General features: G+C 31.9%; 4 protein-coding genes and 1 pseudogene across 7 annotated transcripts in view; 1 reads left to right on the top strand and 4 right to left on the bottom strand.

The window, feature by feature from the left end:
• Window positions 1-14265, bottom strand: part of LOC100809299 (ferredoxin-dependent glutamate synthase, chloroplastic) — a 39019-nt gene extending 24754 nt beyond the window's left edge. Inside the window, exons 1-4 of one of the 2 annotated variants that reach the window (XM_041012524.1) lie at window positions 13859-14265; window positions 10306-10618; window positions 646-1088; window positions 431-562 (exon numbers count right to left, since the gene is read on the bottom strand). In XM_041012524.1, the coding sequence (XP_040868458.1) occupies window positions 431-562; window positions 646-1088; window positions 10306-10618; window positions 13859-14122 (1152 nt within the window). In that variant the 5' untranslated portion in view covers window positions 14123-14265. Of the gene's footprint in view, window positions 1-430; window positions 563-645; window positions 1089-10305; window positions 10634-13858 lie in introns of both variants that reach the window. The other variant, XM_014771717.3, reaches the window with a different exon arrangement.
• A 9753-nt stretch (window positions 14266-24018) lies between these two features.
• Window positions 24019-30250, bottom strand: LOC100808754 (phosphatidylinositol 4-phosphate 5-kinase 5). Of its 2 annotated transcripts, XM_014771458.3 has the most exons (9): window positions 29396-30250; window positions 28045-29279; window positions 27283-27450; window positions 26882-27047; window positions 26674-26790; window positions 26338-26531; window positions 25945-26075; window positions 25762-25834; window positions 24019-24770 (listed from the first exon to the last, which is right to left on the bottom strand). In XM_014771458.3, exons 2-9 carry the CDS (start codon window positions 29244-29246, stop codon window positions 24491-24493), a joined length of 2331 nt encoding a protein of 776 aa, XP_014626944.1. In that variant the 5' UTR covers window positions 29247-29279; window positions 29396-30250; the 3' UTR covers window positions 24019-24490. The 2 variants fall into 2 exon arrangements, with proteins under 2 accessions (XP_014626944.1, XP_003554127.1); XM_003554079.5 differs by having other exon boundaries at window positions 28045-30250.
• Window positions 30251-31332: 1082 nt separating this feature from the next.
• Window positions 31333-33423, bottom strand: LOC100305712 (uncharacterized). Of its 2 annotated transcripts, none has more exons than NM_001248716.2 (4): window positions 33321-33392; window positions 32948-33065; window positions 32747-32819; window positions 31333-31898 (listed from the first exon to the last, which is right to left on the bottom strand). In NM_001248716.2, the coding sequence occupies exons 1-4, from the start codon at window positions 33349-33351 to the stop codon at window positions 31641-31643; spliced, it is 480 nt and encodes a 159-aa protein (NP_001235645.1). In that variant the 5' UTR covers window positions 33352-33392; the 3' UTR covers window positions 31333-31640. The 2 variants fall into 2 exon arrangements, with proteins under 2 accessions (NP_001235645.1, XP_040868299.1); XM_041012365.1 differs by having other exon boundaries at window positions 31377-31895; window positions 33321-33423.
• A 3114-nt stretch (window positions 33424-36537) lies between these two features.
• LOC100815553 (amino acid transporter AVT1A-like) lies at window positions 36538-43237 on the top strand (annotated as a pseudogene).
• Window positions 43238-51939: 8702 nt separating this feature from the next.
• On the bottom strand, window positions 51940-52910 carry LOC100808231 (uncharacterized). The gene has a single exon (XM_003554078.5). It carries the CDS (start codon window positions 52638-52640, stop codon window positions 52134-52136), a length of 507 nt encoding a protein of 168 aa, XP_003554126.1. The 5' UTR covers window positions 52641-52910; the 3' UTR covers window positions 51940-52133.
• Between the last annotated feature and the right edge of the window lie 14219 nt (window positions 52911-67129).

Below are 67129 nucleotides of genomic sequence, written 5' to 3'. Positions count from 1 at the left end.
TTGCTTTACCAAAATGCCAGAAGGGCATTTCCAGAGCTTCAAAGCAGCTCCAAAAAATAAGGGATGACTTTGTCTCTGAGCACCAGTAAACACAACACAGACAGCAGGAGAAATTCAAACTAGTTACATGAGGCCTATGAATCTATAAAACATCATTTGTATCAACCCTATTAAGCACCTTGGTTCAAACAAAAGTATGTTCCTTAATAGGGGCATTGCCTAGCAAATAACTTAGATATATTGAAATTTTAAACAAATGGATTATGAAACAGAATCTGAAAGAAAAGTTAACATGACAGGTATAGGAACCATAAGAATAGAAGGATCAAATATTTTTAAATTTCAACAATAAATTCCAAATGAATCATCATCATCATCAAGATCTTCAAGCTTAAGAAATTAATAATTTTATACTAAGTTATTGACATACTTCTGCAGCACTGTCAAGATTTGCTGAGTCTGATCCCTTGGGATTTCCAAATGGACGAATTTCATTTTCACGACCTCGCCATACAGGTGACTTCAATGATGGTTCTCGTGATTGCATCCAATTCAAGTTGCCCTGCACAAATTTGTGGCAATTTTATAAATCCATCAAAAGTCAAATTGTATAGAAATAATTCAAATGCCAAAAGAAAACTCAACCTGTATGGTGTTGATCTCTCCATTATGACCAAGAAGCCTCATCGGTTGTGCTAGAGGCCATCTGGGACTAGTATTTGTGCTATACCTTCGATGATAAATGGCAAAAGGGGACTTATAAAGATCATTTTGGAGGTCAGAATAAAATAACCCAAGCACTTCTGAGCGAAGCATCCCCTTGTAAATTATGGTTTGATTGGATAAAGAACAGAAATAAAGCTCATTTCCCCAACTTTCTGAGCTTACTGCTTTTTCAATCAATTTCCGACAGATGTACAGTTCTCGTTCAATGTCATCAACATTTTCTTCTTTCACAATCTTAACAAATACCTGCTGTATATTGGGCATGGTCTCCTTCGCATAAAAACCTACTACAGAAGTATTTACAGGGACAGGCCTCCAACCAAGAACCTCAAGACCTTCTTGCCGAAAAATATTTACAATAACTAAACAAAAAAATTAAAATACATGTCAGAATACAAACTGCTGTATTAGAGTGCAAAATTCACTTTGGCCCATTTAAGAGAATGTAAGCTAAGCCAATAAATCACAGTTGATCATTTATCATGCACACAAAATACTTATAAAGACAAGATACTACACTATAGTGTTACAGAAGTGTGTTTGCATGGCCATATACAAATTTATTTTTCTTCAAAGAACTAACAACAAGAAAGAAGGAAAACGAAGTCCTAACAGAATTACCAATAGAGAAAAAGAACAAATAGGGAAAATATAGACATCCCTAAACTTTATCCCATTTTGAAATAGCTTCCGTGAACATTTGAATCCAAATGAGAGTTTCCTAAATTTTCTGAAATCTTCAAATAGATCCTTATTTCCTGAAATAGTTCATTACATGATTTGTACATAGCCTTTAATTTTAATATATATGGAATCGAGCATTTGCCCACATCACTTTTTAAAAACATTACCCCTTTAAACTCAACTTTTTAATTATCAGAACTTATATTAGGCTCATATTTCATGTTTATTCTATAAAAAGGAAGCCATGGACTTGGGCAATAAATAACGGGGCAAAAAGGGAGTATCATGTGCCCCTCCCCCAACCAATTCTTCTTGTAAAACCTTTTTGTTCCTCCTTTCGTACACTTCCAGGCCTTTATATCGAGACTCGTTATCCTTCTCTTGCCCTCCTTTCCATTTCCCACTATACACATGCATATGGGCCTATCACAAACACTTCAGGTATATTTTTATTTTATTGCAAATCATTGGAAACAATAGCCTTAATACCAAGGGATAATTAAGAACCTCCCTTGAGAATAGCAGTAATTACATTTAGACCCTACTTAATTTAGAGATATATTTGCTTCCCTTATTTTATATATTATTCTTATGTTTTAACACAGTAACAACCTTTACATGGAAAGGCTAACATCAGTTTGAAATAAAAAAGATGAATTAATTGAATGTCACAGAGAGAGAGAGAGTGGATCACCGTGAGAAACAGAAGGGGAGGGAAACTGAGAGTAGAACCACCAACTGATAGAGTGGATCCCAGACAAGACTACAAGGGAAATGGGTTTGGACAGCATGTCAACTACCAACAATCAAACTGGAGGAACAGAACAGACATCACCTCATACTACTTTACTAGGTTCCCTGACGAAGCAACGGAGAAGGAGCTCTGGACCCAGTTCAAAAAATGGGGGGATGTAAGGGTGGTTTTCGTGTCTAAGCAGAGAAACAAGAGAGGACGGAGGTATGGGTTCGTGAGATTCAAAGGAGTGTCTGACGAGAAAAGACTAGAAAGGCAGCTTGATAATATCATCATCGGAGGCATGAAGATGTACGTGAACATACCAAAATACAGGAGAGTAAACAGGACACACAGTAGTTCCATAGTCAACCACGGCAGGCAGGGGCAAGGCCAAAAAGAGAACGACAGAATAGCTGCAGCTCAAAGTATAGCACCACACAACATTGCACCCAAAAGGACATATGCAGAGATACTGGCCACAAGCACAGAGAAGGTAGGACAGAGAAGGAACTTTTCCACTACTCAAGTTAGTTACGGGGGATCACACTCATCGGTCCAACTTGACATTCCGGTGGGGGAGAAAAACTGGTACACAGATGCATAGGTGGGAAGGCTGAAGAAACAAGAGATGTTTGAAAGAGTTGAAGATGAAATCTTTTGGACCTTAGGGTCAGATGTGATGCCCAAGTACTTAGGAGATGACATGGTCATCCTACTGGGCCTGTCGGACATGAAAGCAGAAGTGATGATCAAGGAAGAAATCGACAAGGGCTCATCTCTATTTTACTCCCTAGAGAAATGGAAGCCGAAGATGAGACCGGAAAATAGGCTGGTATGGATTCATTGTTGGGGCATACCATTAGCTGCATGGGAAATCGGGTACATTCGAAAGATTGTGGCAGCAATGGGCGATTTGGTGGATGTCGATGATGATGTAGAAGAAATGCGGAGACTCGATAGGGCTAGGGTTCTTATCAGAACCCCATGGAAACTGGTAATTCATCACTCAGTAGCAGTACATATTGGAGACGAGACCCACACAGTGTACTTGGTGGAAGAGAATGCGAACAAAGAAGGAATGTACGTGCGCCATCGCCGGAGCACAATCGGGTCATCTGAAGAAATTTTGTCTGATGACAGCGACCCCGATACACCATTCTCAAGATTGAGCGTCCTCTCGCCGGGGATAATCGCCGACGAACACACTGGCGGTCACTCAGTCCGCTGGATCGAGAAGGTACCCAATGACGGTCAAGGGAGCGAAGATCCAACGGTTAAAGACCAGGGCAGCAGGGCACACTACTCAATTACTGAGTTGTGCATGCCAGACAGAGTACGGCGCAACCAATTAGAGAGCGCAGCTGAGCCTAGGCCGGAAGTATCTGTAGGTTACGACAAAATGAAAATGAGTAACGATCAAAAAACTAACAAGCTCGAAACCGAGAAGAAACTTGTTGTCAAAAAGTCAAAGGGGAGCATGGAGAGTAAAGTGGAGGAACAGACAAAGGACATAGCCCAGGGCCAAAAGGAGGTAGGCATCAAATGCCTCAACAGGAAACAGCAACACCCGCTCAAACTTAAACTTCCTCTTGACCCAAATGTGGAACCTGCTGGACCCAATAACAAAATGGGCCTTGCTAACAACGCACCCGTAGAAGACTCACAAGGCCCTTGCACTGAGTATACGGGCCTCACTAGCAACACACATGGACAAAAGTCACAAGACCTTTGCACTAACTATCACCAGCACCTAGTGGAAAACGGAAGCGCTTAGAAAGTGTATTCTAGGGGTAGGGGTGTAGAAAGAAGGAGGCCCAAATTCGCAGCTTAGCCACCCTACATGAAGAAAAACCAACTTCAGACGAAATGAGGCCACAGGCTCCAACGGAACTGGAAACAGCAAACCACAATAACGAAGGACAAAATATCCCAATGGACTCAGGCCCAAGGGAGCTCAAGACACACCCAGAAAAAAGAAAGACATCACAAAGCAGGATTCAATGTAACACCCACATACGCGATGAGGCCATAGCTCAATGGGAAGTGGCTAAAGACCTGGGGATGACATCCGGGAAAGAGCAATCAGAAATCATTGACAAAATCACATCAATGGAGATCAGAGGCAGGAAGGAAGCAGAAGTATTGGGAAAGAGAACCAACTCATCATGAATATTATATCATATAACATCAGAGGGCTAGGGAGAGGGGTGAAGTGGATAGCAATTAGAAGATTGGTAACAAAACACCAAACTGACATGTTGTGTATTCAGGAGACCAAGCGAGAACAGATAGACAAGGCTATATGTCAAGCTTTGTGGGGGGACACTGACTTGAGCTGGAAATACAGCCGGCAACAAATACAGCTGGCGGACTGCTGTGTATATGGAATGAGAAGGTATTTAAAGTGGAGAGGAGGGTCACTGGTAGGGGCTTCATTCTACTGGAGGGTGTGTGGACTCAAGAGATGCAAAAAATATTCATTGTGAACTTATATGCATCATGTGATGTTGTTGGCAAGCTAGCACTATGGGAATCTATCAGGCAGCTTAAGAATCTTCAACCTGGTGGATTTTGGTGTATCTTGAGAGACATTAACAGCATTAGGCATCCATCCGAGAGAGTGTGCACGACTCAGAGGGAGGGGGATCTCAATAGCATCTTAGAGTTTAATGATTGGCTATCAGACTTAGCAGTAGAAGAAGTGGCATGCGTAGACAGAAAATTTACATGGATCAGACCAAATGGGGCTGCAAAGAGCAAACTGGATAGGTTCTTCGTCTCTGATGACTAGGCATCTAAATGGCCAGACAGCACACAATTCATTTTGGACAGAGATTTTTCGGACCATTGTCCCATCCTGCTTAGAGCCAAAACCGTCAATTGGGGACCCAAACCTTTTAGGGTTCTTGATTGCTGGTTGAAGGACAAGACATTCCAAAATTTAGTCAAGGAAACCTGGACAAACACACAACCAAGGGGTTGGGGGGGCTACTCGCTGAAAGAAAAGATCAAGACACTCAAGCAAAGGATGAAGCATTGGAACAAAGAGCACTTTGGAGACACGTTTAACAGGGTACAACAGATTCAGAACGAGCTAAATAACCTGGAAACAGGCAGCAATGACAGACAAATGTCACCCCAAGAATTGGCAGCCCGTAAGAAGCTACAGGAGGACTTGTGGACAGCTACACAAGCACATGAGTCCTTGCTGAGACAAAAGGCAAGAACAAAATGGATCAAGGAGGGGGATTGCAATTCAAGATACTTTCACAAGCTCATGAACTATAACTGTAGGAATAATGCAGTCAAAGGTGTGCTGATTGAAGGGTCACGGGTTGAGGAACCAACCAGAGTGAAAGAGGAAGTCTGCAACTTCTTCCAGATCAGATTCAGCGAACCCGATTATGGCAGACCAAAAATTAATGGGACCAGATTTCGAGGTATCGGACAGCAGCAAAATGAATGGTTGGTGGGACGTTTCCAGGAGGATGAAATAAAGTCAGCTGTATGGGATTGTGGGAGTGAGAAAAGCCCAGGACCTGACGGTTTAAATTTCAAATTCATCAAGCACTTTTAGGAGTTACTAAAACCCGATATCACCTGGTTCCTTGACGAATTCCATGTCAACGGCATCTTTCCAAAGGGCTGCAATGCTTCATTCATTGCCCTAATCCCCAAGGTGAAAGACCCACAATCTCTCAACGAATATAGACCTATTTCACTAATAGGTTGTGTTTATAAGATTGTGGCCAAGTTATTGGCAAACAGATTGAAAAAAGTGCTGCCGGACATAATTGATGAGAGACAAACTGCATTCATAAAGGGTAGGCATTTGTTGCATGGCGTGTTGATTGCTAATGAAGTAGTGGAGGAGGCAAAACGATGCAAAAAACCTTGCTTGGTGTATAAGGTAGATTATGAAAAAGCCTACGATTCTGTCTCATGGGAGTTCCTAAATTATATGATGACAAGATTAGGCTTCTACCCCAAATGGTTACAGTGGATCAGAGCAGTGTTGTTAAATGACGGCCATGGCGGTTTTTCGAAAAAACGCCACCGAATAGCGGTGGCGTGGCGGGTTTGGGATGGCGGCGCCATGGCGACCGCCATAGCCATGGCGATCGTGGCGGTTATGGCGGGGTGGCGGAAAATGGCGTCCCTCCCGCACCCCACACGCGCACCCAGCCGCGACACCCGCAGCCGCACGCGCACGCAGCCGCGATGACCTCCGGCAGCGACGCACCGGCACAAACGGCGGCGACGAGCTCCGGCAGCGACGCATCTGTCACGAACGGCGGCCTGCAGCAAGGAGTTCTCGCGGAGAAGACGAAGCTGCTGTCGCGAAGAAGAAGAAGGCGTCGCGAAGAAGAAGGCGTAGGTTTTAGTTTTATTTTTGCTGTTTGACACCCCCTGTTTTCTGTCTGCAGCTTTTTTTTTCCTTTTGCTATTTGACACCCCTTTTTACTTTTAACAGTCCCATTTTTTTTTCGTATTTGACACCACAATTTTTTTTTCTGTTCAGTCCTCTTTTAAATGGCTGAGTTTATTTGAACTCTTTAATGAGTTTATTTGGTGTTGGTACTTGATTATTGTATGAACTCATGAAACTTTTTTAGTTTATTTGAATGCAATCCTTTGTTTTTTTCAATTTCAATGAGTTTATATATAAGTTTTTTTTTTTTTTTTGGTCCGCCATGACATCCGCCATTTTCCGCTACACCATCCGCCATATTTTTATGGAGGATTTTTTACTTTCCGCCATGAACCGCCATCCGCCATTAACAACATTGGATCAGAGGCTGCCTCCATTCAGCATCAGTGTCTATTTTGGTTAATGAAAGCCCTATTAACGAATTCTCCCCACAAAGAGGCCTCCGACAAGGCGATCCCCTCGCACCACTGTTGTTTAACATTGTTGCAGAAGGTCTAACTGGTTTGATGAGAGAAGCTGTGGACAGAAAGCGGTTTAATAGCTTCCTAGTGGGGAAAAATAAGGAGCCAGTTAGTATTTTACAATATGCCGATGATACTATTTTCTTCGAAGAGGCTACAATGGAAAATATGAAGGTTATAAAAACAATCCTCAGATGCTTTGAGTTAGCTTCTGGACTCAAAATCAATTTTGCAGAAAGTCGATTTGGGGCAATTTGGAAACCAGACCATTGGTGTAAGGAGGCTGCCGAGTTCCTAAACTGCAGCATGCTGTCTATGCCTTTTTCCTATCTTGGTATCCCGATTGAGGCAAATCCAAGATGTAGGGAGATCTAGGATCCTATCATTAGGAAGTGTGAGACAAAACTAGCTAGATGGAAACAAAGACACATTTCCTTGGGAGGGAGAGTCACTCTGATTAATGCAATCTTAACAGCGCTTCCAATTTACTTCTTTTCATTTTTCAGGGCACCTAGCAAAGTAGTACAGAAGCTAGTCAATATTCAGCGCAAATTCCTATGGGGTGGAGGCTCGGAGCAAAGGAGGATCGCATGGGTCAAGTGGGAAACTGTATGTCTCCCTAAGGAGAAAGGAGGATTAGGTATAAAAGACTTGAGGAAGTTCAACACAGCATTGCTTGGAAAGTGGAGATGGGATTTGTTTCAACAAAATGGACAGATGTGGACCAGAATACTGAATTCAAAGTATGGCGAGTGGAGAAATCTAGATGATGAAAGAAAAAACAGATTTCACTCTCATTGGTGGAAGGACCTAAGGCACCTCAACCAATAGGAGGAGTTAACAGTACTTAAAAAGCAAATAGAATGGAGGGTGGGATGTGGAGACAAAATCAGATTTTGGGAGGACAAATGGACTGTTGGGGACAGACCACTAATGAAAAAATTTCCTACTCTGTACCAAATTTCCAATCAACAACAGCAAACTATCAGCCTCATGGAAGTCACAAAGATGAAGGTTGGGAATGGAGCTTCAATTGAAGGAGAAATTTATTTGATAGTGAAGCTACAACGGCTGCAGAATTTCTAGAGGAAATCGGATTGTCAACAATACAACAGCATGAAGCAGACTCATGGACTTGGAAGGCAGATCCGAGTGGAAACTATTCAACAAAAACTGCGTACGAGCTACTGCAGGAGGCAATAAGGGGGGACAATGAGGATGGAATTTTTGTGCAATTGTGGAAACTTAAGATACCGCCTAAGGCACCGGTGTTTACATGGAGACTCATCAACGATCGATTACCAACGAAGGTGAATTTGAGAAGGAGACAAGTGGAGATAAGTGATTCGTTGTGCCCATTGTGCAACAACTCGGAGGAGGATGCAGCACACCTATTCTTCAACTGCAACAAGACCCTCCCCTTTTGGTGGGAGTCACTGTCATGGGTGAAAACAGTGGGTGCTTTCCCAAAAGACCAGAGGGAACATTTCCTGCAACACAACAGTGGGAACGCTGCTGGGACTAAAGCTACAAGATGGAGGTGTTGGTGGATAGCCCTTACACGGACCATATGGCAACATAGAAATAAGCTGGTGTTTGAAAACCAAACATTCAGTGCAAGCAAAGTGATGGATGATGCACTTCTCCTAATCTGGTCATGGCTTACAGTTATGGAGAAAGATTTTGAATTACATTTTAATCACTGGTCTTCTAATTTGAAAGATGCTTTTGGGTAATTAGGAAAGGAGGGTAGATGCTGGGATCTCTTTTAATAGGTGCAGCATATATATAATGCTGGTATTGGGTGTAGCTGGTCCCTAATATAAATTGTTAGGACCACATTTGGAACTAGCTGTGTACCCAATCCATATATGTATCTATAGTACCTCTGGTACTCTTCTTATAAATTACATAAGTATTTTTGCTGAGCAAAAAAAAAAAAAGTAACACCCTTTACTTTTAAAAAATTAGACTCCCCCCCCCCCCCCCCCTTATTTTTGGTGTATAAACCATATACATGATACCTTTAAAAGTAACAAAGTAAGGAAAGTGTAAGATAGGTAGGTGTAATTTGACTAATTTCTAAAACAAGCAGGGTTTAGGTGTAATTATTGCTAACCTCAAGGGAGGTCTCTAATAAGTAATTGCCTCTAATAGAATGATTTACTTTTAATTTGTAGACCCGTAACTGCTTTATATCCTAACGAGGGAGTAATGGCCAGATCAAGCTCCAAAAATGGCTCTAATATGTACTTCCATTGTTAAGAAGCTTCCATTCTTTGAAAAAACTTAGGCTTTTTAAGTCAATATTAGGTTTGTCTCAAGGATATCCAGCAGTTCTTGTGCATTAATTTCTAAGGTTTTTCAATTGTATATAGTTGGAAGTTGGAATAGAATTTATCTAAGAAAGGTTGCATTTAATAAGTATCATGTTGAGAGTTTCATCATTTGAAATGGTTTTGATATGAATTATGATTATAACTGATTTTATGATTTATATTTTGGGGGGATCCATGCTAAAATGCCATAGCCAAAGGTTACTGCACAGTATCACACATAATAAACACAAGGTTTAAGACAAATACATCTTTAACAATGGAAAAAAAAAAGATCCTAGAGAAATTCAGTTCCTCTTCATTACAGAAATGATATTGAAATACAAAGTTACACGAAGTGAAGAGACATCAAATAGCATATACTGTACTACACAAGCTATGATAGCAACAACAACAAAGATTTTATAATGTACGTAATCTTATCATTTGTTTTCTTCAATGTCTTAATTGAAACATATGCTTCAACTACAAGTTCTACAAAGCTTGTGGTTCATAGACTTGGATGGCATGTGAATAACTAAGCAAATTAGAGAATAGCATACAGGAAATGAGAAATAAGAAAAAATCCCTTACATAAAAGGGGGAGAGCATCATGCAGCATGTAATATGCAACAGGAATTGTTAGAGTATACTGTATCAGTAGTTAGTTCAGTGCCAGGTTCAGGTACGCTGAGCTGGCAAAAGTCTGTTGTATCAAGTTAGTTAAGTTATTGTTGTAGTCAATTAGTTAGGTTTCTAACTAAACTAAGTGTAAGTATAAATAGGAAAACTCTGTATCTCTGAATCTAATGAATTATACTAAAACTCTTCAGGCTCCATCAACCAAATTTATCACAAACAATTAAACATGCTTATCTAAGGGAAACCACAAAAGACAGACATTATTGGAGCTCAACTAATCCTCAACATTCAAAACAAGAACACTATTACCTTTCTTCGCCTCATTGAGAAGTTGTGCCTCTTTGGGTAAGAAAACCATTCCAACACCAGTGTGCAACTTATCAAAGGAAGCAATCCCTTGCGTGTTGGCCCAATTGTCAAATAGTTCCCACGGAACTCCGGTCATCAGCCCTGAACCATCACCAGAGTCATTATCTGCTCCACAGCCACCACGATGTTCCATACAACTTAAAGCATTTAAAGCATCCTTGACAATCTCATGTGATTCCTTATTCTCCAAATTGGCAATGAATCCAACCCCACAGGCTCCTCTTTCTGATATTATGTCCTCCAAGTTTGCAACCTGGGCAACAAGTGACTGGAATGTTACATGTAGATTACATGCCACAATATTGAACAGCTGATTAGCAAAGCATTTGAGAAACAATGCTCTAAAATAACTCAGGCCCCACAATGGTGAGAATCTTGTGCATCGGGCCACAGAAACCCTTTAAATTAATTGCAAATCAAACTGAAATACACAAGAAAAATATGCAAAATTCATTCTTCATTCAAGTTTATTTAGGATTTATGAAGTTTCATAGAGTAGTTAAATAAAATTCATACTTAAACCAGATGATACATGTTCAGCTGTTCATTTGCTAAAGCATCATTTAGAGTGGACCAACATCTGTTGGTTCAAGTGGGATTGGGAGAGCTTTATTCCCTTAAATGGGTCAACCAAACCAACTCGATTCAGATTAGTTGTGGTGCAATGTGGCTTCCAGATACCAAGGGTCTAATACTGAAAAACACATTGAAAACACAAACAAACAAACAAGGGTACATTCAACAGTACAACCAATTGCTACCAGTCTACATATGGATTGGATTATGACCTCCAAAGTCATTATGGAATTGTATATATTCATGAAGTGATGAAATGATACTCGCACTATGATACTTGTTCTGTTGAACATTTGCTAAAGCATCATTTAAACAAAATTGAAAGAACAAACAAAGGGGGAGGCTTAGAAAAGAACACTCGGTAGTTTGTTATCATTCTACATATGATATGATTATGTTCTCCAATACATTTCTAAAAAAATTGAATACAAAAAAAGTGCAATTGATAACCAGATATTGTAGAATTTATTCCTTAATAAGGTATGATAATTTTTATATAAAAAAATCATAATCGGTAAGCTCCAGGACCTGGCAGCTGCACTGGTGCCTTCTTCCCACATTATTGGAATTTCTTAAAAAAGCAACTTCATAGGGTGTTGGATAGTTTTAACCCAATGACAGGATATTCAACCACATGCATGAATCCGTTGCTATTAAAGGATATATCTAACGAAGTTAAGGATGAGGGTAATCAACCAATTAGTCATGTCAACAAGCTAGTCAGGTTGCAGAGGAATTTTTTATGGGGTGGGTCGTCTGAGCAAAACAAGATTGCTTGGATCCGATGGGATATGGTATGTCTACCAAAGGAAGAAGGAGGACTGGGAGTCAAGGACATCACCTCGTTTAATATATCATTGCTGGAAAAGTGAAAATGGGATTTGTTTCAGAATCAGGAGGAGACATGGACAAGGGTACTTGAATCAAAGTATGGTGGGTCGAGGAGTCTAGATGGAGCTCGGAGGGCCAGTATCGAATCCATATGGTGGAGGGATTTGAAGATGGTATCCCAACATCCTCATCAGGGACAGCAGTTGAACAGATCAACATTATGGAAGGTCGGGTGTGGGGAATAAGTTTAAATTTTGGGAGGATAAGTGGACAGGTGGAGACAGTCAATTATCATAGAAATACCCAAGGTTGTACACCATATCGGCTCACCAACATCATTTCATCCAGCAATTAGAAGCTTTCAATGAAGCAGGGTGGGAGTGGCAATTTCAGTGGAGTAGACCATTGTTTGATAGTGAGATAGAGATGACGGTCGCATTCATACAAGAAGTTGAAGGGTACAAAATCAGGTCCAACATTGATGATCAGTGGGTATGGGCGACAGAGTCAAGTGGCAGTTATTCGGCTAGGAATGCCTACAGAGTGATTAGAGAAGGTATATCAGAAGGGGAACAGGATGGACAGTTCAAGGAATTATGGAAGCTTAAGGTCCCATCGAAAGTGGCTACGTTCGCATGGAGGTTACTCAAAGACAGACTGCCAACCAGAGACAATTTGAGAAGGAAACGGGTTGAGTTGCAGGAATATTTGTGTCCTTTATGCAGGTCAACGGATGAGAGCGCAAGTCATTTATTCTTTCATTGTAGCAAGATTCTCCCTATATGGTGGGAATTGCTGTCTTGGGTGAATTTGGTGGGGGTTTTCCCACACCACCCAAGACAACATTTTCTTCAGCACATTCATGGAGTTTATGAAGGAATGCAGGCGAACAGATGAAAATGATGGTGGTTAGCACTGACTTGGACTATTTGGAAGCACAGAAATAGCATCATTTTCTCCAATGACACTTTCAATGCTCATAAAGTAATGGATGACGCAATGTTTCTAATATGGACATGGATCAGATACTTAGACAAGGATTTCACCTCTCATTACAATCAATGGTCTTCAAATCTCAAAATTGGTTTTCTTCGGACTCGAACATAGGAATCTATGCTACATTCCTGTACTATTATCTTTTTGTGGTCTCTTTCAGGCTTTGTAATCACAGTGCCTGTTTGTGAACCAGCTCCGAATTGTATTATCAAAACCTATACTGTTTAGTACCTCCGGTACTCACTAATGCATATATTATATTTTTGGCTGAGCAAAAAAAAAAAAAAAAAAACCAATTAGTCATGTAACTAGCTCATACAAACTGATCACCAGGGCCCTCTCTAGGTTATGATTGGGAAAGTTGGGGAGATTGTTTTTATATAAGATTATGGAATTGGCATTATATGGATAAATTGGTTTTCTAGTTCTTTGAACTAACTGCTAGATTTTTCATGACTGTGAACAGAGAGTCTGAGTCTTAATTCGGTAGGGGGAGCCTCTATCCCTTGCTTTCACCATGGTGACTGATGTTTCTTTACATGGATCCATTTAAGGTCATTCAATCAAGGACTTGGTCCCTTGCCTTAAGTTTACTGGTTAAACCATTCTCTTTCCAAAGAAAGACATAATCACTTTTGGAATGTCCTTTCCAACCTAAGTTCTCTGAAGCTATCTCTACGTAAAACATTCCTAAGTGCAGAGTGATTAAGACTTGGAAATTCTCTGTACAAAATCATTTCCCTGCCACCTAAATAGCCATAGCATTTTCCTTTATAAACTCCATTATTTATAGTGTAAATTACAGAGTAACATTTATATCAGAATGATCGTGAATAATCATGTCGGCGAAATGAACTCGTATCAAGTTCTTCACAACAATTCGTGATTTTCTCATTTTCATTTTAGCAAATTCACTATCTCGCGAGATTTTCTACGGTGTTGCGTTGACGCGATTAACACTAACGAAATCGGCAGAGAGCGATCACTTGTACCGTTCTATCGTCCGATCATCAATACGCAACAGAAAAACACTTAAAAAATGAAGAAGAAAAATGTTACGACGAAACCAAAACCAAAACCAAAACCAGACCTGCGGTTTGGAATCGGAAGAAGACGAAGCAGAGGAATTATGGAGGCGGTTGTCGGTGGAGCGGTCGAGGTGGAGAACGGATTTGACGGCGGAATGACGGAGCGGCGACGACAAGGGAAACGCCGTGAGTCTGCGAGTGCGGCGCTTGGGTTTGCGGCGGAGAGGTGCGAGGTCGAGGAGCACGTGAGCGTTGTGGAGGGAAGGGAATGGCTCGGCGAGGCGCAGCACGTGCGAAACGGAAGACACTGAGTGCAGCGCCATCATCGAGAGAGAGATGAGAGTGTGTGGAGAATAGAAATAGAATGGAGTGGGTGAGTGAGAATGAAGATAAAAGGGAGAAGAGGGAGAGGTCAGGAAGTGTCTGAGTCACACACACACCACCAAGTCTCACTTCACTCACTCGTCTTCATTTGTGGACACCCTGCACTACTCTTGGGTTTCTGCAATCTGTGTTCAGGTCCACGCTTACTCGATGCGTCCCGTACGGTGCGCGTGGGACCCATCTTAGATTCCAAGATTCCCGCCTTGTTGTAGGAACCTGATCATCATCACACGTACGCCACGCAGCCCCCAATAATGAATTTATGCCTTTTTGCTTTTCATCCCAACAAATTCAAATTCCTAATGGGGAGGTTTATTCCTCCTTCCGAGTTAGGATGCCTTCATATTCATTAGATTAGAGGTTAATGCCTAGTTTGGTAATAAATGGAAGAGAACTTAGAATAAATATTTAAATTAAAGTAGAAAAAAAATATGTGGGATTCACACCAATTTTTTTTAATTTTTTTTTCCTATTTAAACATAAGCAAACCACCTTTAAGTCATAAAGGTGTAGATTCAAATCAAGTTTTAGTAGGCATGACAAATAAACCCTCATCCATAGGGATTAATCTGCACTCGTCCTGAGTTTGATTGGAAACAATCGGGTTGATTATGATTGGGGTTGGGATCAAATTCAAATTTTTCCTGCTTGAGAAAATCTAGGACGGGGGCGAGATTGGATATTGTGATCCTCCCCTTGATACTAATATATATAAATTATGCAAACCCTAATATATTTTTCTCACAAGTCAAAGCATTGTGCATCCTCCTCATAAGTCACATCATTGTGCCTCTTTGTCTTATTTTCTCCTTCATCATGCTCTTTATTCCTCACCGACAAGTTAGTGACAACAATATCAATGCTTCCATCATTCGTCCTTATCAAGTGCATGTCCACCAGACCTTTATCATGTCATTCATAACGTCATTCTCATGCCTCCTTCATTGTGTCGCAATAGTCACGCTCCTTCATCGTGGTGAGTCACAGCACACACAGCTTCATCGTTGTTCATCACGTTGTTCCTGTGTCTTATTATATCGTTCTTTGCATTGCCTATTATCAGTCATAGGGTCGGGGACAGGGCAGAGAAGGAAAACTCGACACTCAACCAGGGGTGGGGTGTGTTTAATTTTTTAACCCCAGTTGAGATCGAGGGCAGGAGCAAGGATGGTTTGGGATGTTAGGACTGAGGAGTGGGGAGCATAAACTTGCCTCTACCCCGTTGCATTATCATACCTAAGTTTTAGTAAGTACTCACACATTATAATATGACATGATATATACATATGTATCCACTTTTATTATTGAGTGAAGAAATTATATTTTATAAGTTATACAATGCCATCAAAATTTATTGATATAAGTGATTCGACACTAGTCTCTTTTAATTGAATTAAGAATTAAGATTCAACTTTTGACATGAAAATATAGTCACGACTGATATTATCTTATCCCTCAAAATTGACTCAATTGAAGCCTCTTATACCTTTTCATTACAAAAAAAAGTGCTTGAGTCACACAATTTTAAGTTTTCTTGAGGTTTCTTAAGCCTTCAGCTTTGGAGTCTTTGAGATATGAAATATGTGACTCTACACACGTGCATGGCCAGATAATTTAGAACCCCTTAGTTGTTGAGTCTGAAAGGTAGGTCCACTTGTCATGTTTAATTGATCTACCTAATCAAACAATTCATAACTCCGTAAGTGTTAAGTTTTAAAAATCTGAACATTTATTATGTTTAGTTAGTCTTATTGGTTAAACACTCCAATATTTTTAATTTTAATCAAACTAAATATAAAAAATATATGATGAATTATTCGGGTGATATATATATATATATATATATATATATATATATATATATATATATATATATATATATATATATATATATATATATATATATATTTGTAGTGCAGAAAGTAAAATAACAATACTTCCAAGAAAAAAAAAGTAATTTGATGAATGAAGTAACTCCATATGTTTTATATATGCTTTAAAAAAATGTTTCTATATCTTACAACCTGATCAAACAAATAATACCAAAGCACGTGAGACATGAACAACTATCATTATACATGTTGAGGAGTAAAAAAGATTAAAAGTGAACAAATACGGAAAATAACATTTTTTTAATAAAAATGGAGGGGAATAAATAGATAAATACTATGAAATAAGAGAGATAATTAAAATATTAGATAATTACAAAATTGAGAAGCAACAATAATTAAATTGATAAAAAAAATATTTTACAATGAAATAAAAAATAAAAGAATAGAATTATTGCAATAATCATTTTTTTAATTAATGTATTTCAACCCAAATTCAATGATTAATTTTTCAAATTAAGGGATTGACCTCTTTCAACATATTTTTTTTACACACGTGTTAGATGAAACCCTTAATCAACAAAATTATTTACTAACTATATTACACCATATTAATAATAATCATATTTTTTATACATTAAATAAACTACCTTAAAATTGTCAGCGGTAACCTAAACAAAAATCAATTTAATTAACCTAAAAAAGATTAAAAAATGCCCCTTCAAAAAGTGTGAATTCGGATAAGTATTTAACTGTAATTTCAGAACACAAGTGATCGGATGCAGAGGAATTTTTCTTAAACGAATACCTTCGATCGGAGAATCTCTGTCGACCACACATTTTTATTGTTATATTTTCAATCGTTAGTTTTTTTTTCGTTTAATGTTTATATATGAATATGAGGGTGACGTCACGAGAAGCGTGCTGAACGTAAACTTGCAACTTCCAGTTCCGTTGACAAAATTAATACCGCGGGAGTTACCGGTATTTCCGGTAACGGAAAAAGATACTCTCCATTTTGTTTTCTTAATTTTTCTATTACATGATTTTGGAAAAATAAACGCCACTCTTTATTTTGTGAAACACATCTCCATTTCATTTATTTCTCTAAAATCATAGTAATGGAAGAAATAAAAAAGAAAACAAAAAATGTAGAAGTCTAGAAGATCTTGACCTTTATTGAAAAGAAAAAAAAATCTTAATTTTTGGTAACTATTAGCTCATATATGTTTCATCAATAGATGTAATAAAAGAGAAGTTGAATAAAAAATTGTTGATAGGTTTGGTATTTTGGAATCCTAAATTATAGTTTGAGATTTTGAAATCCTAAATTATGGTTTGAGGTTTGATCCCTCAACTTTGATATAGAATTATAACTAAATGTATCACTTTACTATAAAATAGTTTCGAGAGGATTAGTTAAATACCAAACAAAAAATTTGTAGATATCTCTAATTAAAAAAACTAATACCAATTATACCATGGACTCTCCATATTTATAGAGGATGTGTATGTAAATTTTTTCTTTCTTTAATGGTCACCTGTGTTTTTTTCATATGAGATGTTATTTTTTTTTGTGTTGAATTTTAACAGATAATATTGTTTTAGCCGGGAGGATAAAATTATCATGGATACTAAAAAATTTCTTTTAAGTATTTATGATATGTAAGATTTAAGAAAGAAAGTGAAAATAATGAAAGTAAAAGAAAAGAAAATAAATAGATCGAAAGTATGATGGCTTTTTATGTTGTTTGGTACAAGAAAAAAGAACATTAAAAATATGTATAAAATAATACAGCTACCCTTAATAAATAAATAAAAAGAAATATGATCAAATAAGAATTATCTAACCATTATAAACATAAAGTCCTTCTTCCATTTTAATTCAAATATTGGAGGAATTAATTTTTAAAGTGGGTTCCATTTTAAATGTTTTATTTTGCAGGTCAATTTAATTTAATTCTAATTCTAATTCAAATTCAAATATTTAATTTTTTTTCAGAAGCCTCTAACTCTCATAATTGATTGACAATAAAAAAAAATTATAATCATTGACGATTCAATTATGCTTGTAACATACATCATAAACATCACTTTATTATTTTCACTTCTAATTAAGTGTTTGTGAGTTAATTTTCCATATCGATAATTATATGGGAGAACCCTATTAATAAAAAAACATCTTTAAGACCCAATTAAAAAAAAGTTCATGTACTTATTTAAAAATTTGGTAAAAGTTATTGGAGCGGCAGAAAATTAAACTCAAAAAATATTAGAGCTCTTGTACTTTAACATTTGATAAAACTAGTGGCACGACTATTTTTTAATTTAACTAAAATTTTAATAATATAAATAAATATATTTAAAATTGTATAAGTAATATATATATATATATATATATATATATGATTATTTTTACACAAATAAAAATAAAACAATTTATATTTAAGAAAAATAATATATTTTAAAAAGTTTAATTAAAATAATGTAATGTTTCAAAGGGTAAGATTTGGGAATGAAAATGAAATTTTAATATCAAAATAAAATTTTAAAAGTAATTAAAAGTGGAATTTAAATGGAGAAAAATAAATCTTTATCTAAATGAAAAGATAATTATTGATTTAATATTTTAAAAAATGTTAAGCAGAAAACTTGGTATAAAAGAGTACTAAAATAATTATTAATTTGAGAGAATTTAAAAAAAAATACTAAGTAAAGATTGACTCAAAAAAATTTCAAAGAAAAGTAATAGAGTAGGAAATCTTCTTGTGTTCAACAGGGAAACTCAATTTTATAGTATATAAATTAATAACTAATGCAACCAGATTTATATTTTTAAATTACAATATTGAAATTTTACTAAATTTTCTATTATTCTTAATTCTTTTGAAACAACCAACTACTATTAATTGTGTCATCCTCAATCAATCAATTTTAATATAATATACAAATTCTATTTAAAAAATTATTTAAGCACCCATCATTTCTCTTTGAACGGGTATAGTATTAAGAAATTTTGTTTTATTCTTTGTGAACTTGTGAGAAGTAACGTAGGATTACGTAGTTTCCAACCCATTAAAAGAATGGAAGTGGTCGAAGAACTTCAAAAAATACCGATAAAAGGACAATCATGTCTAAATTCCAAAAGTGATTTTTGTGATGCGGCAAAAGGTTAGTGCATTGAATATTAATATTTTGTTACTTTCTATTAAAAATAAAATAAAATTTTGTTTATGAATAAATGTGTGTTTCCTTATGAGTTACGTCTTTCTGAATTTACATAATTCAAAAACTAGTTATTGCAATTTTGGTGGTCGATGTAGGTTGCAGACATGATTCCAAACACATAAAAAAACTATCAAGAAAATAATAAATCATTAATAAATATTTCATCGTATTTCTTAAAGATGTAAGTATCGATCATTTAAATTCTAATTTTAAGAAAAGTCATTCATTTCAATTATTTTTCACTTTAGTTTTTACTATTGTTTTGCATTTAAAAGAACTAAAATGAATCCTCGTTTATAAAATTAGAAACCAAAATGATCTATATGCCTTAAATAATTACATGGGCAGTAAAATGATAATTTATTCAGATATAAAATATGTAATAATATTTTAATAAAAGTGATATATATTATAGTTAATTTATTTCTAGTGGATTATCAGCTTCTTTCGAAATCACTTTTGACTAGAATCCGATGCAAAGGGAAATAATGAAAAAAAAAATTATTTTCAAAAGCATTTCTTTTAGAAGTGATGATTTTAAACACTTCGAAAGCATCCACATTTCTTGCCAAATAAACTTATGCTGATCCAATTCTCTTAACTTTGTGGAATTAGGATGCTTTCGTATTAAATACGAAAGAGTGTATTGTGACGATTACAAATTAATATGAAGAGAATATGTCATGTTTCATCAAAAGAACTACAAATTGCTTGATGAATCCAAGAATTCAGCACCAAGCGATTAGATTATTAGTAACAATTAAATTATTAGTTTACTCTTCAAGCATGAAGTAATTATCAGATTTTTATTTTGGCTTTTCTTTCAGCTCCACTTGATCCATATGTATATTTGCGCATATAATAAGGTCAAAATAGCTTTCAAACTACAATTTTACACAAATAGCGCCACTGCAAGAAAACATTTCGTATATACCTACAATTCGTTCTTCTGTGTTCATTTTCTATTTTTTTTATGCATAATATATCTTTCTTAGATACAGTTTATTATCATATTCATTTAATTAAACCATTATATGACATGCATGGTAGAGGAGTCTACGATAAAAGTACACTTAAAACATTTAATACATGTCAAATTTCTTAGGTGTAGTCTGTATTGTTTTTCAATCAAAATTGAGAAGTTTTATGATAAAAATTTGCATTAAAAGATTAAATGGATTACCGTAGTGAAACTCTAATTTTAACGAAGGTATAAACTGCACTTTAGGAACTGTGTATAAATTTTGTCTTTGACAATGTAGCTGTTCTTCTATATTTTGATAATAACACAAAATTGTAAAGAGTGGCTTTTCCAGCATACTAAAGCCAATCGATTTGTCGTTTTGTTCTATTGGAACACAACACACATGCTGCACCCGTCCCTTTCAAGTTTCTGCAACCAGTCATTTATGGCTGGGGTGCCCCTATATTGACTTGTGCTAATATCCTCTTATAACTGAACTGTTCTACCATTTCAGCTCTACATAATCTGATACACAAGCTATACTTGAAAGATATTCCAATCCCGTCAACCCTCCCCCAAAATTAATATGCCTCACATATTCTTAAAATAATAAGGACATCTCTGTTTCTTCAATTTGATATTAACTTGAAGTTATTGGAAAATTTAATTTCTTAATTCAATCCTGACACTAAATTGATACAAGTGATTATTAACGATCTTAAATTAGCCTTTATTCTCTTCTTGAATGTGAGTTTGATTTCTCGTGACATTACCGAAATTTTTCTTGATGGACAACCCTCTCTTGAAGCAAATTCTCTTGTTGCCCATATAATAATCGAGTGGTTGTGACATGATAAAATTAACATATAGTTTAGACTCTGTCAAGGACTACTCGAGGACTTAAGAGGCCTAAAGCAAATTTAAAAATGAGATTTTTTATTTACTCATAAAATAGTTTATTAAAATTATTATTGTTTTATTTAATTTATTTTCAAATATAATTTTACAATAAACTTTTTCGAGGTATATTAGTACAAAAAAAAATTTTGAGACTTTTTTTTTTTAACCTAAAGCCCTTGCTTAGGCTGTTTGGACCTTAAGCTGGTCCTGACTCGCGTAAAATTTTAGGTGAGTTTATGCTTGCCACCCTAACATATTATTTATTAGCACACTATCCAAAATAGTATTAGAGCAACTTCATCGATGAGTTCTCCACTAACGCCTACAGTAAAAGAAACGTAAGAAAAAAATTTCCATCGTTGGAGACAAATTGTGTGGGTCTCACTTTCAAGATTGGGTTGCTGGGTAGAGAACCCGTTTCTCTTCTGATTTTGTGGGTCCATGCTACAAAAGTATTGTGTGTTTGGGAAACTAAATATATTGTGTGATTGTTACGGATAGCAATATGGGACTACAGGAAGCAAGGCCCAAAAGGCAAGCCACTACCTCTACTTGAAGTCTACATGCAGTTCGGGTTCCATGCAACATGCAACGTCCGTACGTGAGGGAAGCACACCATTAGGATATGATCGTATCTTCTAGAATATGCTTAGGTAGTGGAGAATAAAGGAATATCTTGCTGTTGTGATATTCCTACTTTTTGCATATTTTCGTTAGTGTTTGTCGGGCTCTTGTCCCCTCCATAACTTATATATACATGTCTGTAGTTGCGCTTCCGAAGATAAGAAAATAGCAGAATTCCTTTTCCTTCTTCTCTTAGTTCTTAGAGGCAACTTGGTCCTCGAATTCCAAGCTCTATCTCTTCTCTTCCTCTTGTTCTGGAGGCACTGGTAACCTTAAAACCAGCTATCATTTCCATTGCACGTAACAATTTGGTGCTTTCATTGAGAGTCCAATGATTGCCTTCCATGGCTGCCATTCCAACTCCAGCCATTGCAACCCACACTATCTGTCGAACCACCCCTTTCCTTGCCATCCTTTCCACACCGCCAACCACCAGTAACCATTTCCGCAACATCCATCCCCTTCGTTGCCGCACACCCTTCATCCTTTTGTACATCCAGCTCAATCCCTTGGGATTGATTTTGAGAGTACCCGCAAATGTTTGCTAAACTTGTTCGATACTGAGGGAACCCTTCCTTCATTTCAGCAACCACCAAACGAAGCTTCCATGGCTGCCAAACCACCTTCCACTACCACCCACAACACCCGCCAAACCACCTTGAATTTTCTCCTGCTACTGAGGACCGCCTTGAGGCCGTCTTGGTTAAACTCGTTGTCGCTCAACGCCGCCTCAACTCCACACTGGATGCCCTTCTCCTAAAACTACCTTTGAGAACCAACCACCACTACCCTCCTTCCTCCGTGCAGTCACCACCGCCGCCTATGCCGATTCCACCTCCATCTTCTTCCTCTACACAGACATTCCTCACTCACACCCCAATACCACCTTTGTAGCTGCCCCTGCCGCTCAAGCCTACTCCGTCACCCACGCTCACCGCACCCACGACCATGCCAACTCCGCCGCCACGCCCCACACTCATGTCGTAAAACCCCGTACCTTTACCGGCTCCACTTACCATTGCTGCCGTCCACCTCCCCGATAACAGGAAGCCCCAAGCGTCCTTCCCCAGCCACCGCATCCTCCTCTCCGACCTCGGCTTATTTTCTTCAGTCACATTCATTGCCATAGTCAAGGACACGGAGCTCGACCACCCCTTCCTTCCCTTCTATGCCACTATCGACACCGCCAAATGGCTCCGCTTCCGCAACACTCATCTTCACGTGCTCATTTCCTCACCCATTTTAATTTGGGATCCCGATTCACATTTTTAAGTCATGGTTTGAAGCCCCAACACCTTGAGGACAAGGTGTTTTTGATGAGGGTGGGAATGTTTTGGATAACAATCTGGGACTGCAGAAAGCAAGGCCCAAAAGGCAAGCCATTACCTCTACTTGAAGGCTACGCGCACTTCGGGTTCCATGTAGTGTCTGTACGTGAGAGAAGCGCACCATTAGGATAGGATCGTATCTTCTAGAATATGCTTAGGTAGTGGAGAATAAAGGAATATCTTGCTGTTGTGATATTCCTGCTTTATGCATATTTTAGTTAGTGTTTGTTGGGCTCTTGTCCCCTCCATAGCTTATATATACATGTGTAATTGCACTTCCCAACATAAGAAAATAGCAGAATTCCTTTTCCCTTTTCTCTTAGTTCTTGGAGGCAGTTTGGCCCTCAAATTTCAAGCTCTATATTTTCTCTTCCTCTTGTTCTAGAGGCATTGGTAACCTCGAAACCAGCTACCATTTCCGCTGCACATAACACTGATCCATTTAAGAAATTTTTAGCGAGTTTTTTAGTTTGTTAACATTTAATTGAGTTGTTTCTGTAAGAAATGTGATGTGATTTAATAGAGAAGTATAAACTATTATTAAAAAAATAGAAGAGAAATTTTGATGAATTTGTTGGTTGAAGATGGTCTTAGCCTTTTAATCATTTCCCAAAAAAACAACTATAACTAACTTAAAGTAGGATAAGTTGTAAACTAAATGTCACTGCAATAAAAGGAGAAGCACGATTCTCTCAATGCAACTAAACTCACTGCGAATTTGGATATATTTATAAGAAAAACACTTTTTATAGGAAAAAATTAAGAAAATAAAATGGGATTAACTATATTTTCCCTTCTTAAAAAATTAAGGTAAATAAATTATTGTAATTTATGGGGAAAAATTTTAACTTCTCAAAAGTGTGTTCTTGAAAAGTTTCTTGAAATTGGGAACTTAATGACAAACTCTGTTTATTATATTCAATGAAATTATTGATGGCATAAAAAATAGAAACGAAATGGTAAACATATACATCGATACATTTTCATTCACCTATATACATCCCAATCAGATACAAAAAGCTGGAATACCCTATCAAACCTCTCCATCTCTTATAAAAGAATTTCTAATAAACGATACAATATTATATTCTAGCTACAAGATGCAATACACAGTCACTCTTGCTTTCAGCATTCTCTATTATTCTCTATTATGTGTTGAATGTTCATGTATACTATTTATACTGTACGTTTGTACTATACAAAGAATTAAGGTAATTAAGAACGTACAATAAACAATAGGTTTGATTTAGTACCCAAAATCATGTGAATCTCAATTGTAGAACCAACATTTTCCTTCCCAAATGGGAAAATTTCAAAAGTGTACTAAGTCAAGCCAGAAAGGGTATAACTCGCAACACCCCAACACTGCTATTTTTGCATTGGATATTTGTAACTATGCTTTTTCCAAATAAGAAAATGAAGAATCGCGTATACCTTTCAAGAGTCTTCAGTGAATATTCTAAATATGAAATCACGAAAACGCCTTGAATATTGTATAGGATCAACCGCTGATATTGAGGTCGGATCATATTGAATGGATTTGTAGGCATGCTCAAGCTTCTTGCTAATGTCATAGTCTTGAAGTATGTCAATGATACCAAAAGTCAACACACCATTATAGAACTCTCCAATTGGTTCTCCTACAAGCTGTAATTCGCAACCGCTTCTTCTTATTGTTCTTTCAACCTTTGCTGGCATATTCATACCCAATATGATACTGCAGACAATCAAATAGACACAAATAACCATATCAAGCTTTGAGTTGTTCATCTAGCAAGAATGATAAATTGTTGTAAATGTAATTGAATGATGGATATTATGAATGCTTTTACATACACAAGTATAGCACCATTGGAAAAAAAACCCTAACTAGATTACTTGGAAAATGTTGTACATTGCATTTCTTATTAACTACAGATTAAATCAAAAGATAATACCTTAATTGAGGAAATAATTTGTTAAAGAAAAATATTAGAGGGGGAGGATGTGTTTAATTTGAAAGGATAATGCTTAGTAAAGATGCTAATAATAAGTATTAAGTAGAAAAAGGACAAATTAAAGAAATCAATTAAAATTCTAAGCAACCATAACCATTAAGCTCAAGTATTAGAATTACATTAGCGATGGCAAAAGGGATCGAGCCAAAGAGAGCATAAGAAAGTGAATTCTTGGAAAGTAAAATAAGGTTCAATATTGCTATTAAATGAATTGATACAAGTGGTACATGTATTTATTGGATAAAGGAGGTTTCTCCTCTAACACTAACACACCAACAAACTAATAACAAATCTAATTGTATAGCTGACTACATGGCTAATTTGCTAATTGTATGATCCGATACAATTTGGTTAAAACATTTCTAATAGTGCAATGATGGTAGAGTTGCTTAATTCACTTTTGGTTGACCCTACAATGTCCCATGAGATTTAACAACTTTAACAAGTTACATTTTCAATAGTGCAATTTTAAGAACTTAACATGAGTCCTAAAATTGTCTCACAATTCATAAGAACTATTAAGATCGATTACTTATACAAACAATAATTCTTATATAAGAACTACCACGCTTGATCAAATAATGAAATTACATAAGAATTGGTTCTAAAGTTTAAAGAACCCAATAAGCAACTCTCGCTGGAGATGCTCTTACTAACTATAAGTTTTGTTTACTCCATGTATGCTAAAATAACTTTAAATAGACATTTCACCTGGAAGGATCATAATGAGATTGATCTGTATCTTCACTTGAAGTATGGGGAGTTCCTTCATTTTCCGAATCACCTAAAGTTGGAAAACAGAAGGGTCCTTCTTGAGTTGTCAAACCATTGACACAAACACATATATTTAAGCACTAAGGTTATAGACTACTTCATATAAGGTTAGAAAATTACCAGTAGGAGTATGAGATTGTAAAGGAATAATTTCCCCATCTGGCGATATATCTTTGAAATAAATGCCCAATAGCAAACTATAATCCATAATTCCCTCCTGTTCTAGAAGCTCACAGTCCTTATCAACTTGTCTGGAGAACAAATATATGTTTGACATGCTCAGTTTAATTTGACATAAGACCACAATTAAAACTGCAAATCTTATTTTGATTCTCAATTGTTTAACTTAGCAGTTATTTGTTCTAGGGAATGAATTTTAACTTCATTAACTGTTATGCATATACATATATTTTATCACAATTTAAATAACTGATTTTCAAAATATATACAATAGCAGTCAAATACAGCTTTTAAATACAAAATTACAGATTATGGTATCAAAATCCTAATCACCTGCAAAATTCTTCAAACCGGGACTTTTCTAGTCGAAATATAAAATTAAGATCAAGATCTTTAAGGATTGTGGTTTCACTAATCTCTGTCTCAGGCTTATCAGAGAAGCGTCCAAGTGAAGAACCCTTCAAATCGTAGCGTCTGTGGGTGATATACTCAGAACAGAAGAGGTTGCCCATTATGATAAACCGAACCTGGAAAACCAAACATATTAAGAAGCTTATCATACTCAAACACTAGTTAAGTTAATGCCAAAGATTTAAAGTTTGTAAAAAGTAAAATATATTAAAAGTTTAAAGTAGAAGGGAAAAAATGAGGCCATGTTAGAAAATGAACCTTCTTCTGAATAGGTCCATTTAACTTTACACAATGCAGGCCATAATACTTTGTCAAAAGAGTGTTTTGTTGGTCTCGAAAATTATTGTAATAGGCTGGAAGCATTCTCAATAGAACCTGCAACACAAATCAAGCATGGCCAAATTTGAGGAAACATGTCATGGTTCCTAAGAAATTTCAAACATGGCAAGATAAGTGTAGAACTCACTTTCACTTCAGCTTTCTTCATTGTCTTAATCATGTAACGGTCGTCATGGGTTAAGTAAAAGAAGCTACCACTTTTTCCAGGAGAGGAAAGTTCACGAAGGGCATCATTTCCACATATGGATAACATGTAATCAGCTGGATCCACCTTGAATAGCTTCCTAAGAGTTCTGAAGACAAAGTGCAATGTATAAGTTGAAGAAAATGATACTCACATTAACACTTGGATTTTAAATTGATTGACATTACAAAATGTATCAAAATTAAACTCACGGTATAAAACTTGTTTATGGCAAGAGGGAAATTTCATGCATAAATAATAAATTATTCATTGAATGACTTGTGTAATATAATATGCATAAAATAACTAATAGAAACAACAAATTAAGTGTTAATAGGGCTGACCTAAAAACTACCGGGCAGTAGTCCTTCCACTTAAAGTCACATGATGGATGTGGTGGAGTGTATTTGGATCCTTCGGGTGGAAATCTTGTCCACACTTTCTCCTTAGGGTCAAAAGCTGAAGGCTTGAGATCAAGTGATGCTGTTGGAGCAGGCCTTGCAACAGAATGCCTATAAAGTCCAAGAAATTACAAAAATATGAAATATTATAAAGTTATAGGCACAAAAAGAAAGCAATTAGAGAGTCTACAATTTTTTATATATATATATATATATGTATATGTATATAAACAATTGCATAACCCGTCAAATTGTGCATGCAAAAAATATAAAATTGTTGTTTTATTTTGTAAGGTGGAGTTATATGAATAAGAGGAAATAAATTTATTCTTAAAAGAAACATAATGAACCATAGAAGTCATTTTTCCTTTCTATTGAGAGGTGGTTGACACTTGAGATGATATATAACTCATTGACATAATATGATTAAGAGATAATGAAATGCAATTTGGCAGGCAAGGAGATCATGGAAGTATACATAGAGCCAGAAAATAAAGCAAGCTTTAGTTATCCCTATGGGCCATTTCAACTCTCTTTTACTGGGCGTTTTGTTATTCTAACTGTAATCATTTTGGTGAATAAGTAACATAACTAAAGCAACTAATTGATACAAATAACACTGAGAGAAACATAAACAACTAGATTTCTACCAGGTTGGAAATTTTAAGAAAGATATCCAACATACTCACACACACACACACCTACCTGATTCCCAGCTGCAAATTAAGCATAAGCTCATAATTTTTGTGTCCTTTGCATATGGTCTCTCCCTGCCTCTTTGATTTCTTGGGTGCTTTCAGAGGTTGGAGTTGAGTCAAACTTTCACTACCATCATCTACACGTAAAGCCATCAAATCTTCATCCAAATCACTCCCCATAGTTGGAGTTCTAGCATCACTCTCCCCACCATCCCATATTTGCAACCTATCACTTGGCCTCTCCAAGCCAACACTCACCCTCCCATCCACTGACATTCTCCTATTTTTAGCACTCTCCCCTGTCTTTGTAGACCTCCAAATCGCAAGCCTCTTGTGTGATGGCATAACCTGAACCTTCTCCCCAGGGCAAACTGAATACCCGTTCAACTCATTATACAACTGTTGAGGGTCCCATTCACTATGCCCTTCCCCCTCTGATGACTCACAGGGATGGTATGTCCCATTCTGATCCTTACCATCCTTGCTGAAATTTCCCTCATAAAAACTCCCATCGTGCCACTTGAAAGTGCCTTTCCCTTTTGGCAAACCATCTTCCCAAAACCCTTCAAACACTTTCCCATTGTTGGCCCAAACAAAAGACCCTTTACCCCACATAGTCCCATTCCTCCATTCCCCAACATAATGGCTCTCATCCTTCCACTCATACCTTCCCTCCCCATCCTGCAAATCCTTCCTCCACTCCCCATCATACCAATCCCCATTTGCATAACTCTTGAAACCATGACCATGTTTCAAGTTCATCACCCACTGCCCCTTGTAAGTCTCCCCATTACACCCTGTGTATGTGCCATTCCCATCCATGAAACCACTCTTGAACTCCCCTTCATATGTGGCCCCTGAAGGCCAACTGAACCTACCCTTTCCTTTTGTTTTCCCTTTGAACCATTCTCCAACATACATGCACCCATCGGTCCATAGGTATTTCCCTAGCCCATGTGGGAAGTTCTTTGCCCATTCCCCTGTATAGTAATCCCCATTTGGTAGAACCTTCTCTTCAATGTATACCTCAAATGCCTCGTTCTCATTCTCTTCGTTGTCATCATAACCATCATTGTTTTCTTCTTCATCCGCAACATGTGCCAAAGATATCGTCCCAAATATGCTGTTTGCACGCTTCTTGGCAACTGCGTGTGTCTTTCTCATCGTTGCCTCCCATGCCTTCATAACACCGCTATCTTTTCCAATCATTTTGCTTTGTTCTCTCTTCACATCTGGTACTTACTATAAATAATCATGGACAGTACCCCACATGAACAAATGCATTTAAATCATGGTTTTGTTTATGCATCCTTGAAAGAAAAAAACATGTAACGACAATTTGAAGAGATTGATGCTACCATGCGCGCTTTTTCTGATGAACCAAAACGAACTCTGATGTTGTCCCAAGCTTTTTTGTTTCTTTGCATGAGAATTTCCAAAGAGTATGGGGACATGTTGATGTTACAGGAAATGCGCACGTACGATGCTCGTCAAAACTATGTCAAACTATTGACAGTTGTCACTTGCAAAGTAAGTTAGAGGACCTGTCCTTAATTTGGTGCACGTGTCATGTGATTAATTAATTCATGAAGGTATGTGTATGTTGTGATATCTTTGAATATGGAACCTTGAAAAGTTCATGCTCTTGTGGGTCGCATCTCCTATAACCTCTAAGAGCCATGACATATGGAGACTGGTGCTAAAATCAAGGTGTTTGCATGCTATTCTCAGGGCTATTTAACAAATTTTCCAATTTGTTTTGGTTTAATGTGCGTAATCACTGTCAAACCATTGGCATTTAATGTCTCCATTTGATGAAAGAATAACGTTTTGACAACAGTTATTTTCTTTTTTGTCAATTACAGTACAAAGTTAGATAATAACCATCAATTTTCAATATTGTGATTCATATAATAGTTGATTCAATTGAAACTTCAAGTGCAGATTCTTTCCTACAAAATACCCCTTCAATCTCTCTCCAGCAATTTTGTGGACCTTGATTATCTCATGCTTCTCTCTCTAAAGCTCACCTCAAAACAATCAGTGCTGGCTTCTTGTAGTTTGTTAGGTGATATTAGAATTGACTACTCTTACTATCTTAAACTGGCCCTTGAATTTAAATGCTATAATAAAAAATATAAAATAATTCTTAAAAAAACATAAAAAACATATATATTTTAAATAAGTTGAAATTATTGTAATAGAAAAGTTCTATATTTCATATATAAAAATATTAAAATAGTAGTAATAATAGTTAATAAATTATATATATATTTTAATTTGAATAAATAAACATTGATTAACTAAATAAAAATTAATAATAAAGAAAAAATACCTAATTAATATAAGGCTAAATGAATTTTTGCCCTTTCTTTTATTTTTTATCTTCAATTTCATCCTTTATTTTTTAAAAAAATCATTTTAGTCTTTTATTTTTTAAATTTGTTCAAAATTTTCATTCCATCCATTTGAAATTGACATTGTTAATAATTTTAAAAATTTTACACTGTTAAAAATTGTCATAAAATAAAAGACAAAAAAGATAATTTAATCTTAATATAATTAATTACTTTTCACCTTTTAATTTATCTAAGAGTAAATTAGCACATTTCTGAGGTTTTTTTTTTTCTAATTTCAAATAACACATAACACAGCTAGGGATGCTAATTTCATAAATGAATTTATGTGTATATAAATTTGGTTTCAATTAAGTTAAATTACATTATTGGATCTACAATTTAATCCAATCATGTTAAATTAGTTTTTTGTTTTTGGTTTCTCTGACTTTTTTTCCACAAATTTTCAGTTTAATTTTTTGGGTCTACAATAAAATAATTCAGTTTTTGAACATTCCTAATGTGATTAATTCATTAAAAAAATGATGTTCACATTAGAGTAGCTATGGAACCATTAATTCTTGTGATTTTCAAGTCAATAAGGTATATTTAATATATAATGGAAATTAAATTTTTAACACTAAAATTTAGGTGATTTAAATGCAAATTGAAAGATTATATTTTACTAGATGAAGTCTATTTGAATGAATACATTGAAAGTTATTTTTCTTTCAACTTTTAAGATAACTTATTTATTATAATTGATGACAATCTTCACCCTAAGTAAAGAATAGAATTAGAGGAGAAGATAAGAAAGAGTGTGTGAGAAGAGAAATTGTGAAATAAAGTCATTTTGTTGAGAGAAAAGTGTTATAATTTTTTGTAACTATTATGTGGGGTACTAGGGTTTGTAGAGTAATACACAATTTAGGATAGATTATAAACTTGCAATCATTTTTGTGATAGTGAAATGTTTTTGAGAAAGTATGCTAGAGGTGTCGAATCAAGCTAAATTCTTAATTCTTATTATTTTTCTTAAGGTATAATCTTTATTGTGTTCTCAATATCATAGGTATGGGTAATTTTGTTTGAAGGAGCATTGCTTACCCAACATTTAAGACTTTGGAGAATTTGACTATATGCATAAAGAGGTGAGTATGAATTCATGCCACCGATCAATTGGAACATAGATATTAATATTATGCGTTTGCGTGCCTTGAAGGTCTCAACCAAAACACATTATGCGTTGGTTATAGCATAATATATATCAAATCTTGTTAAGAGCAGCAAGGGTGAAAACCGTTGCAGAAGTTACTCCTGGGATGAAGAACTCATCACGAACTGCCTCAGGCATCACTCTTTGCTTTATGAACAGAGCAGCCAATGGAACACCAAAGATGCACAAGATTGCTTCCTTTGCTCCTATACCAGTGAATCCTGATGTCTTCACCAAATTTTGCATGATCTCCTGGAATTCTGCTTTTGTCAGTGGCTTTTTGTCAGTGTCATTATCTCCACGACGCTTCTACACATGCAATTAAAAAAACAAGCAACTATTAATTATACAGAACAAAAATTGCTATAATATGCTAGCTAAAATTATCAACGAGAAACCTAGTAATTCTATACACTTTTTTAACATTTATTCGGGTAAATAACATGTGCAAACCAGTGAAAATTTAGTCACAAAAGAATGAAAATTCTGTTGCACGATAGGACATAGTTATTTCACTTTTTACATCCTAGTTTTTTTTTTTTTTTTGGATTCTTTTGTCCAGAATAAAATATACCATTATAATATCATTGCTGATTCTTTTATCCAACAATATTGAACTAAATTATAATTTGTTTTATATATAGATAGATACACATACATAACATAAATAAAGACACGTATGACATGGATATTAATTTACTGATATATACTTTACATAAAAAAAGTCAATAAAATTCTGTTTTTTTTAAAAAAAGATTTAAACTATCATAAATTTATACATTTAGAAATCAAAATAGTTATTTATCTAATTTTTTTTAGAATAATTACACACTCCCTGAAAATTCCTTTATTTTATTGAGATTACACATGACTATATTTTTTTTCTTAATAATTACAGCAACCCCTTATAGGGTTGGATGGTGTAATATGATTTTCTGGATAATTATTAAGGGTGTCAGTGTAATGTATAGGGGTTTTGACACATTAAAGTGAGTTATTGAGTTTTTATTTATTTATTTTAAACATTACTGTGTTAGTGTAAAAGTAAAAAAGACATGTTAACAAAACAATTATGTAAACAATGAACTTGGGTTAATCATCAACGATCAGTAATCCATATCTCATATAATGATAGAAATATGCACCTACGTACGTACCCTGTACTCCTTCTCAATAGCCTTTGTCTCTGGGAGTTTGATCTGCGTGTTTCCAAGCTTTTCATTGAGTTGCCTGACAAAGCACAACGTAAAATTGTGACAGAGAAAAACATTATTTATAGGTGGTAGCATATGTCACTTTACGTATGCTTATTAATTATTAAATTAGGCAAGTTTTTCAATATGAAATTGGTTAAGTACTCGACTATCTCGCATACTGCATGGTAGAATTCTGAAAACTCTTTGGCGTTTTTGACTTTCTCTTTATAGATTTCCTCTATAATTGGGACAAGTTCTTCGTGCTTTTTTTTGTCAGCACCTGCCTCAGAATTTTCAGAACAAAAAAAAAAAGAATGATTATATAAGGAACTCTAAATTATAATTAATATAAGAAACATAGCTCTGCACAGTGGATATGTAATGTAATTATTGTTCAATTTAATCAGTACAATAATTAAGGTTGCTTTCATCATATCCATGCATTTGCATAATCAAAATCATGAGCTAGAGTTACATGCATGAGAGAAATAACATGTCAAAGAAATAAGAACAAGATGAGAGTTAGGTGTGGAACCAGGTGCAAGTTTCGGCAGAGATAGGCCCATCTTTTCTTCTTTCTCTTTGGCTTAAAGGAGATGTGTGACTTGTGACAATGAGATAGATATGGCAGTGGTATATATAAAAGAAACAAAAATACATGACCTTTATACAGAATAAAAGCTGCAATAAAACTTGCTTGGTGGGCAGAGAACATTGCATTTCTTAGGTTATAAGCAAAGCTTATTTATATTACCTAGGAAGAGAGAGATAGAATAGGGAAATTTATTACTGAAGAAATGAATCTTATTCAATATTGTTCTTGACTTATTGCTTTTTTTTTTATTCATTCCTGACTTGTTGCTTTGATATATACTAATTTTAAATGACAAACAAAAGATGACTAAAGGGCTCAAATAAAAATTTCTCCCTCCCTCACTCACGGGACAACACACACCCCCTCCCCTCCCTTTCTCTCTAGCACTCTTGCTCCCCTTTCAACATATGGATTACTTTCTCACAATAGTACATCATGTTAATGCAATAAATCAAGTAAAATGACTCTATAAGTCTGCATATGTTTAGATTTATATCAGAGTATACCAAATTTCTTGTAAATTTCCTATGTCATTTGTAATTCGGACGCCAAAATTTGACTCATTTATTAGCTATGGCATAAATCAAATTGCAATACAAGTTAGGAAATTAGATCATTCTTAAGTTTCAGGTTTTCATATAGATTCATTTCTGCTCCTGTGTTGATAGTTTCTTTAGAACTTTTATGCTTACCACAATCATCTTTTTTCACTTGTAGGTTGTTTACGGTAACTAAACATTTTCATAAGAGTTTTCATTGTTCATTCCTCAATCCTGGCAAACCAGCATTCTCTGCATCCACCATTTTCCCTTAATTACGAAGAACTCGTACTTTCTCTGATAGTTCTACAACATTAGAAAACGTACACAAAATTGCTTCAGCCTTGTCCAACCCTTGTTCCAGTTCGCTCTTCATAATTTTTCTCCTTGCTGCACTTGAGTAATTGCATTTCAAAGATTGTCATTTGAAATTCATAAGGCACCAAATCCTTTTTGAGAGATCCATTAATTCTTTGGATGTTTTGCGTTTGTTGTTATGTCAGCCGCTTAGTGCACAATTGTTAGTTGGAAGAATAGTGCACAATTGAACTAACTAGTCTAATTTGGTTCTAATTAAGATGCTATCATCTAGAAGTGTTCTCAAACCAATCCAATAAAAATAAATAAAAAACCAAAAATTGAATAAACAAAAACTCGTACAAATCAAAATGCAAAACAACTATTTTTTTATTAGATTAGATTGGATTATAATTATTAGCATCAAATACTCAAATATTTTCAAAAAGAAAAACACACACTCTAAAGATTGAAGTTATCTATCTTGTAAGGATGTATCATAAAAATGGAATCATTCAATCCAATTTAAATTGTATTTTAATATTTTTAAGAAGACAATTCAAACTGAACCAAATATGTTTTAATTTTTGGAATAAATGTATTTTTAACTTAAAATTGATTCAAAATGATTGGTAAACAACCTTATTCTCAATCTTATCTTGTAAGTTGAGAGTCAATTATTATTATTATTATTATTATTTTACAACACATAGTTGGCTAAATACCTAAAAAATAAAGGAATCACACTCTTTCACATGATAGTCTCTTACACCAATAGGTTATAAATAATCATATAAGTGAACCTAACACTACACTTTAGTTCTAAACACCTAAAAAAAATAAAGGAATCACATTTTTTCACATGATAACCTCTAACACCAATGAGTTATGAGCAACCATATAAGTGACAATACACTTTATTTCAAAACCTTATCTTGTAAGTTGAGACCCAATTATTATTATTATTTTGCAACACATAGTTGGTTAAACACCTAAAAAACAAAAAATAAAATCACACTCTTTCACGTGATAGTCTCTTAATCTTATCTTGTAAGTTGAGAACCAATTATTATTATTATTATTATTTTGCAACACATAATTGGCTAAACACCTAAAAAAATAAAGGAATCACACTCTTTCACATGATAGTCTGTTACACCAATGGGTTATGAACAATCATATAAGTGAATCTGATACTAGACTTTAGTTCTAAACACCTAAAAAAAATAAAGGAATCACACTCTTTCACATAGTAGCTTCTTATACTAATGAGTTATAAGCAGTCATATAAGTGATAGTACACTTTATTTCAAAACCTTATCATGTAAGTTGAGATTCAATTATTATTATTATTTTGCAACACATAGTTGGTTAAACATCTAAAAAATAAAGAAATCACACTCTTTCACATGGTAGTCTCTTACACCAATAGATTATTGACAACCATAACTAAATCTAACATTATACCTTAACTCAAAATCTTAAGGCTCAAGTTTATAAGTCTTCTTCTCATTTATACAATGTTCAACTTTTTCATTCTAACTAATATGTGATTTTACCTCACACCTGTACTCCAATGTGAACAAACAAAATTTCAAGCTAGGAAATATACTACCAAAATAACTTTTCTTCTACTTGAATATTAATAGAAGAAAATAATCTAACGATCTCTCTAATTTGGTTAAGAATCATACATTGAGAAATATGTTCCTCGTTATTGTGAATCTGATCCACTGTCAACTTGCAATATGATTATTCAATAATCACATTGTGAAAATTTTGATTGGTGAGCCAAGTAATGACTTCTCCCTCCTTTAATAATAATAATTAAAAGAAGGAAATGGCAAAGGTAATCAAGGTATAGAAACTAAATATTTTTTTTTCCTAAATGACAAGTAAATGAATCTTGCTTGGTTTGAGCGTGTTACCCGCAAAAGGTTGTTTGTACACTATGCTAAAAGCCTAAAAAGACTTGTTTCCCAGCGTGACAGATGTCAAGTGTTGGATTCATTGGCTCCTTCCTTTCCTCGTTCCGCTTCACAATGCAACTGTTATGCATCTCCATCTCCATCTCCAACTCTTTTATACCACCTTATTCCTTTCCTCCAACTTTCTGTAACATTACTTCACATCATTATTCATCACCATCATTGCATGGTAGCAGACACATTCAAACATACATCTAAGCCATTTAACATTGTTACTCTTCGGCTTCTTCGTTGCCATATAAGTATTTAAGGAATAACGTAAGTTACATTACATTCAACAAAAGAAACATTGGTCTGGCTATAAAAAGTGTACCTGCATTGAAGGAAAATTGTAAGAATGGCTAAGAATGAGTACAAGGAAAGAGATTCTGAGTTTTTCATGAATAAGATCAATGAGAACGAAGAAGAACAGGACATAGAAGCTATCGGGTACCATAGTGATATTAATGATCAGTGTGGCAGTGACAATGAGGGGAATCGTAGAACAGAACCTGATTCTTCCTCTTCTCAGATATGGCCTCAAAGTTACAGGTACAAATCTTCTTCTCCATTTGATTGTCTTTTCTTGTAACTTAAAAATAATGACCTCAATGTCATTTCTGTTTGTTCTGTGGATGAAACCTTATGATATGTTATGTTCTCTTTTTTAAGATACATATAACAGTTTTTTTGCGATCGTGATTTTGGCCACAATGTCAATATTTTTAAGTGTCTGTGACTATTACCGCAATTGTGGCCATATCGTCTGTATTTGTCTGCAATTCTTTGCAATATCAAGAAATGCAATGAAACTGCAACTGTTACCACAATTTAAAACCATGCATAGAACAAAATCAACCTCTTATGTTTCATCTCGTTTTTACCTGTGTACCAAATGCGGCTGCCCAAGGTTGTTTTGGTGGAATCGTGTGTAATATTTTATTATTCTTTTTCTTATATGACAGAGAAGCCACTGATTCTTATTCAATTTCTGCTGCTCCAAATCTTGAATCAATTATACGAGCACCGAGTGTGATTTATTCAAGCTTTATTGGTGGCGGTGGTTTTGGTGGTGCTGGTTTTGGTTCAAAGAGTTACTTAGAACACGACGAAAGGACTTCTTTTTTATCTGGTGAGGAACTCGCTAATCAAGGGATCACAAGAAGGCAATCAACATGGTGGGAGAAAGCTTCAATTCAAATGCAAATTCCTGAAGAATTACCTGTTGGTTATGGATGTAGCCTCACTCAAACAATATTTAATGGTATGGTACTTCAAGAATGGATAATCCTTAAACGTTTAATTTTACTATTTCATTTTAATAAGTCAGTAATATCTGTTTCCATATATTCTTGAATATTTTAATATGTATGTAGGTGTGCTCAATAAACATTATAAGTTCAATTGCTAGGAAGACATAGTTCATCCAATTTGTTAATGTATGTTAATATATATGTAACATGAGGATGGAAAAAACGTGGTTGGAAAGGGAGACTCCACTAAAAATGGTTAGTCAGGTTTCCTATAGAGATTAGTCATCACCAAAACCGGTGGATATTCTATACCAATATCATGATTACCCAAAAAAAAATATGAAGTAATTGAGGGATTGAAAGGTTAATTTTTGGATTGAAATTTTGTTGACACATGATTCATCCCCTGCCACTCAAAAGTGTTATTTAGCTTATAAATATCTAAGTCCTATTCCATTATTTATATTTCTAACTTGTCATTTTATGAGATAATTAACACGTTACCTGGGCAGGGATTAATGTGATGGCTGGAGTTGGCCTTCTATCTACACCTTATACAGTGAAACAAGCTGGGTGGGCTGGTTTGGTTGTGATGCTTTTTTTTGCACTTGTATGTTGTTATACAGCAGACCTTATGAAACACTGCTTTGAAAGCAGAGAAGGGATCATTAGCTATCCAGATATAGGACAAGCTGCATTTGGAAGATATGGCAGACTTATTGTATCAGTAAGCATGTGTTTTGGTTTTGATTAATTTTGATAGCACAATCACCTTTTTCCCTCCAAAAAAGCTTTCTTCATTAAGATCTTGATCATCTTTGAGTGGAAAATAAACTAATACAAACACCCTATTAAGATCTTTATTTAAATTGAATTCAAATTGTTGTACAGTTCTTGTTACTTGGCAAAATGAAGTGTTGATTGGACTTTCTTTTTCCTTAAAATTTTGCATGCCTTTACTTTGATCAATTTCCTCCTTTCTAATTCTAGGATTTGACTTTGTTGATCTTAAATTCTATTTGACTCATGCTAGATGTTCGTTCTAATTTTTCAACATGTCCTAGATGGTATAGGTTCATTCATGTAATCACGTCTTTGATCATTCTATTTTACTTCTTAAGGCCCTAACAAAATCTATGATAACAAGATTTTTCTCTATGTATTGTTTTTTGATATAAGTTATTAACAATATGAATGAGACAGATTGCTGACATATAAATCATAATGTTCTAATCCATACACATTGGTACTTTTATTAATCAATGTTTGCTGACATTTTTATTTTATTTTTGTGGCAGATCATTTTGTACACTGAGTTATATGTAAGTGCTGCATTGTATTACCTCCCTGCACATATTTGTTTCCCTTAACAGCCACTCTTCTTTCTCATTCTGCACCATGAGTATATATGAGATCTCTTTTTGATGAATGCAGTCATATTGTGTGGAGTTTATCATCTTGGAAGGAGATAACCTCACCAGGCTGTTTCCTGGAACATCCTTACACTGGGGAAGTTTCCAGTTAGACTCCAAACACTTGTTTGGAATTTTAACAGCACTTGTCATTCTTCCAACAGTTTGGTTGAGGGATCTTCGCATAATCTCCTATCTCTCAGGTTCTCCAAACTCAACAATATTCATTTGGTTGAAGAACCTTTGTTCTCAATACAATTTTAGCAAACACTTATAGCAACACTTGTGATGATTATTATGCAGCTGGAGGGGTTGTTGCTACAGCATTGATTACTATATGTGTGTTTTTGGTTGGGACAACAGATTCTGTTGGATTCCATCTCACTGGTCCATTGGTGAAATGGAGTGGCATGCCCTTTGCTTTTGGTATCTACGGATTTTGCTTTGCAGGACATTCAGTTTTTCCAAACATTTATCAGTCTATGGCTGACAAAAGAGAATTTACCAAGGCAGTGATTGCAAGGTATGGTAAATCCGGTTTACTTTGAAAGAATGTTTTCGTTTCATTTTCTGTTTTCATACAAACTTGTCACCTTCTACAGAAAACAATTGAAAAAAATCTTTTTTTATAAGCAAAATTGAATAATATTCAAGTCCAATTTGGTGCACAACCATTTATTTTGTTATCTCTATTTCCTATACAAATCTTCAAAAACAAGAAACAAATTGAAAATAAGGTGACAGTTTTATAATTACAGATGAAAACATAGAATGCTTTCTTAATATCTTCTTTCTTATACCTGACTCTGATTTATTTGTGTACAGTTTTATTTTATGCATATTCATATATGGAAGTGTTGCAGTCATGGGATATCTCATGTTTGGTGAAGGGACTTTGTCTCAGATAACATTGAATCTACCACCAGATGCATTTGCTTCCAAAGTTGCCTTGTGGACAATAGTAAGATACTAATAGATTTTTGGTGTCTCCGCTATTTTAACTTTTTTTTTTCTTTTTTCTGAGAACATTTACATTGTTTCTAATTTTGTATTCGTTTTTCTTTCAGGTAATTAGCCCATTGACCAAATATCCTTTTTTTATTGTTATAAATTACCTGTTTTTTATAGTCCAACGTGGATTGATGGTATTCATGAGACACTTTAATTTACCTTTTCTTTAATTTTAAACAAATATGCTTTGATGATGAACCCACTAGCAAGGAGTGTTGAGGAGTTGCTGCCGGATAGCATTTCAAGTACTTATTGGTGTTTCATTGCTCTTAGAACAGTACTGGTTATATCTACAGTTGGTGCTGCTTTTCTGATTCCATTTTTTGGTAAGTCATACACTTTAATATATACAATACATCTCAAGTCGTTACAATTAGTAAAAAGTGTACACTGAAGAAAATGATAGTTGTATAGTTTTTCTAGTTTGGTTAACCTTTGTATGTTCTTCTACATGTATAAATATAAATACTTCAAAGCTAGAGCTAGTTAGTACTTACAGGACCATGCTGAAAATATGATATTCGGTTAAATGGTTTGGATCATTGTTCATTAATGAAATGGGACGGATTATGTTTGAATCCCAATCATTTTTTTCTCCTGGGCACTACTACTATTGGATCATAAAATAGGGATGAGATTCTTATTTTATGTATACATATTTTCTAACACAATTTTAATGGTTAATTTTTCAATCAATAATTACTATTACATTTCATTTTCTTAATTGCACACGTGCACCTTAGAAGAGCCAAGTCCATTATAAATAGTCACTTGTTTCCCTTTGTAATGATACATGAATATCTTTTTATTTTAAATTAACATACTTTAACACTTCTCATTTTTTTATATATCTTTCTTTTTATCACATCATAAATTATATTATATTTATATTTTTTTTTCTTTTTTTCTCCATCTCTTTAGGTGTTAAATAGTATAATAGGTGTCCATGTAATATTTTTTTCTCAACAATTGTTCAAGAAAATTCTGTACTAAAAGTTAGCACTTAGTTGATTATAACATCGTTTATTATCATTTCAGGGCTTGTGATGGCTTTAATTGGTTCTCTCCTCAGTGTACTAGTGGTAAGCATGCATCTAACTTAAATATTCAATGCAGTAAAAAAAACTCACAAGTCACAATGTTTAAGGAGTATAGACATGCCTCTGTAAAAATCCAAAACATCCGTTTTATTTACAGGAACAGGAATTGAACGAAAAATAATATGGATTGTTGGTCCATATTTTTTACTTTTATAAACAGTTACAATGATACACTTATATTATATTTAGAATTATATAGAAGAATCAACAACAAACATAAGTGATATTGACTTGTATCATTTAATCAAATGACCTGAAATTTAAATTTTGATTAACTCTTAAATATAAAATAAGTTGTATTTAAAAGAGAATATTCATTTCGTAGGAACTCATAATTATGGATGAAAACTAGTCATTACTTCCAACAACGTATCAGTGCCATGGTCCGAAGAGAAAAAAAAGAACTCCATAAAAGAAAATGCAAGATGGAAATAAAAGACTAATTTGTCTGCTATCGTTGTGCATTCTCTAATTTAACCCTCTTCTTGTTAGCAATCATGCATAAAATATTATCAGTGTCATATCACTCCTATCGCAGATAAAATAAATTCCCTGCCGTATACTCAACATTCATGCATGCTCTGCCGCACATGCCCGTATTTTTTTGCTAATAAAGTCCAACTTGACTATTGACAAAATAAGTAGGAATGATTTAATTTTGAAAATCTGGGTAAAAGAAAAGACATTGTCCCTCGCAAAAGGGACGAGGCCATTGATAAGAGGGGGAAAAATGAAAGAAAAAGAAAATATATATGGATGGAGTAGGTAATAATACGTGAAGTTTCTGTTATCAAATTGATAACTTAATTGTAAGTTAGAGTCTCCTTTGGGTAAGGAATAGTCCAAACAAAATTTTGTTTTCTTGGACACGATATAGTATGCTTGTGATGTAAAATATTCATGTATAGCTTCCGTTACTTGTAAGGAATTCATATGAAATAGCTACGTACTTAATGTAGAATTGCTATATTTTTCAGGCAGTGGTAATGCCAGCTTTATGTTTCCTGAAAATTGTGGGAAAAAAAGCAACAAGTACACAGGTATGAGTGTAGCTGATCTTGTTAACTTTTCGTTTTTTTTTCCCGATTGTATTTATGTTATGGAAATATTAAGGGTAAAAAATTCTATTCTATGAGGGTATAATTAATTTGATTATTAATTTCAGAAGGGGAACCTCTAGGTAATATGAAGTAGTAATTAAGAACAATTAGTTAATCATGTTTGTTGTATTGTAAGATCACTTGTTCCCTTTTCTAGTTTCTTTTCTTATCTCTCATTAAAAAATGACACGTGACTGAAAAAAAGAAGTAAGACTAACGTTACTAATACTTTTTAATTGAAGTGACATTTTCGAATTAAAGATTAAAAAATCAACAAGTGATTCGGTTCCCTGTTTGATAGCCCATCCATGCCCCATGGCCAAATGCATGCATGATTTTATTTTTTCCCGTGACTTTCAATTTTGTCATACTCTTGACATCAGTGCAACTTGCAAGAGGACAACCACCCAAGCCCACCTTTGTCTATTGTTTGTCTTTTCTTTAAAATGTTTAAATATCTATTTTGATTTGCTAAAAAAACTTAGTCAACTCAAGTTAGTTCTGAAAGAAGAATAAAGTTATTAAATAATCTCACCAAAATATTTTAATCTAGTTTTCAATTTATTTGAATGAAATTAAAGTGCCCTATATTTATTTTAATATAGTATGAATTATTTAGTTTCTTTTAAAGCATCGGATCGAGTATTCTCATTGTTATCTAGATCACTTTAATCCAAAAGATTTAACTTAATTGATTTAACAACATATATAAATTATTATTGTAAATTTATTTTTGATTCAGATAAAAAAAATATAACATTAAACACATCTTCATTTGAGAGCATTTAGCATAATGCAATCTAATTACTCAGAAATTTTCTTATCTTTGAAAGTTTCATCTTATTCTTCTTCTTCTTGGCATCATCAGGTTACTCTTAGCGTCATAATTGCCGCATGCGGAATCATTAGTGCTTTGATTGGAACATATTCATCTCTATCAAAAATTGTGCAGAATGAGAGTCACTGAGATCTTCATCAGTGTTTCAGCGCAGATATCTTGCCATTTTTGAATTATTATGATGACAATAAGACCTTGTTCTCTCCTGAACCCTACGTGGCAAGGTTCAAGTTTTTTTTTTATTATTGACTGCATATTCATAGAAAATTGAACTGAATCGAAGGTCAACGTTGAAATATCCATGACTACATTGTTTGTATCTATTGCTGACTAGCACCTCCATGGCTCCATAATTATTTGGTATTGAATTAGCGAACTCATTTCTTTTGCTTATTTTTCATTTATTAATTATAAGTATTCTTCTTTCTTAAAGTTTAGAATGTACATTTTTTTTCTTTTTGAAAGAATGGGCACTAATTTTGAATGATTAGCACACAATAATAACATTCAACTTCAATCTAATGATGTGCTCCAAATTCATCATAAGGCCATCTCCATTCAAGATACTTATTTGAGTTGTTTAACTTTAAATAATATTTCTCAATTTTTTTTATCACTGAAGTAGACAATAATGTTTAACAAGATTATACTAATAATAACATATTTTTCAAATATTATAGTACTCACAAAGTTGTATTTAACATTCATTTTAACAATTTTAGTATTATAATAAATTTTTATATAAAATGTTTAAATTTATATGAAACTATTATATTCATAAAATTAAGATAAACAACTCATTTAAATGATTATACATTATAGATACTTTAATCAGGCAAGCAAAAATACTGTTAAAATCCTGTTTATATAACTTGAACAACCTAGGGTGTAAAGCCTTAAATTATAGTGTTAGAACGGCAAGCAGAAATATCGTTACTTACAGATCCAGTTTATCATTATCCCCTGGGTTAGAAGGATTTATGAGATCTTGGTAACGGTAACGATGTGAAACCGAGTATTGTTTGTAAGAAGCAAAAGTTAAATCACAATTTTACTAGGATGATTTAGATTTATTTTAAGAGTTTAATGACTATATAATATAAAATAATTTTATACTATTATTTAATAATAAATTATTATTTATATGACTTTCAAATTTTAGATATTATAAAAGTTAAAAAATTTATCGTACATAAAAGAAACTGATAAATATTTGTATTTAAAGTTTTTATTTTAACATACAAGAATTTAAAAAATATTTAGAATAATCAAACTAGAAAGTATTGAAATTAGAGTTCATTGTATTTCATTCTGAATTCCTAATTTGAGTTTTAACGCTATTTTATTTCTTACTTTATCTACCAGATTTTTTTAATTTATTTAAATCTTAATTCTTTAGATAATTAAGGTTTTACCCTAATTTCCATCCAAAAAAAAGTTTTACCCTTAATTGATATCTGACCATAGCGAAAATTTGAAATATCTGACCATAGCGAAAATTTGATGACTATTCATACCTTAAAGGATGACTAGGTTTATATTTGAAACAACATAGGTAAATTCTCATTTACCAAGTAGATATACAATCTTGTTAAAGATGACCAATTCTTAAGATATATATATATATATATATATATATATATATATATATATATATATATATATATATATATATATATATATATATATATATATATATATATATATATATATATATATATATATATATATATATATATATATATATATTGCATTAGTCCATGTTGTTACATAGTCGCCATTGACGGTTGAGATGACTATAAAGTTAGGGACTAGAATAAAAACAAAGTATATTTATAAGAACTAAATTAATATATAAAGTGTCTGTTATCACATGATAAGCTGAAACAACATTTAATGACAACTATGTAATAACAGGAACTAAAATAAAAAAAGAAGTGGATATATTACATGGACTAAACCTTATTTAAGCCAAAATCCTAATTTAGAGACCTATATGTTACATAGATAAAACCATCTAACCCCAACAAAAGAAAGGTTTAACTAAACATGGAAACAAAATGAGAGAGAAACGGAAGAGAACTTCATAAACACTTGAAGAGATGCGAACTTCTATCCTAATCATTTTCCTTATGCTCAAAGAGCTCCTAAAAAAAGAAAGAGCAAGAACCATATAAACAGCGGCAACCATTTGAGAGATGAGAAAATATCCTTCATCGTCTATTTTTCTATCTTTTTTTTAAGCGGGACCAATATTTCATGTTAAAGAGAAAAGACTCAAAATTGTTGAAGGTATTTTTGTATGCTCTTTTGCACTTTTTTCTTTAATCGGTTAGAAATCTAATTCTCCTTCTTTATTACCTTAAAAGAAAAACACAAAGTATAAGAAAATTGATAAAATTCTTGATTAAAATTTAGAAAATACGATAGATAACATCTTCCATTCTATTATTATAAAATCAATTTATTTAAGGTTAAAATGAGTTAAAAAGTAGGTGACTTAAAGTCCTCTTAACGTAATAGGAAAAATTAGATAGTTGAAGAAATTATAACCATTCCAAACTTAAAACTTTGTTTATACTCAAACAAACTAGAACTACAAAATGGGCAAAGAAGGTTTCTACTAGTTACAAAAATTGGAGAAAATGAAAGATCCAACTATAATTCTTTTATAGTTTAGGAATCTAACTAAAAATTAAATTTTTAATGTATTATCCCTTATACAGTTATACTAATAAGATTATATTAATTTTTCATATCAACAAAATTATATGTTAATATCTTCTCAAAAAAAATAATGTTAATATAATACATCATACTGTTAGTGTAAATTCGTAATGTCTAACCATTGTTAAATTTAATCATACCATTAGTGTAGATTCGTAATGTCTAACAATTGTTAAAATTAATTTATTAGTTTAAGAAGTTTAAAAAAATCTTAAATTCGTTCTCAGTAATTTTTTTAAAGACTATCATTGAATAAAAATTAGTTGAAAACGTTGTCATTCAAATGAAGATATTTTAATTCACATATAGGATATATGATATGTTTTCTCATTGTTATGGTCTTCCTATTCATAATTAAAGTGATCATAACTAATTCATATGGTTGGTATGTTGGAGAAAAATTAGTCTATGACTCATGAGATTGATAAACACTTATAGTCTTTCATCTAAAACAAAAAAAAAAATTATAACTATAAGTAATTTTAAGATAATTATTATAAAAATTAATAAATTATTTATCATCATATATGATTATTTGTGATTAAATAATGACATAAAATAATATAAAACTATTTTACATCATAATTATACAGTATTTTTTCTCTCAAAAATAATATTCTAGTGCTAAAAAATATTTTTTTAAGGAAATATGTTGGCAGGTGAGATTTTGCCGGGAGGGCGTAAAGATTCTGATACATGATGCATCTACTGTTCTACAAATTTGTAATTTGTAATATTAAGTTAAAGTTGAAGTTAGGAAGGAAAAAAATTGGAAAAGAAACACCCAGAAACTGACACTTTAAAAAGTTTTTTCAGACATGACCAATACGTACATAACTAATAAATGATCAAAGTCCCTTTGCAAGTTGAGACTTGAGAGATCGAAGAAAAGGTTCGCCCCACCATTACGAGCGATAATCAGTAGATGCAAATGCAAGTTGTAGGAAATAACCGGAATTTCGTCCTTCAATTTTTGGTCCTCTTTGCATCATCAGTCACATATATAACTTCCTTTTCTTTTTCTCTCATATAATTACTTCCAAATCTTTAGTTTCTGATGAGACGCGCGCATCATATATATATTATCTCTCATTTTCAATTTAACGACTCAAAATTAATAAAAATTATTACACACACTCATTCAACTCCTTTAAATTTCAATATCATTTTTTGGAGTAGTGATTAATTTTATGATATACTTTTTCTGATATATATATATATATATATATATATATATATATATATATATATATATATATACACCTTCGAAAACTGACGACAGCAGAAACCCATTAAGAAAATATCTTCACAACTAGAAGGATATACCTAAATATATAAAGGGTTAACTTTTTCCATGTTTGGCAGAATGTAATCGTATGATCGTCATCAGAGGAAACTGAAAGGGTCTTTCTCAACCTATGTTATCTCATTATCTGAATTCTGAAGTGACTGGCTGCCTCATTTTTCCACTGTCATATTCATAATAATAATAATAATAATAATAAAAGTCATATATAGGTGGTGCTAACTTTTCCATAAATGGACATGGAGGTTGGAAAACTAGCCCTACACTCATTTTCCAGAGGAATTCTCGTTTCTAAAACTTTATTCAATTTATAATTATTAAGTGTTTAATTATATATTCAACATAAAGTATTTTTAATTATACCCAATATGCTAAAGGATTGGTTGAACATAATATATAATAATATATGTTATTATAAATCTCTTGACAATATCTTTAATTTTTACCGATAAAAAAATCATACCCAACATAAGATCAACTTCCATTTGAGTTATATTATTTATGAAACAAATTCACTTTATTTTTTCTCCATATATATCTTTATCATATCAAATATTTTATCTCAGATTTTTATCCACTGTATATATCTTTTTATCTCTCTTTGAATGGGGTTTTGTTCTTACAAAAATACAATTTCTCTTCCCGTTTTCATAAAAGTTTCATAAATTAGGAAAATGTCAAAGCTGTGCCAGAATATACCAATATTTAACGAAACTACATAAAGCAATACAGTATTTAGCTAGGCAGTATTCATACTACCCAAAAAAAGAGAATAAGATATTCTACATATAGGAACATCTAACTTTCAATTTAAACCATCTATTTTGCTTTGTTCTTTATCAACAAAACTTTGGAAACAAACTGTTACTGGAGCAATTTTCATGGCGGTGTGTAATTTAGTGTTGGGGAAGTCAATATATGCATTTTGTTTCCAAACTTATGCATGTGTTGTTTGATAGCTTTTAGGTAAGGTTTAGTTTGGATTTTAAACTTGGTTTTAACTTAACATGAAAGTAATATTTTGTTACTTTTGATCATGACTAAGTTGCTACTTTTGCACTGAGTAATATTCCGCTTGTATGTATTTACAAAAATATTATTTAATTTAAAATCATATTACTGTTTTAATAATACCAAATATCAAATAAAAAAAGTATATCCTCTTTTACAATATATATATATATATATATGAAAATGATTTTTATTCATATCTAAACAATATACATGTCAAAATCACTTTAAAGTATAAATTAAATCACACAAACGCACTTCAAAACAAAAACCAATACTAAGATTTTATCTATAAAAAATTAGCAATGTTCTTCATTCAAATCTTAATTAAGGACTTTAATACATTTGTATCCATTTTACCAACTTGAGCATGTTTTATGCTAAATTGAATATTAAAAAATTATATATAAAAAAATAAAAATCTAGACTTGGTTAGGTATACGGGCAGAAGTTTTTTCCCATCCAAAAACTACCGTACTGATATTTGAATCATTAAATGTACTAAAAATAAGTGGTCATTGAAGTTTTTTCCTCAGTGTTGGGTCCCCATCTCTCTATCCACACTCTCTTTTTAAATTTTTTTTTTTTTTTTACATCAAATTCAATTCCAACCACCAAAACAAATCAATCAATTTTTGCACCCGGTTCCATTACTTGCATCAATGCATTTGAGTTTAGACACTATTTTTGCCTTATGGTTTTTTTTTTGGGGGGGTGATGAGGAAAATAATTTCTTCTTAAAAGAACAGGATTTAACTAAATTTGGAAAGGGAATAGCTTGAGTCTGAGGTACTGCGCTCTACCTGAAACCGCTTGAATGACTCTATATTGAACAAAATTTTATCGTAATATGCCAAACATTTGTCCATTGTTATAGGCCTGAGATAATGGATAGTTATGAATGTTATTATTTGATTTTAACAATAGTGAAGTTATACTTTTGGGAGTTGAACTCTGCTCTATTGGTAGTGGTAGCAGTACTTTCGATCCAATGATTAGTGGGTGTAAACCAAGGCAAGCTAACTTGTTCAGTATCATTTTTTGGGGGTATTGAGTTTTAAAAGCTAAAATTGATGACAGGGAGATGTGGATCATGAATTTTGAATTTTGAGTTTATTTAGTACTCCTTGCAACTTGGTCAAGGAGTAGTAACATTGTACATAAACATCATGAAGTTTCTTAGCGGTCCTAATTTGCATTACAGTTGTGGCATTGATGTTGATGAATGCCAAGATAGCTGCAACTTGGTTCTAAATATGCCCGTACTATACGCTAAGTTGCCTGGAAATGGAATAACAATGTCATTCACATAAATTGTTATGATGGCTAGTTGTAACTTGTAAGTAATACACTAGTCCAGTATTTGAATAATGTACCTTTCACTCTTTTTTTTTCCTTTACCATTGTAATTTTTTTGTGTGTTTATATTCAATTCACCATAAACAAAAGCTGATAGAATAACTATTATAATTTGTTACTTCTGCAAGTTTCTTAGGTTCATTTTGTTGCACCAAATTAGTGCATGTATCCTCGAAGTCTGGCTTTACCTTTTGGTTTAACTATAACACCGACTCTTATGCTATCTATTAATGGTTTGACAAGTGTATCAATTTGTCTCAAGTAGTAAAGTATTCAAAAATTTGAATGTCAATTTTGACAGGAACTTTGTTTTGTATTTGTGTTGGATAATTTCTAATTTATAAGAGGAAAAGATAAGATGAGGTATAAAAGATAAATGTAAAAGAACAGGGTATAAAATAATAATTGTTAATAGAAAACAAAAGAAATAGTAGGAAATTCAATGAGATGGGAATGTTAGGACCTAACATGCCTTATTTGTCTAAGATGTATTATTTGAAATTTTTCTCTATCAATTAGGTGAATTTTTCCTACCCACATCTATTAGAATACTTACCTCTGATGTCTCACAATGACAAGTCTATCTTACTTATCTATCTCTTAAATGTCTTTGCAAAGAACCGATAGACAAAATGCATGAAGTTCTAATTCTAAATGTTTGCTTTGATACATGGCCATAATGCAAGTTCTCTATGTCTACTAGCAATGATTTTATTAAGATACTCCTTCCTTTTAATTCTATTAAAAATTACCCTCTGTCGAGCGACTAATTTTTAAAACAGATGTATGCAAACCCCCAAAGATGATGTAAGGATGAATGATGCATGAAATTAAAAGTAAGAAAGAAAAATAGGAAAGAAAACACATGTTTGCATTGATAGATATGAAGTATACAATGCATCTTTTAATTTTTTAAGCATGCCAGACCCTAACTAAGGGTTTAGTCTCTCATAATCATAAGGGACCTTACACTAGAAAAGAAGTATAGGAACTGATAGAAGAGAAGAGATGAAAAAAAAAGAAATAGAAAATGATGAAAGAGAAGAAAGAATTCTCTAAGGAAGAGTTCTCAAGCTTTAGGGGTGTATTATAGTGCTCTGAGACTCGATGTGTCTTTTCTCTTTGGTTTGATTTCCTTTTTATAGATGCTGGAGTGAACTTGGACTTAACTACCTTTTTATAGTTGATGAAGTAGACTTGGGTCTGATGCCAAAAATCTTACTTATTTATATTTTTGATATTTTTTGGATCTTTTTTTGTTTTTAATCCCTTCTTTTCATATCTACAGGTCATAAATAACAAAAATATCAATTTATAATATTTAAGTCAAAAATAATTACTAAATAAATATTTTTAAAGATATTTTTAATATATTTTTATTATAAAAAATAACTTGTATTGAACCGTTATCAGTATCTCAAATAATCATAAATGTAGGAATTGAATGTGTTTGTTGCAAAAAAAAAAACCCCAAATCCCAAATCCTTTTGTTTTATCTTGGTAATTTTCAATTTGTACTTTTATGTTTGTCATAAATATATATACTTGTACCTTTGGTTGTTGAAACATAATAATGTTCATTTTATTATTTTATTCTTTCAGTTAAAATGTAAAATATATACTAATGATATTTGTCACAATTCTTTTCTTGCTTGTAAACGGTGTATGTTTATTTTATTTTATTTAGTAAATATCCAGCTCATGAACACAAATGGAATCTTTGTTAAACTAGGCATTTGGTTTCCAAAATGGTAATATCCATACCGACAAAATGCTTGAATTTAGACATATATTTTGTTTTATTTATGCTAGTTTTTAGATTTGAAAAATGACCTAATATGTTTAATAGATCACATATTGATAGATCTCAATTAATTTGATAATACAAGAAATGTTAAACTTAGCTATCAAATGTAACAAGGTTGTTCAAGAGTAGGAGGATTTTAATTAATTTCCAACTTCAATTTTGTAAAATTAATTACTTATTTTTTTTTTCAAGAATGTTGTGATTGGATGTGTAATTCACATTGATTTAATCAAGAAAAAATAAAAACTTATGTCTATCGACTAGAATTATTACATCTTTGTTTCCTTGTTGTATCATTATTAATTATTATCCAAGCATCATTATTCATATTCATTTCTTTTAATTATTTTAATTTTATTATTAGTAGGTTTAACTAAATAATTTATATAGATAAATTTTTAAAAAAATTGTATAGATAATATTTTAAAATAATCTATTATAACTTTTAAAAAATATATAGATGATCAAACCTTAAAAAAAAACACCATTGATTTTTAGAAATCGTCATAAAATTCTTAATTTTTAACTTTTTGATAATAAAAAAAATACGATGATGTAATAGAATTTGAGATTCTAGAATAATATAAAAATTGTTGTAAAAAATATTGAATTTTGATGACGACAGATTAAAAACGATTAAAAATGGTTGGAAAAAAACCACAAAGAATCATCTTTAAAAATATTTATTTTTAGTAATGTTTCATTTTCATGATAACCATACATAAAAATAATAATTAAAAACACATTCAAAAAAGAAGAAAGTTAACATTATTAAGGTATAGTTAATTAATCAACATTCAGGTTCAGTCGCATAAAGTAATTATATACTATATAAACAAGCAATAATATACCTCGCAAATTAATGGTCAAAAATCAACAATTAAGTACAATTATTATCCATCAATCTGTTTATATAGATGGAGTCATGGAGAGAAAACTAACTTTTTTCAATTTGAGTTTGACCTTACCGAGGAGAAGGAGCGTAATATAATATAATAACTAATTACACTGCATCCATCCGTGGTATCACCAGTGATTAAGATGAGGGGATTCATAGAATACACTTGCTGGGAGCAGGGCAGAGATGTTCTCAATCATCTGGGGCGTGAAAACGTCATCGTCGTCCAGCAGCTGGAAATTATTACTCTCCATTGAGGAAGGCTGATGTTGTCCGTTCTGGTTGCAGCAGCCGATGAGAAGACTGATCTCATCGGTTGCTGTCATAGGAGGGACAACACAATTCACACGGTGAATATTATCCTCTTCCTCCTCCTCTTCGATATTCTCGACGGAGGAGGAGGAATCGGGGTGATGGCCGTGGAAGCGAGAGGGATCTGGTGGGGACTCGGCGTCCTGGCCGGTGAGCTCTTGCACCAAAGCCCTAAACTCGGAGGCGCTGGTCTTGATCTTCATGGGGTTGGATATGTAGACTACCTTCACTGGGTGGGGTGAGTTCTTCTTCTTGGGCTTGGTTTTCTTTGTTGGGGTTGTTTGTTGCACGCGGGTGATGGTGGTGGTACGAATGGTATCCATAGGATAAGAAGAACTAATGAACTAAAAGTGTCGTACTATGGCTTTGTTAGAGAAGAGGATAATGAGTGTTCATAGGATAAGAGAAATGAAATGAATAAAGGGGTTTTGGTTTTGGTGGAATAATAAAGGGAGGGGAAAATGATAACATGGGTTGGGTTGGGTTGGGGCAAATACGAAGAGAAGGTGAGAGCAATGGGTTTGGCGTGGGCACAACTTCCAGCCGACACTGGCGCGTGCTTTTTTCGTTTTTTGTTCTTGTTTTTTTCTCTTGCACTAAAGATTACCCGTGCAACTTGAGATCTATTTAATGTGATTTATCCACATAATATATAGATTTTAAAATTTAATATCACTAACTGTAACGTTAGGAAAGTATGAAACTAAAATGTAAGAACAGTTTATAGTCTATATTTTTTAAAAAAATATATATATACTATACGTTATGTAAAATTTTATGGATTTAAGTTTCAAAAAATATGATTATTAATATATAATTGTTAAAAAAGTAGAAGATAAAAATATAATTTCCAAGCATTAGTTTGATGCCAAATCTCGTGTTCTAAATTTAGTTTCAACTAATAAAAAAACTTTGTATTTTTTTACAACTAAAAGTAATTTTTATTAATACTATTTAAACAACACTCATTATTTTAGAATTACTTTCAAATAAATATGTATAGATATATTTAATCTATTCAAATTCATTTTTAATTAAAATGGTTTTTATAAAATGAAGTTTGTAAATTCTAATTGAAACATTGATTAATTTAAGTCAAAGTGATATATATTAAATACTCTTATTATTTTATTTAAGAATTTAATTGAAATATATTAATAATGTAAATATTTTTTTATACTCAATCCAATATGAATAAACATATAATTGAAAATTATTAGTAACTTTGTAATAATTACTTAAAAATCATATTTAAGTTCATTTCTAATTGATTAATAATATAAAACATTTAGATTAATAATGTATTGAAATTAATAAACTCTTTTTAAATAATTAATTCATATCGTTGGAATATTGCGAAATAAGGCAAACCCAAAAAGTTTTCATAACAATAATCTCAAAAGTGGATATTTAAATTAAAACTTATGAATCTCTATAATAACTATTCAATATATATGTTATATTTATAATTTTTAATTAAAGGGAGAGCGATGCCCACATAAAATTTCTCCTAAACACCAACGTTTTTATTGGCTAGTTTGAATCTAAGTTTGGTGAGCATTGAATGCAAAATCTATCCATAAGTCTACAAAATGTAATGTAAAACACTTCTGAGGTGGTTAACACGCGCGGGGTGCGAGTGAAATGATTGAGAACGAATAATCATGACACCACGTGGCGCGCAAGGAAGGGAGGGGATAGATGTGATGACGTCATGAGTGAAATCCAAGATGGCGTCATTTCGCTCAAGTTGGCTACGAAGCTGAGCTGAGCCGAGCCGTGTTGGCTCGGCTTCGGCCACTGGTCCCACTTCCCAAGTTGGCTCGGGTACAATCAAGTGCTGCTCACCTTTGTTTAATAGTGTACCCTCTTTTACGTCTCCTACTATTTCTAACTACAAAATATGTTCTCTCACATTGGAGGTGATGCATGAAAATGAAAGGGATAGAACAGTGAAAAAAGTCAAGAGCAAAGATTAGGGATTTGGAAAGTATAATAAATGTAAACAAAAGTGAAAATAACTTATAAAATAAACAAATGTGAAAATATCAATTTTGTTATATAGCACGTTTGATTTGACGTTTCCGATGGATCATGTTAAAGAAAAAGAAAAAAAAAAAACAAAATTGCTTTTGTGTTAATTGAGAATTATGATGGACTTGAAAAATATCGATTCAAACATACTAATAATTAATTATATCTTTGCTTTTATTTTATTTTGAGGACAAAACACGGATGTAATTTTTTTTAAGCGTTTAAGTATTAACTTTTTATTAAAATCAAACGTTTATTTTGATAAATTGTATGATAAAAATTGACATTAAAGATTGGTGCTAATTATGGAAATAAATTTTCCACTTTTAATGGCAAAATAATCCTAAAAGTGTCGAAACATTAACGTAAGTTTTACCTCTTTTTTTTTCAATTTTTCCATTCTACTAAAAAAATAGTTAGCTAGAACTTATTTTGTTTATCTAGCTCGTTGTTTTAAAGGTTTGATTTATTTACAATTGATCACATAGAATAACTAACACGCGATTGTTGGAGAGTCTTAGTTTGACCGGTAATTTTGAGTTTGAGGCTTAAGTGTGTATTGTTGTTAAATATTGAAAAAGAGAATCTTGATGTGTGGCTCATTTTTTGTTTTGATACTTTATACCCTATTATTTTTATTTCTAATAAATACTTTTAATTTAATAATTTGAAAAATAAAATAAAAAATGATAAATTATCATTAAAAATAAAAAAACATATCTCCCTTTCTCTTTAAAACTGGATTTCCAAACATATTTTTGCATGTTTCAATTTAGGAATCACTTGGAAGTTGCATTCAAGTAAATTCTTTAAGGTTCAACTTCAAATTTAGATGGATATAGTATCATTTTTAATTAAAAAGATGTTATCTTATCAATTATTATATAATGCTCATGTTGTGAAATTTCGATAAATAATATTTTATAAGGATCATTTATATTTCTTAAATATTAGATTCAAATGATATGTAAGCAAGTCATTTAAAAAAGAAAAAAAAACTCATATATTGATTAGGGATGACAACGCAATGGGAGAGAGACAGACTTGTCATCTATCTCCATCTTTGTCCCCGAAAAGGACAGGGCGAATTCGGATTTGGGTTTATAAAAGATAGAGATGAAAAAATGAAACCCAACTCAATCACATTAGTTTTTATTGGATTCGGGGAACGCATCTCATTTTTTTTTAAATATTTGTTCATATAATTAAAATAAATCATAGATTAGGTTATTAATTATATTTTAATTCAACCAATACATATATAATTTAATAAACAATAAATAGCATAAACATATTTAAGAATTAAATTATATTTTTAGTTAAATATATAAATTTTTTATTTTTTTTATAATTAGTATTATAATTATAATATTATTTATTCAACTCTTAAATAATTATTCTACATTTTTAATAATTATAAAAGAATATAAAATAATTACATAATTATATATTTAACAATTACATTATATATATATATATATATATATATATATATATATATATATATATATATATATATATATATAACAACATTATTAATAATTATAAAAAATATAAGTAGTGGGAATCAATACAGAAAAGGACACGGAGTGACATACACGCCCCTGTTTCCCCAAGTCAAGAAAAACCCAACTCGATTCCAATTAAAACAATTTTTCCTGTCAAACTTGGGATGAGATAAGACGGGTACCAACATGGTTTGATTTTTATTGTCATGCCTAACATTGATTATTGTATTTAAACTCAAAATCTTCACACTTAACTCTAATTATTTTAGTCACCAAAAAAACTCTAATGATTTTTTATCTCACTTAACTTTAAGGGGGTGTTTGTTTCATGAAATCTTTTCACATTCCAAAAATAATATGAAAATATCATTTCTATGTATTTTTAAAGAAATATGCTTGATTACATTTTAATATTTTTGGGAGTAACGTTAGGTGGGATCTGGGTAGGATCTTATAGTATCTGTTCTCATACCCGCTTTGTAAAAAAATGTTTGTATCCGGTCTCATACCCATGTCGATAGCAATTTTAATTCTCATTCCATATACTCGTTGGATACCTATATACCCATATCCACACCTGTGACCCGTATAAAGTTAATAAATCAATATAAATATATTGATTAGAAAAATTACTACAAGTAAATTGAAAATTTACTCTTAAATAATCCAAATATAACATTAAAAAGATTCACACATGGATAATACTACTTTCGATCCTATATATAAGAAACAATTACTTAATTCATCAAAACCAATATAAGTGGTTAGATTAGTTAATTTCTCAAAGATTTTAATTTTATTCCTAGACTACCTATGACATTAAATAGTTTAAGAGGTGGTTATTTTTTAAAGATAATTTTTAGCCAACGAGTATATATTATTTTGTTGACAGCTCAATAAATGCACTCACTTTTATGGAGAAGTTATGAATGCATATCATTAATAAACCTCATAATTAATTAGGGATAAAAATGAAATTTAACAATAAAGTAGTGTTATGTTTCTTATAATTAGGACCAAGAAAATATTATCTTTTATTTTTTATATAGGTAAAAGTAAATTCATAAGTTTATACGTAAAATTAAATAATAGTTCAATATTCTTAAATAGAATGTGAAACAAATTCAATATAAGGTATGTTGAATTAGCCACTAGGGTTCACTATTTTATGTTAAGTCGTTAATGTTAGTTGTAAAATTAGGAAAATATAATTATTCATTTATAAAAGGTATGTATAATATAAATTATTTATTTAGGTAACATATTTTAATTATATTAATATTTAATATATGTGCAAGTGGGACAAGATGAATACTATAATACTCGCACTTGTAGTCTCATAATGTTCTTCACCAATAATTCGAGATTGGAGCATAGTTGAGGTTGAATCTAAAGTATCTAAATGTGTAAATGTCATAGCAGGGCACTCATTATTGCAAAAAAATTTGGATAAATACCCCGCACCCATCCCGAATCTCAATAAATGAGCAGCTGCTAAAAAAATGAATTCAACAGTGTCAAAACGATGACAGTTTCAAAAAAACGTCTTAAAAGTTAAGACGGTGATAATTTTATAAATAATTCTAAGACGACTCCTTGGAAGAACTATCTTACAAATTGATGTTTCTAAGACCTTTGAAAGTAGATTTTTTAAAATGTTTTTTTTAAGAAACTATCTTAGAAAGTAGATTTTCTAAGACGATTCTTTCAATGAATCGTCTTAGAAACATCAATATTTTTACTTTTTTTTAAGAAAACAAATTCTAAAACGGTTTCATGAAGAATCGATGTAGAAAGAAGAAATATGAGATAGTTTATAAACCGTCATAAAAAGTGTTTACTTTTCACAAAAGTGATTTAAAAAATGATTATAAATCATTGTACAAAAATCACAAAGAACTATCTTTGAAAATAATTTTTTTAATAGTGTAATTAATTATTTTCCATGTTTGTAGATATTTTTATTGGTACTCTTAGGATCTAGGTTGATTTTGTCACTGCTTATAACCTAAAATAGAAAATTTATTAAATTCAATAATTTTGTTTTTGTATTGAATGAGTCAATTATTGACTATTAATTTCTTGAAGGAAATGAAAATTAGCCTTGACCCACATTACTGGTCAGGACTCTTGCCCAATTTGTTTAAAGATTCCAATCCAACCATAGGATAAAGATAAAATTTCAACACTTTCAAAAGAGTTGATCTGTGAGAAAGAGGAAAGATTGCAAGCATAAGGTATTAACCCACATATACAGTATATCTATGTTTTCTATTACACGTGCATTGACTTTATTTGAATTAAAAAGTTGTAGAAAATTTATATGATGTTAACAGTCTTTAAAATTATTACACCGGTTTGATAAGAAAACGACACGTCTTCCTCAAGGAAAGGTTATCTAAATGTAGGATTTAATGGATAGTTCTTCCATCCTATTATAATTATCATATAATAAGAAGAAAAAAAGTTTTCCATTCTCATTTTATTTTTTTAATATAATATTAATTGTTATTATTTTACTTATATATAGTTATATATTAATTATTAATTATAAACTATAAAATTTTAAAATAATTTAATTATGACAGAAGGTTAATTTTATAAAATTAATATTCTCTTTCATCTATTTTTTTTATCAAATAATATAGGATCACTATTATTTTGGAACCGAAGGGATAAATTAAAAAAATGGAATATGAATTAATGGTCAGAATTTTTTATTTAAGAGTAAGAAAAACACTTATTTTAATTAACAAGATGTAGGATTTCTTTCTACAACATATACATGTATTTATACGCACGTATACTTTAAAGAAATTTCATCATATAATTTTTTTTATCCTATAATATCGTGCACATACTTGTTATTTTCTTTTAGACTAGGTAAACTTTACACAATCGAAATTCCGAAAGATAACGAAAAAACTAAGGCAGCCTTAGAGGCCTAGCAACAGCTCTCTGAACATTGTCAGAGACGAGAGCTTTTAAAGTAGGGGGATTCTTTGGTGGCCAAATAATCTAGTATTAGGATAATAAAAATAGACAGTAATGTGAAGAAAATATTCTGATTTCATCTAATTTATCCTCCTTTTTAACACATGTAAGTATTAACTATGTATGTTTATCCATTATATTTTTTAAAAGCTCCTCTTCATGTATATCAATGTTAACATGTTGTTTTGTACTAGGGCTTGGCCATGTATGGCCTACAAGACTTTTTTACGTTTCTGCTTAATACCTATTTTGAGTTAACGGAAGAAGAGGGAATTAATATGATGAAATTTCCCAACAATTCTAACAACTGGAGTACCCATTGTTCTATTTTTTACTAGGTTTCTCCCTCACTCTTTCAACAGAAAAACTCGTGATATTTTTCTTTTATTGAATTATTATTGTGCATATGAGAAAAGATAAGGATGCAATTGTCGTACGTGGCATACCAATCACGCTAACATATATTAATTCAAAAACACACTTTTGAATGCCAAACAAAAGTCAAGAGCATATGTTTTAATGATTGGAATTAAGTTTATTAATCCAACTAATAACTTGTCATGGAGAATCTACGGATACTAATTTCAAATATATTTGACTCATTGATTTAAAGGGTACTTTTAAAAAATTATTATTAAAAGAGATTGTTTTTGAACATAAACTTAAATATGTTTTTTTATCTCTCAAATTTGGATCATATTTGTTTTAACTAATTCCTCCAAATTTAAATGTTTTTTTAATTCCTCAATTTTGAAAAGTACTCTCTTTAATCTCTCTCCATAAAAATAAAAATATCAGTCCAAATTAATCTGAGCATATTTTATGACTTAGATTTATAATTTTTATTTCTTATAATTAGAAGATTTCTCACTTGATTGGGCCTCTCTATATGTAACATATTAAATGGAAAATTTTCTTATTATAAATAATGGGAATTACAATATAGAGTGTCTGTATTCACATTGAATTATCTAACTTAGCTAACATCTGAGAATGAGATCTATATACCAAAACATTCCACCAAAAAGAAATTTATATACCAAAATTGCTCATGAGAGAAGAAAACTAATGAATTTGTGCCTTTTTCCCACCCTATTAGTATTCTTACAAGTAAAATATGATGGCGGATGAAAAAAAAGTAAAATATGACAATTGTTTTTATTATCTTTTAAAAGGACACAATTAATAAGAAATTTTTGTGTCTCTTAGAGTTCGTTTGGTTTAAAAAGAGGTAAAATATTTAAACTAAAATAGAGTATAGAGATATAGAATCTATATCAATTTTCAAAACTTTCATCACAAATTCACCCAAATATAATTAAACTAAACATTACATTAGAGACAAATCATAACAGGATATAAAAAAATTAATTATTAATTTAGTCTTTATAATTATATAAATTATACCTTTAAGTTCATATACTTAAAAATCATTCATTTTACATCTTATACATACTATTTTTTTAATCCTTTCAGACTTTGTGAGCTGATCCACATTTATAACCAGGGGTGCATCTTTTAAAAAAAAATTACATATAAATATGTTGATATATTGGGTAGATTTTGTCTCTTTTAATTTTGTATATTTACGTCCTCCTGTTCCTAATTTTTTACCCCTTTCATAATATTAATTTTTTAGAATATAGAAATCAAAAAGGATTAAAATGGTATTTATAGAGATTAAAAGAAATTGAAAAATATGTAGACTGAAATGAATGCTTTGTAAGTATAATAACAAATATAAATTTGTGAACTAGTTAAATAAGTAATTAAACCTATAAAAGTGACAAATATTTTTTTATTACAAAAAATGACAAATCATAACCCAATAAAACACCTACACATTGCACAAGTAGTACATATATATAGGCTTAGCAGCCAAGCCGAGTAAGTCTAGCTAGCCCTAGGAGAGTACAGATAAAGATATAGGCACTCACAGTCACAAGCAAGAGAATAGAGCACAGAGAGAAGGAAAGAGAAAGATGATAGCAACTTTTGGGGGAAAAGATCTCTGATTCAGGCCAAGAGTCTGTGACTAAGATGCCCTTATGTCCAGGTAACTACAACTAAATTGCTACTCACAAATCATATATAGTATATATGTGTTAATTTTATTATTCGATTATTATAGTTAAGTATGCCCTTTTGTGTGGACTTAGATTCTTCACAGTATAACGGCCTCGCCCCTTCAGTAACATATTAGTCTTTCATAATTAAACATATAAATATATATTTTTATATTTTTATTTTTAATAATCATTAAATTTAAATTCAATGGTTAAAATCATTACTGTAAGAGCATTATGGCTGTAGACAATCTACACACCCTTTGTGTATGTATAAGTATAATCCTTTGCTAAAACAATTATAATCTTTCATATTCGAATATAGTTAAATTTCTATTTACTTTTTTATATTTATGCAATAAAATAAAATGTATGTTTTAAATCTGACCCCAATGAGAAAAATTAGAAAAATTATTTTATTGATCACTTTTTTATATAAAAATAATTATAAGACAAATTTAAAGGTTTGCAGCCATTAAATTTTGGTTGTAATTCTTTTTTCCAAAAAATCGTATTTTTTGTAAAAGTTCTCTTGGAAAGACAAAAGTAATTATATATTTAAAATAACGTGATACCATTTTTTAGGACTCATAGGCATCCTCTTCAATAAACAATTATACTCAAATACCAAGTAAAATTATTATAGGCAACAAATTTCTCTCTTTAAATATTTAACATAATCATATATTCAAACTCAAATATGAAATCATTAATTAAGTTAAAATAATTTTATATTAGTTTATTCATACACTCAATACTAAATTAAACTTAGTTACCACATTTTCGAAATATATGCATAGAGAGCTACAACATTAGGTTGAGCAGAAACATCAATCTCTTACAACAACAAATGTAGGAGAATGAAAAATAATTACCAATTCTTTTAAACTAAATTCATTTTAAAAATAAATAAATATTTGATTTAATATAAAATTATTATAACTTTAATATATTTATTTTCGAGAGTGGCATGGTACTCACTACTCAGTCACTTGATAAAAGAATTTGTAGAATATGCTCTTACTTTCTTTGGCCAACCTAATAACAACTAGGACTTAGATGCTGGTATGCACTATTAATTAAATCACAAATCACTGTACATTTCATGAACCCTACTTCCACTTGGCAGCAAGCAGACACCAAATGCCAAGTTGCCTCTCCATCAATTTGCATATATTGTTGCTATGCAAGTTGCATCCAACAAGCTAAGACACTGAAACGATTTGACACGTTCTGCTTTCAAGGTACGTGAATAAATACATGTGGGGCGGATGGATATATACTTAATTTGGCCATTTTATTTACTCCTGTCGTTTCAAATAAATGTCATTTTAGGGTTACTATATGAAGATTAAAAAAGTCACTACAATACAAAATTAAATTAATTGTTGTATATTTTTAAAATGTTGAACGTCGATTTAGATTTTAGATAGAGAAGGTTGAAGTTATAAAAAGGGTAATAAATTTTTTTAAAGTTGTAAAATGTCAAATAATTTAAAATGAAAATTTTAATTATGATTCAATTTGTTATATAAAATTATGAATGTTTAATATTGATCGCATACTTTTTCTATGACATTTTAAAAATATTTGTACTTTTATTAAATTTTCAGATAAATTACGTTCATTTCCATTCAAATTAGTAAGTTTAAGAGATCTGTGTTTTAAGAGACTTGAAGCACACTTCTAACCCCAACATCACTCGTGGTGTTTTTCTCTCCTCCGTTGAGAGTGGTGCTTAAGAGGGTGAGTGACATTGGTGAAAGAGGAGGAAGATGGGTTTGTGTTTAGCGTGGAAGAAGCAATTAAAACAGTGAAAGATGGAGTTCTGCTCAATGCATTATATATATTTTGAAAGGGAAGCTGATGAGGATGGAGTGATCAGGGTGGAGATCCGCCGCTATGAAGTTGAATACTTATACATTATTATTTTATTCTATAATGGACAATTTATATTTCATTAGTAAGTATTTGGGTAAGATGAATTCTTATAAATTTTTAATATTATCCATCAGAAGAAAATGTATTGAGTTAAAAATAATATTTTTCTCTAAATATTTCAACAATTTGTTTATGAAGGACTTATAACAATATTATATGTCATAAACATATTAAAATTGCTTATAATACATCTGGACTCTACTTTAAAAAATATCTATATTTAATTAAACAAGTCATTGATGATGTAATTTAAAACAATTTTTTAAAATAAAAATATATTTAGTAAATTAATTTTAATACATTTATATTATATATAATATAAATTTAACGTTATTAAACATCAAGTCAAAATATTATTTTATAACAATCTATTAACTAAATGATTTTATAAATATTATTTAACAAAATATTTATTTATATATTATTCAATAAAATATTTATTTATAAAATTATTTTATACAATTTATAAGTAAAAATAATTTTATAGGATTGAAAAATAAAAAGAATTATTTTTACTATAATATATTTACTATAATACATTTATGTCAAAAATTAACATTATTATACAACTATTTAATCAACAAAATTTTCATACTTGTAATTATTATACATAGAGTCAAAATATTATATTGTAATAAATATATTAAATAATTAAATTGAAATTAATTTTTAGTATAAAACGTTTAAAATCATAAAATAAATATTATTCAAAAAATAATTATAAAATTATTTTATATGATTTCTAAGTATGATTTTATAGGATTAATATTAAACAAAAAATTATTGATATTAAGTGTATAATTGTGTAAAATACCTAGAAAAATGATTTTGTCCCCATAATAGACTTATTTGACTAGAAGAATATTGTTTTCCGTGAACCATAAATGTGGACTTTGCCCAAAAAAAAATAATTAATCGTTTTGTATATGAAATTATTAAACATAAAGTTAAAATATTATTTTATAATAAATATACTAACCTGTTAGGTTTAAATTAATGCTTAGTACAAAATTTCAACTTCATAATATAAATATTATTTAACAAAATATTTCTTGATGAAATTATTCTATATAATATCTAAGTAAAAATAATTTTATAGGATTTAAAAGAAAAAAAAAAGTCTTAGATTAAATACAAAGTTGTGTGAAATACTAAAAAAATAATATTTATCATTCATAATGATTCTGCATGATTTTAACAGTATTGTCTCCTTTGAATAATATTTGCAGTCTCTTCCATTAAAAAACTAAAACTAATTTAATTTATGATATTATTCATGAATTAATTAATAAAATTAGTAATGAAAATATATTTAATAAATTAGTTATAATATGTTTATGTAAAAAGTTTAACACTATTATATGGATATTAGTCAACCAAAAATTTCACATATGAAGATATTAAACATACAGTCAAAATACATATCCTATCAAATGTTATTCTTTAGATAGATAGACTCCAAAAATCTTATTCCAATAAACAAAAAAAAGTAGTGTTGGACAGGAGAAACATCTATGGCCTATGAGACTTGATACATATCCTATTCAAATGTTAGAATCGACTTTTAGCCGACTATATTTGGGAGTTGATTTAGTTCATTTCAATCTTAATCTTAATATTGAGTGACTCACAAATATTTAGTCTTTATGTCCAATAGGGTTACTTGCCATATTTTAAGAAAAAATATTCATATCATCCTATGTTTAGTCTTTAATGTAAGGAATCTGTTAAAACATGACTTCAAACAATCTTCTTTATCAAGTTAGTTTTTGTAGGTTGAATCAGTCCCGGTCTATTTCCAATGAAGTGCTTGCTTAGGGAAGTTATAAACTTATAATCCTCAAATAAGTGGAAAAGTTAAATTAAATAAAAGTAATCCTCAAATAATGAAAAACTCTCGTCATCAGGAATTGGATGCAATGAAATGACCAAATTAAAGTGATTCCTTATCCTCATGGCAATACGTTAACCTCTTCCGGAGGCTGTCTAGGTGATATATTTTTCTTTTTCCATTTTTGCTCCACAAAAAAAAAAAAAAAAAAGTATCACTGTACCAACGGCAAAACAAAGTCGGCATTTCAACTATGGTCCTTACTCAACGTTTTATTTTAATAAATAAAAAAACTATTTATAGTCCTTAATTTAGGCTCCAGTGTGATAGCAGCCATTTAAGAAAGTGACTCATTAAGCTCTCGATAGATATTTCACGAGGTTAGAAAACGAAATATGCCAAGGAAACAGAAAAAGACTATGCGCGTCTAAATTTTCATCTGATCAGATCAGAGTAGGTTTAAAAATTAATGAGTAGTTGTAAAAGACAGGGTTGATTGTCTTTGTCAACTCTCTATTCTCAATTTAGAGTGAACGTGCTCAAAGATGTGCGCCATGATTTCATTTTCAAGCTTTTAAGTATTCCCATTATATTAAATATTGAGAGAAAAATTAAAAGCCATCAATGCTACGGTGGTCCAGTTTTTTTCGTGATTTTGGTGGAGGTATATATGAATTTTGATTAAATTATTTATTTAAATAAATTATGTTGCGATGACCTTATGTCTTTATTATTGCAAAAAGACAAATATGTCATGTAAGAGTGCTTTACCTTTGTGCCCTTTTCGGATGTGTGGGTGGAGGCTGTAGTTGTTGAAAAAAATTGCATATAAGAGAAGTAGAATTAAAGATGTTTTGCCCTCGTTGAAGGTTTGTTTGGCGCGATAAAACTTTTGGTTGTCACACAAGTTGTTTGTCATTGCATTATTCAAAAAATGTTATTTTAGCACCTCGTTTTTGAAAGGTTGTTGTGTCATCCACGTCACCAATACATCAGAGGTATGTTTTGTGTCAATTTTTTTGTTCAGCGATGTGTTATTTGTTGTAAGTTGTTTTCGAAACTAAATAGGCTTCTTGTATATTATCTACACAGGTTATCCATTGTGTTGTAATCCAATATAATGTTCCTTGTTTTTGTTCTCATATTTTTTGTTACATGCTATTCATTTTTTTGTTTATTGTAATAATAGGGAATATTTTGTTTGTTATATTATGTACTTTTATACCTTTGTATTTTGTCGGTAGTTTACAACTGTTTGAGTGTGATTTGTGTTGGGGTTGATATAAATAGTGGGAATTTTGGGTTTAGGAATGAAACATATTGATGAAGAGGTAGATGCAAATGATAGGAATGGATTAAATGAAGGGGTTTCATCTATAAGTATTAAATTTGAAATGTCTATGAATTAATATGGTTTAGTGATGATGTCTTGGTTAGTAACATATTTTCTTGGGAGGTCAGTCCCTTTAGTTTTGTACTTGTTCTTGCTTGGTTGTTGTTGTTTTTTACTATTCTATCGCAATCATTATTCTGTGTATGACTATGGTCATTTTTCTCTAGAGCTTGTTTCTAGTTATGCATATAATCACGAGCAAGATGTATGGAGATCTGAGGGAGGTCAGTCCTTTTAGTTTTGTGCTTATTCTTGTTTGATTGGTGTTGTTTTTTATTATGCTACCGTGGTCATTATTCTGTGTATAATTGTGGTCATTTTCCTTTGTGGCCTGCTTCTAGTTACGCATATAATCACGAGCAAGATGTATGGATCGAAGGTGGTTGGAACGTATCATTCCAGACCTTGCCATCCTGTCTGTCAAAGGCATTTGCAAATTAGACTTTTCATCCGTTGTAAACATTTGCAAATTATTATTAAAATATTTGTTTATTAACTAAAGGAATTTTTGACATTTTTAAAATTATTGTTTTAAATATTTGTATTTTCATTTTGATACATTTTATTATTATTAAAGTAATTTTGTGTAAATTAAATTAATTTTACACTATTTTTTTATTGGACAAGATAACTAACTTTAAATAAAACTAAATATCACCTACACTCAAAGCTTGCCAATGGTGATATTGTCTTTTGGTAACATTCGTTGGTGGTAGGTGTTTGATATTCTAAAAAGTGTGGCATGTAATTAATCTGGTATATATGCTATATTTTTTCAGTCAGTTGGTATATATGTTGTTTAATCCACAGAATTTGCTTATGTTAGCAAATGTAGAATTAAATCTTTATCATTGGTGTTAGGTATGAAAAATACTGAGGAAGAGCAAGATTCGGATTTTTTAAATTTTTTTGACTAGTTTTAGTCATTTCAGAAAATTTGATTTGGTGACATTATTTGTTATAGTGATATAAAAAATGTATTAAGTAATTAGAATGGTAGAAAAAAAATGCTAACGATTAATAATTAAGTAACATTATATAGCTT

This window comes from Glycine max, chromosome 19, assembly GCF_000004515.6.
Source record: "Glycine max cultivar Williams 82 chromosome 19, Glycine_max_v4.0, whole genome shotgun sequence".
In the NCBI taxonomy this organism is placed as follows: domain Eukaryota; kingdom Viridiplantae; phylum Streptophyta; class Magnoliopsida; order Fabales; family Fabaceae; genus Glycine; species Glycine max.
The sequence above is the reverse complement of the archived record's forward strand: the minus strand, read 5'-3'. Positions and strand labels throughout refer to the sequence as shown.

Coding starts and splice junctions, on each gene's coding strand:
- LOC100808754 (XM_003554079.5), bottom strand. CDS start 29,246: ATGATTGGAAAAGATAGCGGTGTTATGAAGGCATGGGAGGCAACGATG. Junction 26,791..26,881: donor TGAAGAAAGCTGAAGTGAAA/GTGAGTTCTACA, acceptor TTTGTGTTGCAG/GTTCTATTGAGAATGCTTCC. Junction 25,835..25,944: donor ACAATCTCATACTCCTACTG/GTAATTTTCTAA, acceptor TTCCAACTTTAG/GTGATTCGGAAAATGAAGGA.
- LOC100305712 (NM_001248716.2), bottom strand. CDS start 33,351: ATGGGCCTATCTCTGCCGAAACTTGCACCTG. Junction 33,066..33,320: donor TCTGCCGAAACTTGCACCTG/GTTCCACACCTA, acceptor ATTCTGAGGCAG/GTGCTGACAAAAAAAAGCAC. Junction 31,899..32,746: donor CTATTGAGAAGGAGTACAGG/GTACGTACGTAG, acceptor TTGCATGTGTAG/AAGCGTCGTGGAGATAATGA.
- LOC100808231 (XM_003554078.5), bottom strand. CDS start 52,640: ATGGATACCATTCGTACCACCACCATCACCCGCGTGCAACAAACAACC.